This window comes from Bombina bombina, chromosome 5 (assembly GCF_027579735.1).
Source record: "Bombina bombina isolate aBomBom1 chromosome 5, aBomBom1.pri, whole genome shotgun sequence".
NCBI classification, from domain to species: domain Eukaryota; kingdom Metazoa; phylum Chordata; class Amphibia; order Anura; family Bombinatoridae; genus Bombina; species Bombina bombina.
The window spans coordinates 466,615,131-466,687,219 of NC_069503.1; the positions used below are offsets into that span (position 1 = coordinate 466,615,131).

Consider the following 72,089-nt stretch of genomic DNA (forward strand, 5'->3'; position numbering starts at 1 on the left):
CTGAACAATCACGCTTTCTCTGAAATGCTGGCAGTTTGGATAAAAGATTTGCTATAGAATTATCCACTACTGCTGTTAATTGTTGCATAGAAATAAGCACTGGCGCGCTAGGTGTCGCCTGCGCGGGCAAAGCTGGTGTAGACACAGAAGGAGAGGATGTAGAACTATCCCCACTACCTTCATTAGATAAATCATCTTGGGCAACATTATGAAATGTAACAGAGCTGTCCTCATTTTGTTTGGACGCTATGGCACAATTATCACAAACACTCGAAGGGGGAACCACATTTGTCTCTACACACACAGAACATAGGTTATCTGATGGCACAGACATGTTAAACAGATTTAGGCAGGCAAACAATGCAATAAAAACGATTTTAAACAAAAACGTTACTGTCTCTTTAAATAATAAAAACATAATTTATGCTTACCTGATAAATGTATTTCTCTTGTAGTGTGTTCAGTCCACGGGTCATCCATTACTTATGGGATATATTCTCCTTCCCAACAGGAAGTTGCAAGAGGATCACCCAAGCAGAGCTGCTATATAGCTCCTCCCCTCACATGTCATATCCAGTCATTCGACCGAAACAAGACGAGAAAGGAGAAACTATAGGGTGCAGTGGTGACTGGAGTTATAATTTAAAATTTAGAACCTGCCTCAAAAAGACAGGGCGGGCCGTGGACTGAACACACTACAAGAGAAATAAATTTATCAGGTAAGCATAAATTATGTTTTCTCTTGTTAAGTGTGTTCAGTCCACGGGTCATCCATTACTTATGGGATACCAATACCAAAGCTAAAGTACACGGATGAAGGGAGGGACAAGGCAGGAACATTAAACAGAAGGAACCACTGCCTGTAGAACCTTTCTCCCAAAAACAGCCTCCGAAGAAGCAAAAGTGTCAAATTTGGAAAATTTGGAAAAAGTATGAAGTGAAGACCAAGTTGCAGCCTTGCAAATCTGTTCAACAGAGGCCTCATTTTTAAAGGCCCAAGTGGAAGCCACAGCTCTAGTGGAATGAGCTGTAATTCTTTCAGGAGGCTGCTTTCCAGCAGTCTCATAGGCTAAACGTATTATGCTACGAAGCCAAAAAGAGAGAGGTAGCCGAAGCCTTTTGACCTCTCCTCTGTCCAGAGTAAACGACAAACAGGGAAGAAGTTTGTCGAAAATCTTTAGTTGCCTGTAAGTAGAACTTCAGGGCACGGACCACGTCTAGATTATGCAAAAGACGTTCCTTCTTTGAAGAAGGATTAGGACACAATGATGGAACAACAATCTCTTGATTGATATTCCTGTTAGAAACAACCTTAGGCAAAAACCCAGGTTTAGTACGCAGGAATACCTTGTATGAATGAAAGATCAGATAAGGAGAATCACAATGTAAGGCAGATAACTCCGAGACTCTTCGAGCCGAGGAAATAGCCATCAAAAACAGAACTTTCCAAGATAAAAGCTTAATATCAATGGAATGAAGGGGTTCAAACGGAACACCCTGAAGAACTTTAAGAACCAAGTTTAAGCTCCACGGAGGAGCAACAGCCTTAAACACAGGCTTAATCCTAGCCAAAGCCTGACAAAAAGCCTGGACGTCTGGATTCCCTGCCAGATGCTTGTGTAAAAGAATAGACAGAGCAGAAATCTGTCCCTTTAGTGAACTAGTGGATAAGCACTTTTCTAAACCCTCTTGTAGAAAAGCCAATATCCTAGGAATCCTAACCTTACTCCATGAGTAACTCTTGGATTCACACCAATATAAATATTTACGCCATATCTTATGGTAAATTTTTCTGGTAACAGGTTTCCGAGCCTGTATCAATGTATCAATAACCGAATCCGAAAACCCACGCTTTGATAGAATCAATCGTTCAATCTCCAAGCAGTCAGCCTCAGAGAAATTAGGTTTGGATGGTTGAAAGGACCCTGAATTAGAAGGTCCTGCCTCAGAGGTAGAGACCATGGTGGACAGGACGACATGTCCACTAGGTCTGCATACCAGGTCCTGCGTGGCCACGCAGGCGCTATCAGAATCACCGATGCTCTCTCCTGTTTGATCCTGGCAATCAGTCGAGGTAGCAACGGAAAAGGTGGAAACACATAAGCTATGTTGAAAACCCAAGGGGCTGCAAGTGCATCTACCAGCACCGCTCCTGGGTCCCTGGACCTGGATCCGTAACGAGGAAGCTTGGCATTCTGGCGAGATGCCATAAGATCCAGATCCGGTTTGCCCCAACGACGAATCAGTTGAGCAAATACCTCCGGGTGTAGTTCCCACTCCCCCGGATGAAAAGTCTGGCGACTTAGAAAATCCGCTTCCCAGTTCTCCACACCTGGGATGTAGATCGCCGACAGGTGGCAAGAGTGTGACTCTGCCCAGCGAATTATCTTCTGGTCCAGATTTAGCAAAGGGGACAGATCTGAGTAATCCCCGTTCCACTGACTTAGCATGCATAGTTGCAGCGGTCTGAGATGCAGGCGCGCAAATGGCACTATGTCCATTGCCGCGACCATCAAGCCGATTACTTCGATACACTGAGCTACTGATGGGCTTGGAATGGAGTGAAGGGCACGGCAAGCATTGAAAATCTTTGATAACCTGGACTCCGTCAGGTAAATCTTCATCTCTACAGAATCTATAAGAGTCCCTAGAAAAGGAACCCTTGTGAGCGGTAACAGAGAACTCTTTTCCACGTTTACTTTCCACCCATGCGACCTCAGAAATGCTAGAACTATCTCTGTATGAGACTTTGCATTTTGAAAACTTGACGCTTGAATCAGAATGTCGTCTAGGTACGGAGCCACCGCTATGCCTCGTGGTCTTAGTACCGCCAGAAGTGAGCCCAGAACCTTTGTAAAAATTCTTGGGGCCGTAGCTAACCCGAAGGGAAGAGCTACAAACTGGTAATGCCTGTCTAGAAAGGCAAATCTTAGGTACCGATAATGATCTTTGTGAATCGGTATGTGAAGGTAGGCATCCTTTAAGTCCACTGTGGTCATATATTGACCCTCTTGGATCATGGGCAGGATGGTCCGAATGGTTTCCATCTTGAACGATGGAACCCTTAGGAATTTGTTTAAGATTTTTAAGTCTAAGATTGGTCTGAAGGTTCCCTCTTTTTTGGGAACCACAAATAGATTTGAGTAAAACCCTCGTCCTCGTTCCGTTCGCGGAACTGGGTGGATCACTCCCATCACTAAGAGGTCTTGTACACATTGTAGAAATGCCTCTTTCTTTACTAGGTTTGTTGATAACCTTGACAGATGAAACCTCCCTTGTGGAGAAGTTTTGAAATCCAGAAGGTATCCCTGAGATATAATCTCCAACGTCCAGGGATCCTGTACATCTCTTGCCCAGGCCTGGGAGAAGAGAGAAAGTCTGCCCCCCACTAGATCAGTCTCCGGAGAGGGGGCCCTGTCTTCATGCTGTCTTAGGGGCGGAAGTAGGCTTTCTGGCCTGCTTGCCCTTGTTCCATGACTGGTTGCCTTTCCAACCCTGTCTGTAACAAGCAGTAGTTCCTTCCTGTTTTGGAGCGGAGGAAGTTGATGCTGCTCCTGCCTTGAAGTTACGAAAGGCACGAAAATTAGACTGTTTGGCCTTTGATTTGGCCCTGTCCTGAGGAAGGGTGTGGCCCTTACCTCCCGTAATGTCAGCAATAATTTCCTTCAAGCCGGGCCCGAATAAGGTCTGCCCTTTGAAAGGAATGTTAAGTAGTTTAGACTTAGAAGTTACATCTGCTGACCAGGATTTAAGCCATAGCGCCCTGCGCGCCTGTATGGCGAATCCGGAATTTTTAGCCGTAAGTTTGGTTAAATGCACTACGGCATCCGAAACAAACGCATTAGCCAGTTTAAGCGTTCTAACTTTGCTCAAAGTCTCATCCAATGGTGCTGTGCGAATCGCCTCTTCCAGAGACTCAAACCAGAATGCCGCTGCAGCCGTGACAGGCGCAATGCATGCAAGAGGCTGCAATATAAAACCTTGTTGAACAAACATTTTCTTAAGGTAACCCTCTAATTTTTTATCCATTGGAGCTGAGAAAGCACAGCTATCCTCCACCGGGATAGTGGTACGCTTGGCTAAAGTAGAAACTGCTCCCTCCACCTTAGGGACCGTCTGCCATAAGTCTCGTGTGGTGGCGTCTATAGGGAACATTTTTCTAAATATCGGAGGAGGGGAAAAGGGCACACCGGGTCTATCCCACTCCTTACTAATAATTTCTGTAAGCCTTTTTGGTATAGGAAAAACGTCAGTACACACCGGTACCGCATAGTATCTATCCAACCTACATAATTTCTCTGGGATTGCCACCGTGTCGCAATCATTCAGAGCCGCTAACACCTCCCCTAGTAACACGCGGAGGTTCTCAAGCTTAAATTTAAAATTAGAAATTTCTGAATCCGGTCTCCCCGGATCAGAACCGTCACCGACAGAATGAAGCTCACCGTCCTCATGTTCTGCAAATTGTGAAGCAGTATCGGACATGGCTCTCGTGTCATCAGCGCGCTCTGTCCTTAACCCAGAGCTATCGCGCTTGCCTCTTAATTCGGGCATATTGTATAATACTTCTTTCATAACATTAGCCATATCATGTAAAGTGTACTTGGCGCCTCAATCTTACGCACCTCCCGAGCGGGAGACGCAGGTACTGACACGTGAGGATAGTTAGACGGCATAACTTCCCCCTCGTTGTCTGGTGATAATTTCTTTATCGGTACAGATTGACTTTCATTCAAAGTAATATCAATACAATTGGTACACATATTTCTATTGGGCTCCACATCGGCTTTTGAACATAATGAACAAGCAGATTCCTCTGTATCAGACATGTTTAAACAGACTAGCAATGAAGCTAGCAAGCTTGGAAATCACTTTCAATAAGTTTACAAGCAATATAAAAAACGCTGCAGCGCTTTTAAAAAACACAGTTGAATAACAAAGAAAACTAATTCAGTTATAGTGAACAATTCTTAACGAGAAATGTATTAATTAGCAGAGGATTGCACCCATTAGCAAAAGGATGATTAACCCCTCAAATCCCAAAAACGGATAATTAAGATTTAACGCTTTTATCACAGTCAAACACACTGTCACAGATCTGCTGTGACTGATTACCTCCCTCAAAAACGAATTTTGAAGACCCCTGAGCTCTCTAGAGACGTCCTGGATCAAGGAGGAAGAAACAGGAAGACACTGCTAGAATTTTAACTGCGCAACAAGGCGCTAAAACAAGGTCCCTCCCACTCATATTACAACAGTGGGAGACCTGATATAACGGTTTCTATGTAGAAAATACGTTAGCCATGTGGAAAAAAATCATGCCCAAAAAGATTTATCACCAAAGTACCTCACAAAACGAATAACATGCCAGTAAACGTTTTAAAAACAATATTTTGAATGTCATGCAAAGTTATCACTAAGCCTGCTACCAGTCACTTCCACTGCAGATAAGGCTTAAACATTATTTCAGTATTAACAGTATTTTCTCAGTCAAATTCTAGTCCCTAGAAAATAACTCAACTGCGCATACATTTATCAGCCTGATACCAGTCGCTACTACTGCATTTAAGGCTGTACTTACATCATATGGGTAACAGCAGTATTTTCTTAGTCAATTCCATTCCCAAAAAATAATGTACTGCACATACCTCATTTGCGGGGGACCCCGCATGCTATTCCCCTCTTTCTGAAGTTACCCTACTCCTCAGAATGTCGAGAACAGCCAGCGGATCTTAGTTACGTCTGCTAAGATCATAGAAAAACGCAGGCAGATTCTTCTCCAAATACTGCCTGAGATACAAAAAACGGCACACTCCGGTGTCATTTTAAAATAACAAACTTTTGATTGAAGAATAATTAAGTAAAAACTCCAACTCCTCTCGCGACCTTCTTTGTTGAGGGTTGCAAGAGAATGACTGGGTATGACATGTGAGGGGAGGAGCTATATAGCAGCTCTGCTTGGGTGATCCTCTTGCAACTTCCTGTTGGGAAGGAGAATATATACCATAAGTAATGGATGACCCGTGGACTGAACACACTTAACAAGAGAAATGACACACTTTATTTCTGAATGTTCAAAAAACTATGAAGGCAATATCCGATTTTTCTGAAATTTGGACCCCAGTGTCTTTTTTTTTTTATAATAATATTTTATTTAGTTTCCAGCAGGATGTACAATTCTACAAATGTATTACCTTTTGCGCCACGCAGGGCCCCACGACCTTTAATAAACTTAAATATAAACAGTTCAGTCTTTGTATGTATTAAATAGAACAAAAATGCTGGAATTTTTCCATATAATAAACACAAAATCAAACAGAAAAGGGGAAAATAAAAAAAAACACTTAAAAAAAAGCGTAAACGTGAACTCAAAGTCAGAAAAATGTCTCTCTCTCTCCCCTGCATCCAGGCAACAATAGATTGCCTACCCCATCTCTGATTCAAGATTGCCTAATCCCCATTATCCTCTATCCAAGTACTTGGTAGGTGACCTGCTAAAACTTGCGATTGAACATAGAATTTTTCAGTGGCCTGACCAGAGTCTTTTGAGTCTCCACCGGGAAGGAGGTGATAAACAGTTTCCAATGTTTGAAGAAAATAGCTAGTTGGGCATCTGCTGGATTTTGCAAGCTATATTGTTCAAATATATAATGAGAGGTCAACTCGCTCTTCAATGATTTTATATTTGGGGCTGATTTGGCCTTCCATGCTTTTAAAATTAAGTTACGTCCAATCAATATAATCAAGTTAATCATTTTATAGTTTCTGGGCGGGTAGTGGGATTTTACTAGAAAAAATATTTCTGACGGTGATATGTCATATTGTATTTTGAGCGTACCTTTCATCCAATATATTACCTTGGCCCAAAATTGGGCTATTTTGGGGCATGTCCAGAAACAATGCAACATGTCCGCCTCAGTTGAACTACATCTAGAACAGCTGATCGTTGAGTTATACCACTTGGATAGTTTTGCCGGAGTTAAATATACCATTAAGGCCACTTTGATCTGTGTTTCCCTCCAGGTCGTCAGCACCCAACTTTACTGAACCACAGTAAACGCGTTCTTTACCGCCTCAATGTCAATTTGTGGGAGTAATTTATCCCATAAAGATACTATATACTCTATTTGAACTGCAGAGGGCTTTAGCATGAGAAGGGAATAAAACGGTGCAATAGAGTAAACCCCCCTTTGAAAATTATTGATGCTAAATTGAAATTCGCCAAATGACCATTCTACCCCGTAATATTTTTTTTTTATTTCCTGTATGAGATGTCTTATCTGTAAATAAGCATAGAACTCTTTATTTGATAATCTAAATTGATTACTAATTTCCCTAAAGGTTAATAGCTCTAGGTCCATATTTAAAAATTGTATAACATAACTTAGCCCTTTATCTGACCAAGATCTAAAAACCTGGTCTGAGATACCTGGAGTGAAGATGGGGTTCCCAGTAATGGGTAAATATTTTGACACATGGGGTGAAAAACCCAAACAAACGCAAAACTTTTGCCAAGCTATAATTATATTTTTAAAAGTTTCCATAATAAAAATTTGCGTTGGCAGGGCGGTATTTGGACAGTGCAGAATAGCATCTAGACGATAGGGAGCTATTAATGCTGTTTCCCAGCCTACTGGGGATACTTGTTCTAGACCTGTCAACCAGTCCACTGCCACTTTAACCCGAGCCGCTTGGCTATAAAGAAGTATATTGGGCAGTGCTAAACCGGCAGCTTCTACATTATTCATCAGGCGCGATACCGAAATCCGAACTTTGGAGCCTTGCCATAAAAATTTACAGCATGCCTTATTATAATTCATTATATCCTTTTTATGAATAGGTAATGGGATATTCTGAATGAGATAGAATATTTTTTGGAAATAGAATAGATTTTAAGAGCGTGACCCTAGCAGATAAAGAGATAGGAAGTTTTATCCAATCTTCCATTTTTTTCTTGCAATCTGAAAAGCATTTGTTATAGTTCAGATTATACCATTCTAGAGGGTTCGGATTCAAAATAATCCCTAAGTAGGTTATCTGTGCTGTTTCTTTAAAAGGGTGATTTATATTATGTTCTTTTTTATTTATCCATAAAAGTTCGGATTTGGACAGATTAATTTTAAAACCCGAAATCCTACCAAAGCTGTTAACCGTATCCAAGAAAATCGGAAGATTCTTACTGATATTACTTAAACATAACAGTATGTCGTCTGCATACATCAACAGTACTAGTTTTTGTACCCCGATCCAAATCCCATCTAATTGTTGACGCAGTAGAATTGCGAGTGGTTCCAATGAGATGCTAAACAGCAAAGGAGATAGGAGACATCCTTGACGGGTGCCCCTATGTAATACTACTGGCTGAGAGAGTTCACCATTAATGAGCAAAGATGAATTCGGAGCCGAATATATAATACGAATTACTTCCTGCACATGGTCCTTCAGTCCAAACTGCTCTAAGGAATAAAATAAATGCTTCCAGGAGACGCGATCGAACGCCTTCTCCGCGTCAGTCAGAAGGGCTAAGTCTGACTTCGCTCTATGTCTGGTGGTTCTAAACTTATTCCAAAAATAATCAATTAAAGTCATGATCTTGCGAGTATTTTTGGCGGGATTCCTCCCAGCCATAAACCCAGCTTGATTCTCGTGAATTATTAAACCGAGGTGGGGTTGTAATCTTTTTGCCAGGATCAATGTAAGCAATTTATAGTCCATATTAAGAACTGATATAGGTCTATATGAACCGGGAAACTCAGGATCTTTATTTTTTGGGGGGATTAAAGATATTACCGCCGCAGCAAAGTAAGGAGAGCATTTATTGTGATCAATAAAATAATTTTACCAATGTTGGAGCGATTTGTAGCTGTCTTATTAGTCTTGGCTGCTGTAATTGCCTCTATGATCTCCTCTACTGTAATTGGAGCATTGATCTCTGCCAAACTCTCAGTGGGTATTTTGGGAGCGTTAATTTTATCCCAAAAATCCTCTGTTGTTGTGTCTTGCTCTTCTGATGTATATAATTCTGTAAAAAAAAAAACTCAAAAAAACTCTGGAAATATCCGTACTACAGGTAAATCTCTCAGAATCCTTTCTGATAGAAGTTATCTTATTTCTGCCGTTGGTCTTAATCAATCTTGCCACCGATTTAGCAGACCTACCTGCACAGCCACAATAAAGGGCTTTTTGTCTTTGTATTTCTGCTCTGGTCTTCTGTTTAATAAAGACATCTCGCAAAGATTTAGCTACTATATATTTCCTCCAGTGCTCACTCGAGCGCAGACCTAAATATGTTTTATATGCATTCTTTACTTGATATGACAACTGGATTTCCTGTTGCCTGGATTTTCTTTTCATATTACACATATATGCCTTTACCTTACCTCGCAATACAGCTTTTGCTGCTTCCCAAAACACTTCGGGCCTATTTTCATACTCGCTATTAAAACCCACATATTCTCGCCACTGGTTAATCAGCCAATTGTTAAATCGGACATTATTCAACAAATGCTTTGGAAAGAAAATGGATTGCTTCCCAGACCTATCTAACCGGGGTGAATTGCATGTTAGCGCTATTGCAGCATGGTCTGAGATCACTATATCCCCTATCTCAGCTTCCCATTCTAGGCCAATCAGAGACTCCGCAATCAGAAAGAAATCTATCCTAGAAAATGCCTGCTGACCTTTCGACATACACGTATAAGCTCTCAAGTCGGGATTCTGTAGCCGCCAGATGTCAATTAGCCCCAATTGTGAGAATAATTTTGAAAAATACGGGTCTTTCTATCACGCGTGGGACTACCTACTTTTTTAACTCTATCTAAAGAGGGATCTGCTATTAGATTGAGGTCACCTGCAATAATAAGATTCTGTCCTATAAATTTATGCAGATATAAAACCATGTTATCCCAAAATTCTCTGTCTATATTAGGACCGTAAATATTACATAACACATATCGCACCTTATTACATGTTATTTCCAGAATTATAAAGTGACCTTCCGGGTCTATGATAGAGGAATCAATCTTATAGTCTAGATTTTTCTTAAATAAAATTGCCACCCCCCTCTTACGGGCATTATAGGGAGCCGCAATTACTTCTCCTACCCAATTAGTTTGCAGTTTCAAAATTTCAGAAGCCTTTAAATGTATCTCCTGTAGGAACGCGATATCTGATTTGATTTTAGCCAGATGTTTGATAAAAAAAAAAAAAAAGGACCCCAGTGTCTTAATGCTTAGAAAGTATTGCACAGCAAATATGGAGACTCTAGCTCTTAAAACAAGCAAACCGGAGCTAAATGTTGGATTTAACCGTTTTTATACACCACAATCCCAGCTACAGCATGCTGTAGCTTTTTACCTTCCTTAGGGGTCAACCATCCACAGAAATAAGCCTTCTGGAGTCACTTTCTGAGCCACAGGACCCTCTCACATAAGACTGCATGCACTGCCTTAAAATCTACTGCATAGCTGAAGTGCTAAAATGAGGCCTCCCTCAGTACACTAGAGTGAAGGGGCCTTCCTGACTAGATTTAGGTGTCTAAAGCAAGCCAGATCAATAAAAAACGTCCCCCAGTGTAAATGAGCTTATAAAACATTTCAATTGCCATCATATTGTAATAAAAACCAATCGATTTGGCCCCTAACAGTGTCTACCAGCATAAAAATCAAAAAGGGGAAGCCCGTTATCTTTTTTACTGAGGTGAAAGAAAAATAGCTTACCGTTTCCCCTGAGGGGAAAAATGACTGTCATCTAGCATTAGCCTGTGTTTGAAGACTCATCTGCTTCAGGTATGACTAGTCTCCTAACTGTTACCCCCAACTGAAGTTCTCTGGTTTCAACAGTCCTGCGAGGTAACAGTAATGGATTTTAGTTACTTGTGCTAAAATCATAGCCCTCTTAAACAGAAATCTTCATCACTTTGTTATTTTAAAATAGTGCTGGCTTGTACTATTTACTCTACAACAGAAAACTCTTGATAGAAGAATAAAAAAAACTACAACACCACAAACGCCTCACCATCCCCGTGGAGATGCTACTTGTTCAGAGCGGCAAGGAGAATGACTGGGGGCGGAGCCAGAGGGGGAGCTATATGGACAGCTCTTGCTGTGTGCTCTCCTTGCCTTTCCCTGTGGGGGAGAATATTTCCCACAAGTAATGGATGACGCCGTGGACCGGACACACCAATGTTGGAGAAAGATCCCTTTCCTTTAGTAACTTTGGAAATGATCTTGGCCAGTCCAGTACCGAATAAAGTCTTGCCCCTTTAAAAAAAGGTAGACACAAAAGTTTGGACTTCGTTATATCCACAGACAAAGTTTTTAGCCATAGAGCTCTGCTAGCTTGAACTGCAAAGCTAGAGATCTTGGCTCCCAGCCTAAGGACTTGTGTGCTAGCATGACAGATTAAAGTTTTAGACAGCTTTAGAGCCTTGATCCTATCCTGGACCTCCTCTAGTAGTACCCTCAGAAATTAGGTTAGACGAGGAGTCGCACTAATAAGAGGCTGCTCCCACGACCGTAGCAATACTTGCAACCGGTTGCCATTGTTAACACTTGATGAATATACATCTTAAATAAGCTTCCAGCTTTCTATCCATAGGATCCTTGAAAGAGGAGCTATCAATATGAATAGTTCTTAGCTGGAGTAGATATAGTACCCTCTACCTACTTTGGGCACAGTGTGCCACGAGTCCCGTACAGAGTCAGCAACAAGAAACACCTGCTTAAAAACAGGGGACGGAGACAAAGGAATCCTGGTTTCTTTCATTCCTGAGATGATTTCCAGCATAGTCTGGAACTGGAAATACCTCTACAGATGAGGGTATGACATGAAAAACTTATGTTTGTTTGAATTCTTGGGATTCGCAGTGACAGTCTGAATCCAAGGTAGCTAAGACCTCCTTCAAAAGCAAACCGGTGCTCCAGCTTAAATGGGGAATGATCCTCAGATAACTGAGAAAGGCTGACTAACTCAGTCTTTGTGGAGTCTGAACTTTTATTATGAAATATGTTCTTAGCTTTCCCTGCTGCTGGTAAGAGGAAATCTAATAGGGCTGCAGAAACTGCAGAAGTTATTTGTGCAGCAAAAACTCCTGGTAAATAAGACACCCCCAGGAATTTGAGGAACCACAGGGCACTGCATGTGAAACTAAAGCTTGGAACTTTTGAGGATAAAGTTGAGGCATGGTACGGACATTATCCTTAGTCATTCCCACAGAAATCAGAATAAAATTCACTTTTGATCTATGAGGGATTAAGCTGAGTGAGTCTAACTAAAAATCAGATAAAAATAGTAAAGACCGGAGCTTGTGCAAAGGCAGGAAAGATCAGACTTAGGGCTTAAAGACAAAATTATATAGATAGATTAGATAGATAGTCAGACACCCTAACCGATATACAATTAGGCCACAGCATAGACACCCCACTCCAAGCCATTATATAAAAATGCTGCAGCGGAGAGATCACGTGAGCGCTAAAGAAAAACTAACTGTGCCTTAAAATTAAACGCGCATATCCGATGCACTGCAGTTTATAAAAAAAGTGAATTTTTATCACTATGAAAAATATTAAGGCTCAAATAAAGAATTAGTCCTGTACTGTCCCTCACCCTTTATCCATTCTTATGAACCAGCCTCATCCTAAGGGGAAAAGTGAAAAACCCCTTATGTTCCAAACCGTATTTAGTTCCGGCATTGTTGCCCTTAATGTAATCCCTACATAAAAAAGGGATATATGTCTCAAAATCAAGCCACTAAGGAATTAAGTGCTGCCCTAACCTAGAAAGCAAGAGCACTTACCTGCGGTCCAAATGCAGAAAAGGAACAGTTTTAGTTGACAGATTCACCAAAATCTGACAGGGACCTGTAGAAAAACCAACCCTGGTTTTCTATAGAGGGGGTGGCATTGGTGTAACCAACCCTGGTTTTCTATAGAGGGGGTGGCATTGGTGTTAGACAGCGAGATGGTCTTTGCTTAACTGCTAAAAGCCACCATAACTCTTACTAAAGAGAATTACATGGACACAGCAAAGCTCCAATCCTTGCTTGCAAGGAAAAGCACCCATTAAAGGATTTCATTTCTTCAGGACACTGCCTTTATCATCGGGTGGATGTGAAAAGTTAAAGAATGACTGGAAATTATGTGTAATGGGAGTGACGCTTAACAGATGTGCTGGGGGGGTGTTCTTTGCCTCCTCCTGCTGCCCAGGAGTTGAAATCCCACTAGTAATTGGAATGGATTTGTGGACTCCATGCCATTGGAAAGATATTTTATTCACATCCCACTGTAAAAACTTTAATTAGGACATTTGAGGTCAACAGCCAGTCAGGATGCTTGTCTCAGGACTTGCTAGAGTGTGTGCATCGTTCAGGTGTTCTTTTCAAGTCCGCTTTATACAGTGAAACTGCATCACTTCCCAAGTGATTTAGAATGAGTATTATGTTCCTTTATGTCCCAAGCAGTGAATTGCTATTCCTTCAAAATGCATATCAAGGTAACGATGCAAGTTATGAAAGAAAGTTGGGTTTTAGGTTCCATTAATATCCTTGAAATATCATTCTAACCATATCCAAAATAATTCTTAGAGTTGTGAAGTGTTTCATGGAAAAGTCATTAGCAGTGAACCCCAATACAGTGAGCAAGTGCAACACTGAAATAAACCGCCGCGAGATAACACCTTGTTAAATAAATGATTCTTAACATGACATGAATTTAAAAATAAGTTTACTTTGTTTATTACATTTACAAACATTTAAGTTCTTTCCATAAGACCACAGAGACCCATTCCACATGGACTGGTTTAAAATAACTTGACACGGCAGAATGCATTAAAAGTCCACTTTAATCCTTCTGAGCCATTTTAGAATTGGATTCTCATTCATCTGTGGCATCAGATTACAATAACTTTGGGATAAAAAGGCAACTGGTAAAGTGTCCATTACAAGTTCCAAATTGATTCTTACTGGCCCCTACCCAGACATATCCCAGATAAAAGCTTTGATCAAAAATCGATCCACCTGCTTATTAAGCATATTAAAAAGAAAACTATTTGGACCATTTCTATTTGTTTTATACAAAAAAAGGCTACACAATGTTCCACTTTGTCAGGATACAATTAGTGAGTATGAATTAGTGTTCTACACTGTTACTTTATCCTTAAAAATTAGAAACTGCTTTAGCAATAAGCACTATTAACTGAACACTAGAGACTTAACTGCAGAAAATAAATCTAAAATACTAGAAGAAAGCAAGCTAGGTCAGTACCATTACAAATTAAAAAAAATAAAATAAAAAACTTAAACAAGGCTAGTGTTTTGATAGGTTCCAGCTTGCAAACTATTCCTGTGCATTCTTGATGTACGAGTCACTTCCAAAATCCATTGGTATTGTTCCTCCGATCAAAAAAAAGGACCAGAACATAAGTTAGTTTCCATTGTTCCCACAGGAAACTAAGCTTTGTAAGTGTGTCAGGCACTTTCTGAGATTACCAGCCCACCCCTTCGAGCCCTCAGCAACTCTACAGGCCAATCACAATGCAGATTCATTCAGACGATCACTAGGAGAAAAAAAAAAAATTGCATGTAAGTTAATACTGTAGATTTCTAATGCACAACAAATCTACTTTTGTGGTATGCTCTATTGTTTGAAGTGGATCTTACTACTGACCGACCAGCAATCATTTCCCCCCCCCCCCCTTCAAGGGTACAATATTTCAAATTATTCAGAAAAGCATTAAAAAAAAAATCCACTCTCATTACTTAAGTGTGCATATTTATATGTACACTAAAGTGACGGTACAAAATGTTTTTAATGTTATTCTTTACACAAACCAACTTTACTACTAATTGCCAAACTTTGCACATCCAACATAATTATACCTCTAAATTTATACCCGTTTAAGACACTAAAAAACCTAAAACCTATTTTATTAGCGTTTTCCAACAAGAGCCAATTCATGTGTGCAACAGATGACATTGTGCAGGGGACAGCACTAATTGGCTAAAATGCAAGCCAATAAATAGGTGTGATAAGTGTCTGATACGATACAAGGTAAACATGTTAAAAAAAAAAAAAAAAAAAAAAATAGTATAATGTAAGTGTTTATGTAAAACTGGGAAATGGGTAAGAGAATTTAGCCATCTTTTCCGATTTAAAGGACAGTCTGTTTAAGGACAAGTAAATGCATTACATTTGCATAGTCAAATGCACACAAAAAAAAATACAACTGCACTTAGAAAAAAAAAAAAAAAGAAAACTACTAATTTGAAGTTCAGGCTGACAAATTCAGTTCTCTATTACCACTTCCCCTGTACCATGTGACCATGTGACAGCCAACCAATCACAAATGCATATATATGTATATTCTGTGAATTCTTGCACAAGCTCAGGAGCTAGTGACTCAAACTGTAAATATGAAAAGACTGCAATTTGTTAGAATGAAATTGAAAAAGTTGTTTAAAAATCACATGAGCTAAATCATGAAAGTTTAATTTTGACTGTCCCTTTAAGACAGCTACTATTGAATGTGTAAGTTCATTGTACATGTGACAGTCACATGAGACATTTGTGATACAGACCAAGCGCTTTGCATAAGAGAATGCAATTTCTGTATTTAATGGTTATTTAAGGTTGACAAGGCAAAATAAGTTGTGCTGAATTAACTTAAAGGGACAGTGTGCTGTAAAATTCTTCTTCAATGTATTACAATTTTTTTAACCCCTTGACACGTTGTGTACAGGGAACGTCAAACACAAACTGGTCTTTAAAGACCAACGGCATACCCTATAAGTCGTTAGGGGTTTAAAGCGGCTGGAATCGATCCTGGTCGCTTCCAGCCATTTAAGGTATTGCCGTAATGCTGAGATGTTGAGGCATCACAGCAATACCTTTTTCAAATACTGATGCAGAGAGCCACACACAGATATTCAGGGATTCCTGACAGATAGTGTTCCAATGTAACTCGTTAATTGAGAAAAAAAATGGTTTGGAAATAGCAAAGTGCTACTTTTATTTATTGCCCTATAACTTACAAAAAAAAAAAAAAAGCAATGAACATGTAAACATTGGGTATTTCTAAGCTCAGGACAAAATTTAGAAACTATTTAGCATGGTTTTTTGGTGGTTGTAGATGTGTAACAGATTTTTTTTTTGGGGGGGGGGTCAGGGTTAGATAGTGTTTTTTCATTTTTTCCATCATATTCTATATTTTTTATAGTAAATTATAAGATATGATGAAAATGGTATCTTAAAGGGACAGTACACTCTAAAATAGTTCTTATATGAATGTATTTTCGATGACTTGTTATACCAGCTGCAGAGTATAAAATGTATGAGAAATTGCATTTTTTGGTTATTTGTGTATTAAATAGCTGGTTTTGTGTTTTTAAACAGCCTATTACAATGGGTTGAGCTTCAGGTAATATCAGATCTCATTAAGTTATCACTTATGTACACAGACTTGCTTCCTTATCTTATATTTGTCTGGAACACCAAAGCTCAATACTTAGAGAGAAGAATGGAAAATTATCATTGTATTACTTAACTATCATGCCCCCCAATGAGAGTGTAATCTCTTCTGCTGGCTGCGTTTACTTAGGCTATTCAATAGAATATACTCCAGTATAGAAACTTTCAGTATAGGTTGGGATACCACAGGCTAAATCAGCTATTTCAAATGCCAAAATAGAGGTACAGGAGCTACTTGTAAACAATTTAAGACACTCCAGCAGATAAAATGAATCATTGGGAACAATTTAAAGGGGAGACATTTTTTGGATGAACTGTCCCTTTAAGAAAGTCCATTTAATGGTGAGAGAAAATCTATCTAATGTGTGGGTACAGTAAATGAGTAAGAAATTACAGCTAAACACAAACACCACAGAAACGTAAAAATAGCCCTGGTCCTTAAGGGTAAGAAATTGAATGGCCTTGTTCTTAAAGGGCCATAATACCCAAATGTTTAAACACTTGAAAGAGATGCAGCATAGCTGTAAAAAGCAGACTAGAAAATATCACCTGAACATCTCTATGTAAAAAAGAAAGATTGTACCTCAAAAGTTCCTCAGTAGCCACCTCCCATTGTAAAGGATTTCTAAGCAGCATTTTAGTGTGTCTGTCCTGGGACAGCTGAAAGGATGAGCCTTGTGAACTCTCATATTTCACCAATCAGGTAAAGGAAGCTTACTATGAAATCTCATGAGATCACAGTAAGAGTTCATGACCTCAGCACTGCTGATGCCGATTGGCTGATCATTTAATTTTTTTTTTTATCTGCAGCTGGCAGCAGCCAAGTATAACTTTTTACACAGAACTTACTCTGCTGAGCTGAGGAGATTGTGAGGTAAAATCTTCCTTTACATAGAGATGCTCAGGTGATATTTTCCTGTCAGCTTTTTACAGTTATACTGCATTAGTTTCAAGTGATTTAGCATATGAGTATTGTCCCTTTAAGGGGTTAAACTGGTATATTAAATAGTTATTAACTAGCTTCTTTAACCCCCCCCACCCCATCTGAAATTGCTGCATCCACCCATACTAAACACTTAAATTTACCATTACAGTATACTTTCATAATCAAGGGCATAATAAAAATTAGATCAACAATTTCAAATTAGTTCAATTCCTCTTCCACTGTATGGTTAAAGTAAATCCTAGCATTTTACAAACGCAAGGATTTACTACTGAAAAATTAAGGGCACTTCATGTAGAAAGCTCCTTATTTGATTCAATCGATCGCCGCTCTTAGCTCCTACAGCAGCGCATGGCTAAAAACCTCTTAGCCAATAACCATGCGTTAAATCCAGTTCCTATGGGCGCCAAACCGGATTTACCGCAGCGCTATTGGCCAAGAGGTGAAAAAGTCACCTCTTAGCCAAAAAAAAATATGTTTTGCCGTGGGCTGCTGTAGCAGCTAAGAACGGCTATCAATTGAATCAAATAAAGGAGCTTTCTTCATGAAGTATCATACTTCATGAATGAAAGTGCCCTTAATTTGTTTCAATAGTAAATCCTAGGGTTTGTAAAACGCTAGGATTTTCTCTCACTAAGTTACATTCACAAAACTAATTTACTGTGAATTCAAATTCTTACACACTTAGGAGTTGGTGCCTCAGGCATTTTTTTGCATATTTTAAAAAAAGGGACTCAATACCAGAATTTTTGTTTAAAAAGAGACCTTTATTACCCATTCCCCAGTTTTGCATAACCAACAGTTCTAATAATGCATGTTTTACCTTGTATCTACACCTCTGCCCCTTATTTTAGTTCTTTTGACAGACTTGTATTTTAGCTAATCAGTGCTGACTGCTAGGTAACTGTGCGTAAGCTCAATGTTATCTATATGATACACATTAACTAACGCCCTCTAGTGGTGAAAAACTGTCAAAATGCATTCAGATGAGGCCACTTCAAAGTCTAAGAAATTAGCTCATTATGAGCCTACCTAGGTTTAGCTTCCAACTAAGAATACCAAGAGAACAAAGCAAATTGGAAAGTTGTTTAAAATAAACTCTCATAATTCCAATAGGGCATGTAATTTTTAGACTTTAGTCACTTAAATGGTTCAATTTTGAATTGAGTCCATTTTAAAAAAAGAAAAAAAAAAAAAAAAAGGGACAGTAAACATTCTATATAAATCTGTTTATAGTTATGCATAATTAGAAAAACATGGCAATATACTTTCATTGTTTTGCCACCTTTACAGGTAGTTTAGCTAAGAAAATTAAGTAATTTCTCAGAATTGAAATACAGCCTGCTGACCTCTCATGGCTAACAAAGTCCCTAATTGTGAACAGGTAGCCATGATCATTGGGCCTGAAATAACTCCTCCAAATACGGTAAGGTGTGGCTTTTTGACAACTGCAGCTAAAAAAAAAAAAAAAAAAAGGATTTCCGCTGACAAAGTGAGGACCTTCAAAATGCATAATTAGTTTACATTTGTGCACAAACTTCACATCTAATCGGATTATATAAAGTGTATATCATTCGGCCCCAAATAGCATACCAAACACGCTTACACTGCTCTTTATAGCGTACTCTACTACCTCAACTATAGAGCTGGACTTTTATACAAGATAAGCAACTGTACTTACGTTTAGTGTATATTAAATTTCATGAAAAAAAAAAACATTAACTCAGATCAGGCTACTAAATGTAGTACAACTGCTTCCTGTATGACTACCTTGTTTTGAAATTTAAAAAAAAACCTCAAACCATGATCAAGACTTATATTCAAATTGCAAGCAGCTCAAATTAGTGATTTTTCTCCCGTATTCCAATGATCCATTTTGCATGCTGTAGTGCATTACAATTTACAAATACATTTCTCAACTTTATTTTGAAACTGCTGTTTTTGCATGTTATAGGGCCAATTTGAGTATTGAATTTTTTTAGTATAGGTGGGGACAAAAAACTCTGCAGCTGGAACAAGTCAATGTAAACACATTAAGGGATACGAAATCCATTATTTCTCTTCATGATTCAGACAGAGCATGCCATTTTAAAACTTTCTAGTTTACTTCTAGTATCAGTTTGACTGTTCTCTTGTTGAAATGCAGGAGTCAGCCAATTTCTGGAGCACTATAGGGCAGCAGTTTTTAAACAAGTTATTCATTCGTAAGAGCACTAGAGGGCAGCATTATTTTCTGCCAAAGTGCTTCAGATGGCTACCTAGATATCTTCAATATAGAATATCATGGGAACAAAGTAAGCTTAATAGAAGTAAATAGGAAACTTCTGTAAAATTGTATGTTCTGTCTGAAGCACAAAATAAATGTTTCATATCCCTTTAAAGGGACACTCAAGTAAAAATTACTTTTCAGATAGAGCATGTAATTTTAAATAACTTTCCAATTTACTTCTATTAAAGTTTAGACTGCACTTTATTTGAGTCACCAGCTCCTACTGAGCATGTGCAAGAATTCAGAATAAGCATATACGCATTTGTGATAGGCTGATGGCTGTCACATGGTACGTGTATGTATTTGATTGGCTGATGGGTGTCACGTGGTACAGGGGGAGTGGAAATAAACTTAATTGTCTGAAAAATTTTACTAGGCATTTGAAGTTTAGACTAAGTGCTATTGCTTTGTCTTGTTACCTTGCATTTGTTGATTATGCAGATCAGTGTTGACTGGTCCTTTAAGTGAAAAATTTAAATTACTGTCCCTTTAAGCCATGCTTCGTTGACATTTTTGGTTCATAAACTGGTGATAACTGAAATATGTAGTATCACCTTCTGAAGCTGCCATTTTTTTTTATTCTGGATATCAGTCAAGTAACTGACTTCAGATGCACTACAATCTTTTGAACATTAAAGACCTTCAGTTTTGATTTATTGAATAGTAATATACAAGAATGAGTGTCCCACAGTTATCCAGCAGATATTACTTACCAAGTATAAAGTATTTACAGGTCAGTGTCAAACCAGGCCAACTGATTGCTGTCACCTGGAGGCAGTCCATCCATAAGATCCTGAGCATGGCCTAGATCAGGTAGTCCATCAACAGGGTAGTCTGAACCTGGGTGGTGACCTCCCATATCATGATCCATCATTGGGTCCATTCCCATTGCATCCTGACCATAACCTCCAGGATGGAAAGAACGGTAGCTGGGATCTAGATTCAGATTAACAGTTGAATATCAGTTATTTCAATTTTAAAATTACACGCATATGTACACACCCCCTCAACACTTACCATCTGTTCTATAGCCAAGTGGTTCACCTTGGGCTCCAATGTCAAGACCAAGATCTCCAGTCTAAAACAAAAACACCATCTCTTTTAGAGGCAACTAGTAAAATGCACTGCAGATTTTAAATACTGAAGATATTTCAAGTATCATAACCAAGGTAAAAAATATAAAAGTTGTGCTTTCAAAAGTGGATAAGCTTGCCTGCACTAGCAAGTCATCAATGCAAAGTACTAAACATGTAGGCCAACAAAGTAGTGACCAAGACATCCAAAAAGTGTTCCCAAAATGCTAAAACCTTAATGTGAATCACAAAAGTTTCACAAATACCTAGATGTGGACATGAACAAATTTACTAGTTATCAGTTGCATCAGCATGGGAAACTGCTATAAGATGATCCCTTAGCCAAGATATCTTTTTTTTTTTTAAAAAAATTCTGCTCTAGAGTACCATGACATTACAGAGTTAATACACCAGCTGACCCAAACCATAAGTCAGTCAAAATGCCAACTAAAATACTGACAGACAGGAAGAAGGCTCCCAAATAAAGTTATGCATAGTTGACTCAATTAGAAAGTACTTGTTAATACAACTTCAGATTTGTCAAAACACATCAAGTACAAACCTAAGAAGCTGAAAAGTAAGGCTTTAGCAGTCTAATGAAATCAGTGTATACTTACTTCATTCCATGGCATTGGTTCGGTTCTGAAAAGTGAGCTAGTAAGCTCAACTGACAGGCGCTTCTTATAGTCCTGTGGTTTGTCCTCTGACATACGGAATAGAACAGCTGCTGCATAAGTTGCTGTTGAAAGTTTAAATAAAAAAAAAAGTTAGAAGCAGTTACTTTTATGGCACCCATGTATAAAGAGTATAGCTTGCAGTTAGGTGACAAGGTTTTTTTTTTCTCTTAGTCTTACTTACCAACTCCCTCGTTTCTAGAGTGAAAGCAGTTCAGTGAGGGGGTGCAGTTGCTCCTTCAGCCTCAATGGCTTCAGCAGCCTCTTTGTCTTGGGCAAGCTCACAAAGCACCCCAGCTGCTACTCTTTGGATGTTTTCAATTGGTGAGTACAATAACTGGTAGAAAGAAAGGCATGTCAATGAACAAAAGCACTATTTCATACAAATGCAGTCTTAACATTATCAAGGGTGATATAGCTGACTGTTTTAAACATACCTGTACAAATAATGGAATGGTATTCAGACCTCTAATAACAATTCTGTTGTGGACATCACGAGCCAGTATGTGAAGAGCACCTGTGCAGCCTTCAACAATCTCTTCCATTCGGACTCCCTCCTTAATTAAGAAAAAATCATTGGAAACCCATTTTTGCAACTACATCTCCAAAGGCAGGTGCTGGTGATACTTACCACAAACTGCTGCTGTGTTCCACCCATTGATGTGCGTCGCTGGGTATCCTGATGTGCTCTTACAAGCAACTGAACAAGCCTTGGAATGGCACCTTGTTCACGCAGGGGAGCATGATTGGCAGGACAAAGAGCAAGGTTGCGGATCAAGCCAACTGTAGCCTAGAACGAAAAGGCTTTGTTATACTAAATTTCAGTAAAGTGTTTGCAAAAAGTATTAACATTCTTATTAGAAACATTGAGATTTATCAAAAGTGAAAACAGTGACAGAAGGTAAATTTTAATTTTCAAATCAATTTCTTGTGGTATCCACTTTGGTTCTAAGAATATCTGGGATGTTGCTGAACCTTGCAAGATCAGATAAGTTAAAGGGCCATTAAATACAATAGATCATAACCAATAAAATGCAAAAAACACTTAAGGGACAATACTCGCATGCTGAATCACTTGAAGTGATGCAGCATAACTAAAAAGCTGACAATCACCTGAGCATCTGTAAAAAAAACAAAAAAAAACAGACAAAAAACCTCAAAAGTTCTTCAGCTCACAAAAGTGCTGTGTAAATAGATACTAAAGGGGAGATTATACATTAGATTTTTCTTTGCATAAAGGTTTTGTAGATCCATTTATATAGCCTAAAGAGCTTTTTTTTTTAAATTTAGTTTTGCTCATTTTTAAACATTGCTCTGATTTTCAGACTCCTAACCAAGTCCCAAAGTTTTAGAATACCAATGTATACCTTCTCCAGCTTGCTCCTGTTTGTGCAAAGAGTCTTCAAATTCAGAAGGGGGAGGGGCGAGTGCTTTTTGCTATAAAACCACTTAGTTTGCATATTCTTTATATTAGTCTATTACATACAGTTAAATGAAAATTGGTGTATACCGTCCCTTTAAATCAATCAGCATTGCTGAGGATTACATAGAATTTAAAATAGGAAAACAAGACTGTGCCTACACATGACATAGTGGGGTGTGGATACTCATGAAATTTGAGTTAAAATATCGAGGGTGTTCAGGTGATTTTCTAACCAGCTTCGCTGCATCACTTTCATGTGCTTAAAAATTTGGGTATGAAGTCACTTTAACTGTCAGAACAAAATCCAGTAGTAATTTGAAATTCAATCTACAAATTAAAGTTATGTTCATTATGAGAAGTTGAGCATAAAAAAAAAAAAAAAAAAAAGAGAAAAAAAAAAAAAGAGAAAAAAAAAAAAAGTACACCCTCCGAACTTTTTATGGTTTTACATATCAGGACATCTGGTCCTTAGCAAGTCTTAATTTGATAAATACAACCCCAGACCACCACATTTCTCCATTTTGGCCTTTTTTTTTTAAAATCACGACACGGTGTAGCCATTGTAGAATCACCTTTAGCATTAACATGAACAGTTTTCTGTGTTACAATCAGTTTCATACATTTTTGTGAAGGAATTTTGGGCCACTTTAAAACATTGCTTCATTTCATTGAAGTTTTCAGGCAGTTTATGAACAGCTTTAAGATCCCACCACAGCATGTCAAATCGGGTTAAGATCTGGACTTTGACATTGCAACACCTTGATTATTTTCTCTCAGCCATTCTGTTGTAGATTTGCTGGTGTGCTTGAGATCATTGTCCTGTTGCATGACCCAATTTCAGTCAAGCTTTTGCCAGATAGATGGCCTCACATAAATCTAGACTACTTTGGTATACAGAGGAGTTCATGGTCGACTGACTGCAAAATAAGCCCAAATCCCCCCTCTACTGTGCTTGTCAGTTATGAGGTGTTTGCTTTTTGCCAAACACATCAGCACAAACATGGGGCTGTTAATTATGGCCAAACATCTCCACTTTAGATCTCGTCTGTCCAAAGGATATTGTTCCACAAGTAGTTCAGATGAAACTTTGCAAACCATGTACTTTTTAGAGAAGAGGCTCTCTTGGCAACCCTTCCATTAAAAACACCACTTGTTCAGTCTTTCTAATTTTACTGTCATGAACTCTAACATGCTAACTGAGGCCTTTAGAGTGAGATGTGACTTTTTTGCAATTTCTAAGCATTGTGGGCTTTGACCTTGGGGTGAATTAGTTGCCAATCTTCCCAGTAGTGAATGAGCCAGTAGTATTGAATGTTTTCAACTTGTGAATAATCTTTCACTCTGGAATGATGGACTTTGTTTAGAAATGCCTTATAATCCTTCCCTGAATGATGGACCATAACAATTGCTTCTTTAAAATCATTGCTGGTGTCTTTTCTCCTTGGCATAGTGTCACACCTGAATGCTCCAGACAAGCAAATTGCTAAAACTTTGGCTTTTATAGAGGTGGTCACACTTGCTGATAATTAATCAAGCGCATTTGATAAGCATGCTCGCAATTTCTTCTGAAGCAATAAGGGTGTCCTTTGTTTTTCACACATGGCTTCTCCATTTTGTTAAATGAATCATGACACTAAAATGTTGTGATGTTTATCCGAGGTTGTATTTACCCAAGACTTGCTAAGGACCAGATTGGTATGTCCCGATATATAAAAACCATAGAATTCTAAGAGGGTGTAATTTTATACATGACAGATTAGATACATATATTTAAGCAAATTGGAAAGTAGTTTACAGTTGTGTGCTCGTTGAAAAATTTTGGACTTGGGGTTCTTTTAAATTGTATTTCATTCTGCTTGATCACAGTTTGTACCAATGCAACGCTTACCAAGGAATGAGGCCAAATTGTTAAGACTGCATGTGCAGTTTTACTTAAAGTAATCAGAGAATTTAAATAATGGTTTCATTGGGTAGAAGTAGACTACAAAAATTATGCATTTCTATATTGCAAACCTGATTAAATAAAAGTCTAACCAGGAAAGTAAAGGTTGAGCATAATTGTGGTGGCATCAGCGAGTCTTAATTTTTTTTTTTATTTTTTTTTTTTAAATAGACAAGTGGAGTGTCCCGTTTTACCTTAATCAGGGGCCAGTGAGAAGGAGGGGTGCAAAAAGTTTCACTACTACTGGAAGTCCATAGTGGAGACGCACAGCATTTTGAGCCATCTCTGCTTCCTGATGCCTACTGGTGAGGTGTCTAAGAGCACAAATTGCAGGTTCAGTGATGTCCTCTCTATCTCCTGCACGCAGTACAGTCCGCACTAGAGCTTCTATGCCACCCACTTGACAAACCATCATTTTATTTTTGTAGTTGTTGCATGTCAGGTTGGACAGAATACCAGCTGCACAAGTTACAACATTAATGTCATCTGAGCCAAGAAGTTGCACAAGAGTTCCTAGAAGGCCTTCCATGCCCTCCTGGAGAAGGAAAAAAAAAAAAAAAAAAAAAAAAAGAGTTTTAAATCATTAATAAAAAATAACCAAACCCGCTTCTTGAATGTTAGATATTTTTACACAATACCTGCTTAGTTGCTGCATCTGAAAGATTTCTTAAAGTCCAAAGACAGTTCTGAACGAGACGCTGGCTTGGGTCAGTAAGGTGCAAACCGAGAGCTTGCATGCCACCTAGAACACAAATCACTACACATTATTATACATATAAATAAAAAAAAATTTTTACAGCTAGAGACTACATGCTTACTGCTGCCATTAACCAACTTCCAAATCACTCACCAGCTTCCACAATTGCAGGCTTGTTACTAGAGCATACTGATAAAACCTTTAGCACACGACTTGTGGTCCACAAGAGCTTTTCATAACTATAAGTTCTCATTATGTTCACCAGTGCTTGAGGCCCTCCACTTGCAAGAATAATGAGCTATATAAGAAAAAAAAAAATCAAATTAAATTTTTGGTGTACGACAATTACAAGCATTTTTATATTCATGTATTTTAGCATGCTCAATTAAAGTATCAGGCACGAAGTTTAAAAAAAAAAAAAAAAAGCAAAGTAGCACGGAGCCCAAACCTTGCTTTCTTGATTCCCATAGGCCAATATCTGGAGACAGTCTGTAGTGATTGCAAGAAATTTGACATTTGTCTTGTTCAGCAAAGCAACCATTTTTTGCAGTCCACCAGCCAAACGGACTGCCATTTTGGCACCTTCTTGATGCAGAAGAAGATTATGCAATGTTGTGATAGCATAGAAAAGCACAGAGTCCACTGGTGACCTGAAAGTATAAACATGAAACTTTAGCAAATAGCCAAAAAAAAAAAAAAAAAGTGTACATAGAAATAAAACAAAATTACCATTTAAAATAGTATGTTGCCTCAGTAACAATAAAATGTACTAACCCATATTTAAAAAACCCCAGCATGCTTTTACTGTAAGTTACATCTGAAAACTGCTCATTAAACAGATGCTGGAGAGCCAAATGCTATGCTAACCTTTACCTAACTGAAACATTCTACACAGTACACTAGATTTTTTCTTTGCATAAATGTTATGTAGATCCATTGATATAGCCCATCTGGGAGCTTTTTTTAAGTGTATAGATTTTTTTTTCACATTGTTATTAGTGACTCCTAATCAAGCCACGAGTGTCAGATGTATACGTGAGTTTACAGACGCCTGCTAGGTCCTGTTTAGGGTATCAGTCTTTTCACATGGAGGAAGGAGTAGGGGTAAGTGTCTGCTCTTGTTTTCCCAGCCTAATCTCAACAGTGCTAAACTGGGAGCTTTTAAGTTTTGACAGGATTTTTAGATCAGTATCTCTGCATATTCTTCTTTATAGAAGTATCTATTTACATGCAGCGATATACAAATTAGTGTAAACTGTCCCTTTAAAGGGACAATTAAATTTGATTCAATTTTAAACTTTCCAATTTACTTCTATCTTCAAATTTGCATTGATCTCTAGCTATTTTGTTGAAACCTAAACAGGCACATATGCCAATGTCCAAGCCCATGAAGGCTGCCTTTTATCTCAGTGCATTTTGACAGTGTCACATTGCTAGTTCGTGTGCCATATAAATAACATTGTGCTCATCCCAATGGAGTCATTTATGAGTCAGCACTGAAAAAGCAAGTCTGTCAAAGTACTGAAATAAGGGGGCAGTCTGCAGAGCCTTAGATACAAAAAGGTAAAAATTATAACTGTTGTGCAAAACTGGAGAATGGGTAGTAAAGGATAAAGAATTAAAATTCTGGTGTAGACTGTCCCTTTAAGTCAGTATACTTTTTCCACATTACACACCCAAGCATTTTAACCAGAGCAGGAATGCCTCCAGATTTGAAGATAGCCAACAAGCCCTCACGATGGTGAGATAAGTTGTGAAGAGTTCCAGCAGCGCAACGTGCAGTTTCAACATCATTTGTATTCTGCATTGTCCTAACAATTGCAGATACCATCTGTGGAGATCGCATAATGGCATGGCGAGAAGCTTCTTTCTTAGATAACTGATGAACCATAACAGCAGCCTTGTTAACCACCACCTGGAGAGAGAGATTAAGATCTATAAAAGTTGAAATTGCTAAAGAGTGTTTGAACATTAACATTCTGAACCTCCTATTGTAATTAGTAAAACAGGCTTAACCCTTTAAGGTTTCAGAGAGTGTACAAATCAAATAGTATTGATACGGATATAAGTGTCAGTAATGCCACCATAATGCCTTGAAAAAAGGAATTAAACCATGGACCACCACATCACTATTTTGACCATTTTAAAACTTGATCAGGCAATAAAACTGTCACATTGTTGCAGGTAAAAAAAAAAAAAAAAACACACCCCACCCAGTAAATACATTTCAAGCACCTGTCTCCTAGACACTGCCATTTTGGAACCTAGACTTCACTGCAGGCAAATAATTGCACCACATTTGCAAACATTAGAAACGAATGGCAGCACTCATGAGTAGAAGGATACTGGGTATAACTAACTATGCTTATAAAATGTGTTTACTTTAACAGATTTTTAGGCTGTAAATGCAACAAGTCATTTGGTTATATACCTGGTCTTCATCATTCAGTAGCTTTGTTAGTTCAGGTATGGCACGAGTCGCCAATTCAGCATCATCTTGATAGTTTATTAAATTGACCACTGCATGTTTAAGCATCTGAGAAGGCTCGGCCAGGCGCTGAACATTTGTAGGATGAGCAGAGTCAAACTGTGTTGATGGAATCTGCATACCTTCATCCAACGTCTCAGGGAACATGGCAGCCCGAACTCTTTGGGCTCTGGTCATTGCAAACTGGCCGTCAATATCTATTTTAGAAAAAAAAAGAAAAAAAAAAAAAAAAAAAAGTGTTAAGTACTATATTTTCACACTACACTTCATAACAGAGGGGGACATTTTAGCTATAAACTTACCTGCTACTTGATCTGGGGTAAAGGACTGAGAGAAACCCTGTTCCCATTCATAAAGAACTTGATTGGTATCCACATCATCATCCTCTGGGTTCCCTTTGCCACTTAAAGACGGTGCTGTGGTTGTAGCTCCAGAATGAATGCCAGAATCCAGATAGGACTGCTGTTGCCAATGGCTCACTGCTGCCTTTCGGTCAGGTTCCATAGCCATGTCCAACTCCATCAAGTCAGCTACAAAAAACAAGACCGATTATAAAGTTTGCCCAGACAAACAAGGAGTTTGCTATCAAATAAAGTGGGTCAGAATTTCAAGGGGCAAATCTTTAAACTACTGTTCTTTTAGAATACCGTCATAGGACTTTGAATGCCAGACTACATTTTGTTCATATCAGTGAAATGACAGCCTAGGTAGCATGGGCTTAAAACACTCAGGCACTTTCAGACTTACTAGAAAATAAATTTTGAAAACTATTACATTTTAAAATTAAATTCAAATTAAGCAAAGGCCTATATTAAAAAAATAAAACACAACAAACACACACACGGGGGGGGGGGGGGGGAGGGGAGTTACCTTGTGTTGCCATGATTCACTACCTTCCAAAACCAAGGTTGCGATGACGTACCTACAACACAAAAAAATTAAAGTAATTTAAACACCATTTTTAACATGCATTCTTTAACAGCTTTCAGCTAAAGCAGTGCATGCATCATTCCTATCTAGACACCTGCACCAAGCAAATATGCATCCCTGCCAAGATAAACTGAAATTGTGACATTATGCTTCAAGTTTGTATTTCATAAAACCTTGCAATGTATTCTCTTTTAGAGGATAAACACAGGAATACATTTCCCATGCCTAAATTAAAGCAGGTTGTTCCTAGGAAACATTTACAAACCTGGATACTCAAGGGGGCAATTCTAGCAGTTTATACTGGTTTAGGTTTGTCTCAGTTGAACAAGTGTTTGTGTGAATATTTCAGTTACTTCGTAGTAAGACTTGTGGGAAAGGTTGGGCTTTCAATTGAAATAGGTGACTCATTTAGATTATTTTTTTTTTTCCTTCTAGATAAGTAAAGCCTAAAGCTGTACTTATCTAGAAGGAAAAAAACACTAAAATTTTTTAGTTAGGGATACAATTTCTGGCTACTCAAATTTGAACAAAATTGTCAATTTATGCTTTTAATGTGGGTGATCTAAAATCCCCAAATTAAAAGCATATAAAGACAATTTTGTTCAAAATTGAGTAGCCAGAAATGGTATCCCTATCAGTGATATGATCCATTTGGTTTCCCAGAACAGGTTAGAGCATACTCTCTGGTATTTAAAAACAAAAAAACCTCTGCTGACAGATACCATTCATATGCCTAATAAAAACAGCTTAATGCTAATTTTGTAGGCGAAGCTGGGAGTTGCAGTTCGAGAAATGCAATGATGGATATTATACATTAACTGGCTTGCAAACTAAAGGCCACAGCATGCAGAGCAGTACATAGACCATTTGAAGTTTGATCTGTGTTTAACTACAACTTAAAGTGACACTCAGGTTTTATTAAATTTTCATGATTCAGATACAGCATGTAATTTTAAACAACTTTCCAATTAACTTCCATAAAAAAAAAAAAAAAAATGTGCACAGTCTTCTATATTTACACTTTGAGTCACCAGCTCCTACTGAGCATGTGCAAGAACTCACAGACTATACGTATATGCATTTGTGATTGGCCGATTGCCATCACATGGTACAGGGGGAGTGGAAATAGACATAACTTTGAAATGTATTAGAACAAAATCTACTACTCATTTGAAATTCAGAGTAAATGCTATTGTATTGTCTCATTATCTTGCATTTGTTGCTTATGCATATCTACTGTGTTTACTGGTCCTTTAAAGGGACATTAAAACCCAAAAATTCTCATGAACGATTCCGATAGAGAATACAGTTTTAAACAGCATACAGATTTACTTTTATTATCTAATTTGCTTCATTCTATAGCTATCCTTTGTTGAAGAAAACCAATGCACATGGGTGAGCCAATCACAAGTCAATGTGCAGCCACCAAGCAACATCTACTGAGCCTATCTAGATATGCTTTTCAGCAAAGTATATCAAGTGAAATAAGCAAATTAGATAAGTAAATAAGAAAGTTGTTTAAAATTTCACTTTCTAAAACATGAAAGAAAAAAAAAAATGTTTGTTTCATGTCCCTTTAATGGCTAGCTAGTTACCATACTGTTATTAGACATGCGCTGCTGAATGCAGAAGCAGGCAGTCCCTCGTTTACTTTGGCTCTTTTTGGAGACTGATATGCTTGTGAAAAATTGCCACACAGATTTGTGCAAATCCAAATCTTAGTGTGGTGATCTTTCACAAGCATAAATCTGGCTCTTAAAAGAGCAATAGGGGGCATTTCTGCATTCAACAGCTTAGCCTTTTTTGTTTAACACAAACATTTTATCTTATCTGTTTAACCGTAAGTGCTAAGCTGATTTGAGGGTTTAATTTTTTAAAAACTTTTTTCAGATTTCCAAGACTTATATCGTTGGAAAGGATAGGCGATTACCTTTCATGTAGCTGCTTAGATGCCTGAGATGAGCAGCATGTCCCCTTTCCCTATACTTTTTTTTTCTTAAATAAAAGTTGCGTGGCGACTTCATCACGCAAAATGTGATGCCTGTCACTATACAGACCTGATCGGCGGGGTGGGAGCCCCCAGATCTCCCTCAAGGTGGGAGAGTGCAAGCGACAGCTCTGAGCCGTCAGCTCAGCAGTTAGCACTCAAGGGGTTAAAGTACCGGTAAATACAATAGATTTGCATCATAAGAAGTCGATGCAATAGCACTTAGTCTGAACTTCAAATAAATATAGTTTTCAAAAAAACTTCAAAGTTATGTCTGTTTCTACTACTGTATCATGTGACAACCATCAGCCAATCACAAGCGCATATACGTATATTCTGTGAACTCTTACAATGCTCAGAAGGAGCTGGTGACACAAGTGTAAATTATATATACATATACACACACACTGAATATTGTTAATGGAAGTAAATTGGAAAATTGTTTAAAGCCTTAATAGGCCTTCACACTATCGAAATACAAAATAATCTGCACATTAGTAAATACCCTAGAACCGCACTTTCAACTTAAAGGGACAGTTACCTCAAAAATTTTCTCCTTTAATTTGTTCCCAATAATCCACTTTACCTGCTGGAGTGTTTTAAATTGTTTACAAGTAGCTCCTTTACCCTTATATTGGCATTTGAAATTGTTAATTTAGCATGTGGTATCCCCACCTATTCTGAAAGTTTGTGGCCGCGCGTACCAGCTATAGATAAGCTTTGTAAACACAGCCAGCAGAAGAAATTACACTCCCGGTGGGATAAAGCAGAGATAAGGTAATAAAATGTTGATTTTCCAATGTTCTCTTAAAGTATTGGTGATTGTTTTATGGACAGATATAAGATAAAGAAGCAGGTATATGTACACAATGTGATACAGTAATGAGATCTGATTATACCTACAAGCTCAACCTATTTTATTAGGCTGTGGCTTCAAAACACAAAATCAGAGCTTTAATATACAGAAATAAACCTTAAAAAGCTCATTTTCATACATTTTTTACTCTGCAGTTGGTAAAAAAAGCAATAGTAAACACATTAAGGGAAAAACTATTTTACAGTATACTGTCCCTTTAAGGTATTACATTCAATGGCTTGTATATTTAGATGAGAAACTCATGTATTCCAATTTGGCCCACATTTCTAAATCAAATTCAGAAGGCTGTGCGGTCATCTTAACTGCCATGGTAAAAGCTTGACACAGGCTTACTCCTTCACCTGGTAATGTGTCTAACTTTCAAATTTATAGAAAGGTCCAGTTCTTGATTTGTTTGCTAAATCAAATCTCATACTCAACGCATTTCCCTTCTTACAATAAACTGCATTACAGCAATACTACAGTCTGTTACACAAAGCCTATTAAAACTGGAGTTTCTGGTGGCTAAGACTTAAAGTGAAAGTCAATCCAAGCGTTTTACAAACCGCTAGTTTCAACTATTGAAACAAATTAAAAAGGAGAGACTTTCATACATTAAGTATAAGATACTTCCTGTATAAAAGCTCCTTTGTTTCAATCACGGTTCTTAGCTGCTACGGCAGCACAGGGCTAAAATAATTTTTTGCTAAGAGGTGACGTTTTCACCTCTTAGCCAATAGCTGTGCGGTAAATCCGGCGTGGCGCCCATGTGATTTTTTTTAGCCGTGGGCTGCTGTAGCAGCTAACAGCGATCGGTTGAAACAAATAAAGCAGCTTTCTACATGAAGTATCTTTTACATCATGAATGAAAGTCCCTTTGTTTCAATAGTCAATCCTAGCTTTTGTAAAAGGATAGACTCACTTTAAAGGGACACAAGTCAAAAATAAACTTCAGAGAGCATGCAGTTTTAAAACACTTTGCTAATCTACTTCCATTGGAAAAATTTGCAGCGTCTTTATATACACACTTTTTGGGGGAACAAGATCCTAAAGAGCATATGCCAGGCCCTGACAAACTTTAGGGGGGGAGGGGGGGAATTCAAGAAACCAAATTGGCAAAGTTGAATAATGTCATTTAAGATTATGAAGCTTCTCTATAAACACTTAGGGAAACTAATAAAAACATGATTCAGATGGAGGTTGTCATTTTAAAAAGGGACAGTCTAGTCAAACTAAAATTACATGCCCTATTTGAATAATGAATGTTTAACAGCTTTCCAATTTACTTTATCATCAAATTTGCTTCGTTCTCACGTCTGGATTTAGGAATGAGGGCACTAAAATTCAAGTCACTCAAAAGAATTTAAATAAGGGTATTCTGCAGAGGCTTAGCTACAAGCTAGAGAGAAAAAGTATAATATGACTGTTGGTTATGAGAAACTGGAGAATAGGCAATACAGGGATTTTATATATTTTTAATAAGGAATTCTGGAGTAGAATGACACTTTAAACAACTTTCCCCAATTTACTACATCAGGTTATATTTTGTTAGAGTAAATCTCCACAGCCTCATAGTAGCATGAACGTGTTTGTTGCAAAACACTGTTGCCATAGCATACTAAAGAATGCTAGACAAGTGAGCACTCCTGAGCTCCTGTGAGCCTACCTAGATTGACTCATAAGATTTCAAAGAAAAATTTAATAGAAGTAAATTGGAAACTTATTTAAAATGTCATGGTCTCTCTAAACCATGAGAAATTATGACTTAGAATTGTGTGGTCAAAGCAAAAGAGCTTATGGAGATTATATCAGTGTTCTCCAGGACCTTTTTAGTGGGTGGACCACCCAGTTCATTTTAAGCCAATATGAAACTAAAATTAGCAAATTAAATATTTTTTAATTGCACAAGACAAACACATGCAACTTATAAAATAGGCGTGTGCTTTGAATAGCAAAAGGATATTAGAAATTACTGCCCCTGCCTGGCTACTTCATAATATGCCACCTGGCTTGCAAAATTGTGGAGAACACTTTATATATTTGTTTAAATTGAAAATCTAAGATTTAACATCCATGAGAAAATGGACACAAACATTCTGCAACCTAGTTTCCTACTCTTAGACAAGTTCGATACAGGAACAAATTGATCGTGCTGAATGTATCACTCTTAAGTCTGGAATTCCCTTGCATTTAAGAATTGTAGAGACCACAATTTTCAGAATTTTAGGAAAAAAGGGGAAAAAAAATGTTGCAACGTTTTCTACATATTAAAGTTGATACTACAATTTTAATGTGTGGTATTAACAATGCTCATTTAAGGGATATGCCTTGGTAGATTATGCACTTTATTTTTCCTGCTATTAGTGTCTCTTCCCATAGGGAGGAAAGAGGTGCACATTTTACAAGAGTATGCATATACAAGGCAATAGCACAAAAAGAAGACTCCCCTTAGAGTAGCGCCTCTGTTCTCCTTTACTGTGCAGAAATTACTGCTTTTCAGGAGTTGAATTTCTAGACTGCTGTTCATGTCCAGTATCAAAGCCACTGAACTACAGCTAAGTTCAAAATGCTAAAAAAGGACAAAAAAAAACAAACGTATGTACGTACGTCTGAACACCAAGCATGTCAGTCTCAAATACACCCAAGCACCTGTGTAGTTAGGTGGGTGCAAAGCAATCTCATTCAATAAATGTATTGCATCCGAAGTATTAAGACAACAACATGTAGGTCTCAAGACCATGTCAAATGATTAAGGTCTATTTACAGAAACTCTTAATTTATGTTAGATGTTTATACTGAAAAAGGCAGTGCTCAAACCCAGGGAGCCACATGGCAAAGTTCCGATGTAAACAAATTTAAATCACATTCATTTATGTGATAGTCAGGGGGGAGTGCCTATGATTCTAGGCACGTGCTCCAATCCGCAATCCCATTTACCAAGCCACTATGGCTTCAGGACAGCCAGACAGCTAGGATGTTCTATGCCGTCCTAACGACGCTAAAGCCCATCGCAGTTAGGACTGAATAGAACACCCTAACAGTGGGAAGGGGTTAAGTAGCCTAGGTAGTTTCCAAAGTCAAATCTAAATTCATTGTTTGCTATCCCCCCCCCCCCCCCCATTACACTGCATGCACAATGTAATTTTAAGCTTATTCATTTCTTGAATGTCCCTTTAATGAAAGAAAAAAAAATGTGGGGCTTGACGTTTTAAGTGCTCAATACCAAGTTCCTGTACTGTCACTTGTAAAAACAGCTTCTTTTTAGGAGTACTACTGAACTTGACCAAGTCAAAAACATAAGTTTGTCAAACAATATAGCGTTAAAAAAGCCCTCTGCTGGGCCGCACACAAAACTGGCCTTAGAGGGAACACTGGAAAGGGTACTGTAAAAAGTGTACCCGCCCCCCATTGGCTATACTAGATGTAAAGTATAAAATGGTTTTGTTATTTGAATTGAAACCACAACCCATTAATTGGTTGAGCTTGTAGGAAAATCAGATCACTTTCCTAGACATTCTTTATGTTTGTATACAAGAACCCAATAAATAAAAAATGTATTGCTTTACTCCAAGCTCCTGTCCTAGATTTAGTCTTCAAAGAATAGCAATAGAATATAAATTTGATATTAGAAAACTAGAAAGTTTTTTTTTTTTATCGCAAACTCTGAATCTTGAAAGTTTAAACTTTACTGTACCTTTAATTTCTAAGCTACAGAACAGTTAGTCTCTGACCCAGTTATTCCCTTACAACCAGTTAAGGCAGGGTTCTACAAACTCAGTAACCAGGAAGCCACTGGCTCCTAACCTTTTGGGTTATTCTCCATATATTTATATACAAATACCACTGTCTGGCTCCTAAAAGTATATTTGGCTCCTAAATATTCTTACTGGCTCCAAAAGTTTAAACAGATTTGTCGACCACTGAGTTAAGTTACAGCCTACAATAGAGAAGATACATAATCCCTTTATTACCCATTCCCCAGTTTTGCATAATCAGTTATTTTAATTATAGCTGATTACCTTGTATCCAAGCATCTTCTCACAGTCCCCTGATCACATGACTTCTCTATTGACTTGCATTCAGTACTGTGCTAACTCTTAAACTCCTCTGGCATCAACACAATGTTATCTTTATGGTCCACATTAATAAGCAGTCGTGTGTTGTGAAAAGCAAATAAAAAAAGCATGTGTTAAGAGGCTGTCTTTAGTGGCTTTGAAACAGGCAGAAATGTAGAGGTTTTAAGGTCATAAAGTATATTTATATAACAATGTTGATTGTGCAAACCTGGGTAATGGGTAGTAAAGGCATTATCTAAGCTTTTTAAACAAACATTTTAGTGTAGACTGTCCCTTTAAAGCAGGGATGGGAAACCTTGGCCTTCCAGATGTTTGAGAACTACATTTCCCTTGATGCTCAACTGGACTTCAGAGTGCCTACGCATCATGGGTAATGAAGTTGTGAAACTTTTGGATGGGTTCCCCCCATCCCTGAGATAAAGGGACAGTGTTCTTGTGTGCTCCCAATGATCCATTTTATGGCTGGTGTGTATTAAAAATAGCTCCTTTACCAATGTAATTTGAAAAAGCTGTTTTTACTACTTTTATCCACCAGTTAGACGGTCCCTTTCAACTATAAGTATTTTTGGTATAAGTTATTGCAGAGCTTGACAAATCTCTTTAAAAGTTAGGAGCCAGACAGTATTTGTTATATAGATATATGGAGAATAACCATAAAAGTTAGGAGCCAAGGATAGAATTCTAGGAGCAAGTGGCTCCTGGGTTTGTCGAGCCATGAGTTATTGTATTATTGCTTTAGATAGATAACTACTACCCATTCACCAGCTTTTCTTAAAGGGACACTGAACCCAAATTTTCTCTTTTGCAATTCAGAAAGCATGCAATTTTAAGCAACTTTCTAATTTGCTCCTATGATCAATTTATCTTCATTCTCTTGCTATCTTTGTTTGAAAAAGACAACATCTAAGCTTTTTTGGTTTCAGTACTCTGGACAGCACTTTATTGGTGGAAATCAGCAAGGACAACCCAGGTTATTCACCAAAAATGGGCCAGCATCTAAACTTACATTTGTGCTTTTCAAATAAAGGTACCAAGAGAATGAAGAAAATTTAATAGGAGTAAATTAGAAAGATGCTTAAAATTCCATGCTCAATCTGAATCACGAAAGAAAAAAAATTGGGTTCAGTGTCCCTTTAACTAACATTGTTAATATTTATATACTTTAACAGTGCTTGACAAATCTGTTTAAAAATTAGGAGCGGGTAAGAATATTTAGGAGCCAGGCAGTTGGATTTATAGATATATGGAGAATAACACAAAAAGTTAGGAGCCAGGGGTAAAAGTCTAGGAGTCAGTAGCTCCCAGGTTTGTGAGCCCTGCTTTATAACCTCTAAGCTTGCCTGTTTCTAAGCCCTGCAAGATACCTCAGTGCTTTTTAAAGGGACAGTTTACTCAATTTTTCTCCCCTTTAATTTGTTCCCAATGATCCACTTTACCTGCTGGAGTGTATTAAATTGTTTACAAGTAGCTCCTTTACCCTTATATTGGCATTTGAAATTGTTGATTTAGCATGTGGTATCCCCACCTATTCTGAAAGTTTGTGGCCGCGCGTACCAGCTATAGATAAGCTTTGTAAACACAGCCAGCAGAAGAAATTACACTCCAGTGGGATATAGCAGAGATAAGGTAATACAATGTTGATTTTCCATTGTTCTCTCAAAGTACTGGTGGTTGTTTTAAGGACAGATATAAGATAAAGAAGCAGGTATATGACACAATGTGATACAGCAATGAGATCTGATTATACCTACAAGCTCAACCCATTTTATTAGGTTGTGGCTTCAAAACACAAAATCAGAGCTTTAATATACACAAATAAGCCTTAAAAAGCTATTTTTCATACATTTTTTAATCTGCAGTTGGCAAAAAAAGCAATTGTAAACACATTAAGGGAAAACTATTTTACAGTATACTGTCCCTTTAAAGAGACATGAAAACCAAATTTTCTCTTTTGTGATTCAGATAGAGCATGCAATTTTGAGCAACTTTCTAATTTACTCACTTTTCTTCATTCTTAGTATCTTTGATAAAGCAGGAAAGTAAGCTTATTAGCCAGCACGTTTTTTGTTCAGCACACCAAGTAGAGCTTGCTGATTGGTGGCTACATTTAGGGGCATTCTGCAGAGGCTTAGCTACAGGTAATCATAGAAGCAAAAAATTATAATCTTTTGTTATGCAACACTGGGGAATTAGTAAAGAAATTCATCTTTTTTTTTAAAAAACAAAATTCAAGTAGACTTTCCATTCAAGTAATGGTTATAGAAATAAGGATCCCAGTGGGGGTTGGCCATTGATACTAAAATGTTAGTTTCCATTGCTTGTAGCATGTATAGAGATAAGATGAGGGTCTTATGTACATACAGATAAGCAGGTCTGCCATCATTGCAGGTTCCGTCCATTTCATTGGGTTGTGGTTTCAATTAGCAAATCTTCATATACAAATATCGAAAATGCGCAATGTCACATACATTTTAAAAACTGCTGCTGTTACAAGCCATTTGAAACGTGTCAAGGTAAACCGATTTTAAAATACTGACTAAAGAATTTAAGGGTTAAAGTTAGGTCTTGAAAAACTGAAGTCTAATACAGGAGCGGTCTATTTTAACTGCATAGTAAGTGAAACTGAGAATCTGTTGTTGAGATCCTTCTTTAATAATGGAGCTGTGCAGCCCCAGAACACTTTAATAAGCAAACACAAACAAGTGTAGCTTGTTTCACAACCAATGTCACATGAAATCTGGGGAAACAAATTATCCAGCCTCAAAATTGATTATATAAACAGCATCCATGGCTCAGATAAATTTGCATGACCCTGCTAGCCACACTGGTATATCTTATAGATTTTACTGGAAAAGCTGCATACATAGGATTTATGGCTATATGAAGCATCAAGAGCTCAATTCGTCTTAGCAATGATTTAGAAACTAGTCTTTAGTTAGCTGCCCTCCAAACCTAAAATTTTAAATTGTTAGCCTATAGCAGGAGGGACAGAAATGTGCTGGCAAAAAGCTAGTCTTATTGGGAGCTAATTAATGATTTACTGACTGGCTGTATGTATGTAGAAGAAACCAATAAATTACATAATGTTTTGCAGAGATTCTTTCATTGCTACAAAAACAAGTTAACACAAATTTCCATAATCTCCTTTTTAGACACTAAACCGTATTTGAAGACCCTAAACTAACTCTGCAAGTGCAAACCACACACCCTTAGGAACATAGTTTTCTCTATATGAAAAATGTATTTAGTCATTCATTGCCAACATACGTTCATGAGTCAAAATACAATTTTAAACATTCTAATTTAGAATGATCATTTTTCCTCATTGAAAAGCAGGGACATAAGCTCAGGAGCATGCACATGTCTAGGACACTATATGGCAGCAGTTTTGCAATAGTTATCCATTTGCAAGATCACTAGATAGCAGCACTATATCCTGCCATCTAGTGATCCAGACATCTAGCTGGGTTTCTTCAACAAACAAAACCATGAGATCCAAGCAAATTTAATAGAAGTAAATAAAAAACTTAAGTGTTATACTCTGATACATTTTTAGTTTTCATATCCCTTAAACATTAACTTCTTATAATCCCAAATACTGCTTGGAGACTGTGGCAAGACACTGATCTTTATTTGCACTACGTTCCAATGTTGTGAAACAGTTACAAGATATTTACACATTAGGGAAAAAGGTGGATAACTAGATCCGTGTACAGACAGCTCACATAAAAAGTTTAACATCCAAAGAAAGTAAGCATTCTGTAGTTCCTCAAAATTAGGATTGTCAAGCAACCCAAAATATATGAACTACACAATTTTAGGAGGGGGTTAACCCAACGCTTAGAGTTTGAAGATGTCCAGTTAAAATATAGCAATTTATCTACGTTCTGAAAAATAAAGGATTATAGAGCTACAACAGTATGGATTGAAACAGGGCAAACACTTCTGTAAGTAGCTAAATTCCTCATTCTATAATGAAACAAAGACACTATACAGCCATAAGATTCTAAACCTGGAGCTATAAAAAGGAAACAAAAGCTAAAAATCCAGGGATCTGGACTTTTTACTCTGAACACTACCTTGAAAAAAAATAAAATGGTATTGATTTCTTGCTTGTAAATGTAGTTTGTCAAGTTTAACAGATGCTAGGTAGGGGGGAGAATTAAGGACCCTAATGAATCTTTCGTACACGACAAAGAACCTACTATTTGGGAAGCAAGATGAAGAGGGTGGGGTGAGAAGACAAAAAAAAAAAATTGCAACCTGCAATTAGTTGTATTGCATAATAGTAGCACCTCCACAGCTGGTGCACAAACAAATCCTTAACCTAATAATGCAGCAATATACAAACAAAATGCCATGAAAATAACGCTTTTAGACGCCGTTCAAGCCTATATCAAAATCATAAAGCATCATCAAATCTATGCAACGCTGTTTACTAGATATTCTGAGACACCTAAAATTCAGCGACCATACAGACTTTGCACAATTAAGCCTGGTGCCCATCACTTCATTCAAAAAAAAATCCAGTCTCCAATGAAGAGCACATACTACATATAACTTCACTCGTCGTTCTTATGTTTTTAGCATCCCACTATAAAACTAGTGACGTGTGCTTCTGTGGTACTGGAGACCACAGGAAGCAAAATGGTTCTTACTAAATTAAATTTTCTGCTAAAAAAATATATACACCATCTCAAAATGAGTTACATAACAGTTTATGCCCACGCACCAAAACCTTAAGCGCTATTAGAGGGCATCTTGAACCCAAAACACACAGGGAGTCTAAACAGCTGCAGAACTCGCACAACTTGAACTGATTAACAAAATGCAGACAAACACCATAGATACACGCACACGCCACCATTGTGTTTGTATTGCTATGCTATTAACTAGAAGCATGGAAAAAATAAAATTACCAGATGCGTGGTTACTCCCAGCTCCTCGGGAGCGATCACACAATCCTACAAGGTGCTGGCCTCCTCCTCCTCCACCAACCCCGATGTCCGGTGGTTTCCGTCACTCTGTCTGTACGGCAAATAGGTTTATTAAATAACGAAGGTCATACGGTGGTTAATATCCCCCTTAAATGATCCAACAACACGCTGCAAACTCCAAAACGAAAATAAATATAAATACCAAAAAAAAAAGAAATCTTCAACTCACTCCTCTCGCTCAGCAAGACATACAGGCTTAAAATGGCGCCGGACGTTTGGCTTATATACTAGGTTATATTGTTCACGCCTTTATGTATCCTTCCGCAGCTTCAACACACAGCAAGAGTGAAGAGTCAAGTAGCAGAAAGAGAAGAAGTGGATCCAAAAAATAGCCACACAGACCCGCCCAGCATGAAGACTCCTCCTTCAGGTTAGTGTATCTGGATCTGGACTGCGGATTGTGTATGGGGAAGTACAGAGTTGGTACTATTTAACGTGGATTATACTACAAAAAAAAGATATACATTAGAAGCGTTTAACAAAATATGTATGTTACATGTTGTAATTAAATGTATTAAATAATGCAAAGATAGTCATGCATTATACTATTAAACGGAGACACTTTTAAATGAATGCTTATATTTATCGTATTATATTTATAACAATCTATTGGATGCAAAAGTACTGCATAGCATATTTATTTCTGACAGGCATATATATACATAACCGATGCCACTTTTACAAGCTTATTTTGCAGTTTTTTAATGCATGTGACAGATTTATAAACCATGAACATTTTGGAGACCCCATGTCATAAAATGCTACATTTTGAAGGCAGAGGAGGCGCTTCACTTTTGCTCATTGTGTAGATAGGAATGGTTAAGAGCGGAATGATCCGCTAAGGGTGATGCGGCACACGCACCTTTTCCCCCGGGTTGGAATGTGGAGCGGGAGGAGGCTGTGCTTGAAACAAAGGAGGAGGGGGTGGGGAGCGGCTTAACCCTTTCCAAGTCCGTCAGAACTATTTTTTACTCAAAACTAGTTTTCACATGCCCCAGGCAAAGCAAGTGGGCGGCATGTAAATGTATCATACAGTATAATAAATGAAAACAGACTTCGTAGAATGAAGATATACAACATGTGGAATAAATGAATCGCATACAATAATCAATATGGGAGATATTACGCTACTTAAAATTAGAAGTGAGTTTTTTGTTTTGCAAGTGATTAAATGGCCGTTAGGTTTCCACTTTGGTTAAAATCATTTCACTCCATAGGTGAGGTGTAGACAGTGTCGTTTGTCTGCCAGATGGAACCAAGACAGACTTGTTAAGGAATTTACATATCTGCAGAAACTATTTCACTGCTACTCGCTGACTCTCTGTGCCACAATCAATGGGCTCTCCGATCTTTTAAAATGATAGCCACCCCATTCCCTATTTTACAACATTGCCACATACATTTGGCGAAAGAAAATATCAAAACCCAATGGATACATTGTTAAACTAAGCCTGAGTACAGAGATTTCGTTCACATACATTGTAAATAAAAGTTATCTTTAGGCAGTTCTAGTATTTTTTTAATGGATCGTGGATTCAAACCACTTTTATAAAATCGTTTTGTTTTTGTAAATGGTATTTTTCCTTTACACTAATCAGGTATATGGCACAAATATCACAACCTATTGTAATTCCAGCAGATAAGAGATTTACAAAACCTATGTATACAGCTTGCATGTCATATGATATCAACTAAAGTGTATTATTGTTTGGATGTCAGTTTCATGAATATATTCAGTCAGTACCACTTTAAACAATGTTCAGAAGCAAATTAATTAAAAACCCTTATGCAATAAACTTAACGAATTCATATAAGTATTTTTAATATTAACACGTCATAATGCAAAACAAACTAATTTATGTAGTATGTAATCATCTGATACAGCACAGCAATTTTTATTACTATACTAACCAGATGCTGTTTAATTTGCACACAGAAGCCAGCACTCACCAATAAAATATATTTATTGTGCTTTGGTCAACGTAATTGTACAGCTTTTAACTGATTATCCATTTCATTGCTGACCACTTTGTTTCATTAGCAACAATGCCTGAAGCCCAGTCAAACAGTTCTTTTACTATAATAAAATATTAATCTTTCTCTTGCTGCATAGTTCCCCTTATTTTGTAGTTATAATATAAAATAATTGCATCATTTTATTCCAGAATAGATCTTACAATGTAGTAAATGATACTTTCTAGGAATCCACAGCATCTATAATAATAGATCATGCATCACATCTATCACTATAGGCACATACCTACTGTTGTAATAATTATAGAGTGTGCTCAATATACCAAAAAAGGCAAAGGACTCAATGTCAAGAACTGAAAGAGAAATACACATTTTAAATGGCAGATATCAAGAAAGCCTATTTACATTTTCTGTATCCCTATGCCTTTAAAGATTGGATTATGCTGTTAGAAGAATATTGTGTAATGTCTCTGCCACTCAGAACTTATGTGGTCATCAAATGCTTGTTCACATAGCTAACATTGTACCATAGCACTTCAGCAAAGGGTCACATGCATAATAAAATTTATCACTTTCGCAAAGATAGCATTTAACATGCACATTTTTAAATGCTCACCTATATTACATAATGTTTCTAATTATGGTATTTTAAATTATATCAGTGGTATGTCCCTTTAACATTTGTGCTAAATTCCAAACCAAACATGATTTGAAAACCTACACATTCTCTGGGAAGTCTGCAATATCTGAATGAATCAAGAGGTGTACTTACATATAGAGAATATAAGTATAATTCATTTTAAGGGCCTAGGTGAAATGGATATAGCAACTCTTGAGAAATGAGTATAGCAACACTTGTGATGCTAAATGAAGATTCACTCAACAGAGTTGTTCTTTGATATCTAGGTACTGTATATCACTACACCTCTATAAGATAGGCTAGGGATATGAAACCCAAAATGTTTCTTTCATGATTCAGACAGAGCATGCAATTTTAAACAACTTTTTAATTGACTTCTATTATCAAATTTTCTTTGGTCTCTTGGTATTTTTGTTGATAAGCAGGGATGTATGCTTAGGAGAATTAGCAGAAGTTAAGGTATCCAAGGAAAGACCTAAAGGTGGCGCACGAACATCGAAAATTTGGTGTGTAAAGAGGTGATGTGTGAAAATATTGTAAGTGTCAATACATATTGGTGAATGTAACCAACAATAGAAATATTAATTCAATAAATTAAATTTATTAAAAATTAAAATTATATATGCAAAAATAATATATGCAACAATTAAAATTAAAAACCAAAACAAAATAAAAAGGGACCGATTGCAAATATATATATATATATATATATATATATATATATATATATATATATATATATATATATATATATATATATATATATAGTGGAAGTCCAAACAGAATAATCCGTATATACAAAATCAATGTTCTGGTTGTGATTCCACTGTACTGGCATTGAGGTATTATCAATGATTCAAGAGGTAGTCCAATAATTATGTTGGACACAATGGCGAGGCTTGCTCCACTTAGGTAAATCAGATGAGGTTGATCACCACTAAGGATTAGAAAGAAGACAAGGGGCACCTCATAGTAAATTCCATTACAAAGAAAATCATACACAAAGGGTTACAAAACTACTCACAATGGTAGTGGCACTTGTGTAAGACAAAGTGCTGTATTGGCAGGCTGACACTCGCAGTGGTCAGCTCACTGGTCACTCTTGTGATGGTGAATAGCTCCGTAGTAGATTCACGGGCAATTCCGGGTCTGTTTAAAAGGAGCAGTATCTGGAAGCTTGATAGACAGCCGCAAATAGCATAGAACGATATGCAGGGTGGTCTGAAACTCTCTGCAATTTGTCTCACTGAATATATCAGCAAATGATCAAGACTTGAGCCGTGTTAAAATTAAAACAAACAAATTTTAATGCAACGCGTTTCTCAACCTAATTACTGGTCGTTTCATCAGGCATCCTTTTAAACAGACCCAGGACTGCCCGTGAATCTACTACGGAGCTATTCACCATCATAAGGGTGTCAGCCTGCCTATACAGCACTTTGTCTTACACAAGTGCCACTACCATTGTGAGTAGTTTTTTTTAACCCTTTGCGTATGGTTTTCTTTGTAATGGAATTCACTATGAGGCGCCCCTTGTCTTCTTTCTAATGTAATGCTTAGGAGCCTGCCCTTTTCTGAAGCACTGTGGCAGCAGTTTTGCAAGAATGTTATCTATCTGCAAGAGCACTAGATGCCAGCACTATTTCCTGCTATATAGTGCTCCAGATCCCTACCTAGGTATCTCTTCAACAAAGAAAATCATGGGAACCGAGCAAATTTGATAATAGAAGTAAATTGGAAACTTTTTTTTTAAATGATATGCTCTGTCTGAATCACAAAATATTTTTTTTTTAGGTTTCATATCCTTTTAATATGGAAGGTTGTTTAAAATTGCTCCAGTGCATCCCACAGTGGTGACAAAGTCAAAATCCTTTACAAATCTAGTTGTGAAATAGCAGAAGCAATTTCTTTTTAGACAATAACCACAGAGATGTACTGAAAGGCTCAGGGAGCTAAAAGAGACCCTTACCCTGAGTGAGAACAGTCCTATTAAACAAGCCTGTCTTTTTAAGATGTGTTTATTCTTGTTTAAGTGCAACTTTCAGTTTTTGTTTTTGAGGTACTAAACTTTTTTTTTAAACATTACATTGTATATACTTGTTTTTTTATTTGTGTATTATTCTGTCATGATGGGGTAATTTCATTATTAAATTAGAGGTGTATCTTTACCCATAAACCTGTATAACTCTGGAAATTCCCTGACAGAGGTATAGTCTGATAATATCAAGGTATTTCAGGGTTTGCTTCCTGTGCCCTGCATGCAAAGAAGACAATGATATCAGGGACAATTTGTATATGGTAGAACAGAACATCCATATCTTCAATAAGTGTGCCAAGTACATCATTAACATATACCAGTTTTTATTTTTTATAGCAGTAGGAACTGTCCATATGATATATTCTACAAAAGTGCACACATATACTGTCTTCCATATGGTTAGACAATACGTGCATTACTGCATTTTTAATAGTTGCAGTTCCATTGACTATAATGCAGAGAGACTGACAAATGGCAGGTACAATTCTTAATAAATCTCTAAATTTTCAAACTGTAATTCTGTGTTGAAATCACATTTATTGATTTTATAGTACATGGTCCTATATGCCGTTTATTTACTCACACTTGTATGCATTATGAGTAGGATATGTTATTTCCTACAATCTGTATGTCACTTGTGCATTGATTTGCATTCTGTTATGTTCATTTCATTGTTAATCATAATTTTCTAAGAGTGGCATTTGAGTATGGGCAAAAGGAATGCCAAATGTCAAATAAAACAGACCAACTTGAGGCTGAAAATAAGAATCAGAACACATTAATCAGATACATAGGCAACATATTAAGTGTGCCATAATGAACTGTGTAGTAGTGTTTAGAACCAGGAATACACTGATGACTTCAACACTAGCATATAATGGTACTCCATGGAAGACCACTTTGACCAAAGAATACCTGCAACTAAGAAGAAAAACATTTTCAAATGTTGAATAAATGAAGAACACTTTACTGGGATACATCAAAGGGTGCCACAAGGTAAAAACTACACTGTCAAACGAAAAGGGTATGGTTGGGGTTAGTTTGTGAACACTTAGGGTACAACTGCTGTGGTTGTACCCTCAATGGGTCATAATGACACCTCAAGGAACTAATATGTAACATTTAGGGGAAAATAAGGTATAAAAATGTTTGTAACTGTCAAAATGTCCATTTCTGTACCATTTAATCCCCCCCAAAAATGTACAATCACTTGTGTGACCAAAAGGTTGAGGGGGATGGATGGTTCAAGGCTGCCAAACCCTGCAAATCCATATAATTTGTGCAACTGAGCGGTATCATAACATGGTCACATTTGAAATCTCTTTTCATATGCAGTGTTTTAAAGGCTTAACTAAGACTTTTAATTTCAAGAAAGCAAAATTCAACGATTTAAGGAAATCATTAAATAATATAAATTGGGACAATGTATTTTCTAATAAAAATACAGAGGATAAATGGATAATATTTAAAAATTTGTTAAATAAATATACATATCAATACATACCATATGGTTATAAAAATAAAAATAAAAAAAATAAGCCGTTATGGCTAAATAAAAATGTGTTAAAAGAAATTAGGAAAAAACGTAGGGCATTTAAATTATTAAAAGAAAATAGTACAGACTCAGCATACAATATTTATAAGGAATGTAACAAAGCATGCAAAAAAGCAATCAAATTAGCCAAAATTGAAAATGAAAAATTAATTGCCAAGGATTCTAAGTCTAACCCTAAAAGGTTCTTTAAGTACATAAATAGCAAAAAATCTAAGAAGGATAATATAGGTACATTAAAATGTGTGGAGGGTAGCATGATAAATAATGACAGGGAAAAGGCTGAGGTACTAAACCAGTTTTTTTCTTCAGTATACACAAGAGAGGAACCATTGAATGATACTTTGGAACAGAATAGAACATGCCAGTCTATACCACTAACTGGGTTTTGTTTAGAGGATATCAGGAAAAAACTAAAAAATATTAAGGTAAATAAAACTCCAGGCCCAGATGGAATACACCCAAGGGTGTTAAGTGAACTTAGCACTGTTATAGACAAACCTTTACTCTTAATTTTTCAAGACTCATTATCCTCAGGCATGGTACCCCAGGATTGGCGTAAAGCTGATGTGGTGCCACTCTTCAAAAAGGGAAGCAGGGATGATCCAGGAAGCTATAGACCAGTTAGTCTGACATCAATAGTGGGGAAGATATTTGAAGGGATTATAAGGGATTATATTGATGAGCATATTCGTGTAAACAAGATTATGAGTTCTAATCAGCATGGCTTTAGGAGAAATAGATCATGTCAAACTAATCTAATTAGATTCTACGAGGAAGTAAGTAAAAATATAGATAAAGGGGAATCAGTTGATGTGATATACTTAGATTTTGCAAAGGCATTCGATACAGTGCCACATGAGAGATTAATGCACAAAATTAAGGGACTGGGAATAGCTGAAAATGTTAGCTCATGGATAAATAACTGGATAAAAGATAGGGAGCAACGAGTAGCAGTAAATGGATCATACTCAGATTGGACAAAGGTAATCAGTGGCGTCCCCCAGGGATCAGTACTGGGCCCTGTTCTTTTTAATATTTTTATAAATGACTTGGAGCAAGGATTAAATAGCGACATCTCTATTTTTGCAGATGATACTAAGTTAAGTAAGGTCATTAGGTCAGAGCAGGATGAACTCTCTTTGCAAAGGGATTTGCGAAAATTAGAACTATGGGCAAGTGAATGGAAAATGAGATTTAATACGGAAAAATGTAAGGTTCTACATTTTGGAAGTAAAAATAAGCAGGCTATGTATTTTTTAAATGGGACAAGACTTAGCCAAACACAGGAGGAAAGGGATTTGGGAGTAGTAATAGATAACAAGCTAAAAATGAGTGCACAATGCAGGGCAGCGGCTTCAAAGGCTAATAAGATACTAGCATGTATTAAAAGAGGCATTGATTCAAGGGAGGAAAGCATAATTCTGTCATTATATAAAGCCCTGGTAAGACCTCACCTTGAGTTTGGAGTGCAGTTCTGGGGACCGATTGCTAAAAAAGATATTGCAGAACTAGAAAAAGTTCAGAGAAGGGCCACAAAGCTAATAAGGGGATTGGAGAAATTAACCTATGAGGAGAGGCTAGCCAAACTGGGTCTGTTCTCTTTAGAAAAAAGGCGCTTGAGAGGTGACATGATTACTTTATATAAATATATTCAAGGCCCATATACAGAGATGGCAGAAGCTCTTTTTATTCCAAGAAAATTGGTTCTGACAAGAGGTCATAATTTAAGGTTGGAGGAAAGGAGATTTAATCTCCTGCAACGGAAACGTTTTTTCACTGTAAGAGCAATAAAATTGTGGAACTCATTACCAAAGGAGGTAGTGAATGCCAATACCATAGATACATTTAAAAATAGTCTGGATAAATTTCTATATATTAACAAAATTCATGGATATGATTGCTAGTATTAAATGGGTCACATTTTAATGGGGGTATTTAAGCTTAACTGGAGCTTTTTGTAAGTATTTTAGATTTGTATAGGTTGAACTCGATGGACTTCAGTCTTTTTTCAACCTTATCTACTATGTTACTATGTTACTATGTATGTTATTATTTCCCAAGATGGTAAATTATGTTATACTTAGGCAAAAGCTATCCACAGTGATCTCAATTATTCAATGAACACATATGGCCATATTACAAGTGGAGCGCAAAGTATCACTTTCATGGGGGCAAATGTGCACTGGTATTACAAGTTAGGTGCAATGTGAACGCGACCTCACTAGTGCAATCTTCCATAGGCTCCAATGGGAGCCTCGTTCTGATGCCGTCAGACACCGCGTGAGAACCTAGTGCAACTAAAGGGGTAAGTCGTGCAGTGATGGGCAGCAAATTTAAATATGTACAGGTGGCCCTCGTTTTACAACGGTTCAATTTACACCGTTTCAGAATAACAACCTTTTTTTCCAGTCATTTGACTGCTATTAAAAAGCATTGAGAAGCAGTTCATTTATTAAAATGGCCAGTAGGTGGAGCTGTCCGCTTGTGTTGCAGCAAAGCCAAGTAAGCTGAAATTAATCAGTTTAACCAGACCTGAGCTATCAAGCAGATTTCAAAGGAACAGGATCTTCCTGTATATAAATCAGTCCAGATTGGAATGCATAGAAATAACTGTTTGCAGAAAAATGCAAGTGAAGTCTGTGTTGTGTGATTATTTTATTAGGTTTATAATGCTGTTTAGCAAATGTTTTTGTTCATTTAACTTAGTTTAATTATATATACTGTATTGTGTGATTATTTTATTAGGTTTATAATGCTGTTTAGCATTTAAAGTCTTCATTTCAAAGCTTTAAAAATAATGTATTAGGTGTTACTTATGACAATTTTGAGAGGGGCCTGGAACCTATGTGCCTCACTTCCCATTGACTTACATTATAAACTGGGTTTCAATTTACAACGGTTTCGATTTACAACCATTCCTTCTGGAACCTAACCCCGGCGTAAACTAAGGGCTACCTGTATTTGAATATATACATATATATTTATGTGTATATACACATATTATGTATATAAGCATTTTCTTGTGATATTTAAAATTTTTAACTTGGCAAGAGTGTGTTTACCACTATGCTCAGACACCTAGGTTTATCAACAATGATAGTTCTTTGGGGGGGGGGGGAGTCATTTATAAGGAACTATTTACCTCTGTGAGAATTTCACTTTAATACAGATAGCCATGTGGAACTAGAAGCTATGATGATTTTTTAGAACCCAAAATCTAATAAAAGTCACTAGTGGCATGCCACAATACAATAATAGAAGCTACAGTGGGACAGTAAAGTCAAAATTAAACATTCATCATTCCGATACAGCATACAATTTTAAACAACTTGTCAATTTACTTCTACTATCAACTTTGCTTCATTCTCTTGGAATCCTTAGTTAAAGAGTAAATCTGGGTAGGCTGATAAAAGCTTAGGAGAGTGCATGGCTCTTTAATATTCTCAGACAGCACTGTTTGCTACTATGTATTTCATTGCTATAAACAATATTGCAAACACTAACCAAAACAGTGAGATTCCTGTAATAAAACACAAGGTAATAAATACAAAAAAAGAAGAAATGTGTTATAAGTGCACAAAAATAGGATACAAGTCCTGAATTCTTCTGTGTGGATGCCCTTAACCCCTTAGTGACCGTATCATTTTTCAGTTTTCTTACCGTTAGGGACCAGGGCTGTTTTTAAATTTCTGAGGTGTTTGTGTTTAGCTGTAATTTTCCTTTTACTCATTTACTGTACCCACACATTATATACAGGTTTTTTTCGCCATTAAATGGAATTTCTAAAGATACCATTATTTTCATCATATCCTTTACTATAAAAAAAATATGATGGGAAAAAAACCACACACTTTTTCTAACTTTGACGCCCCCCAAATCTCTTACGCATCTACAACCACCAATAAAACTCCCAAGCTAAATAGTTTCTAAATTTTGTCCTGAGTTTAGAAATACCCAATGTTTACATGTTCTTTGCAAGTTAAAGGGCAATAAGTACAAGTAGCACTTTGCTATTTCCAAACCATTTTCTTTCAAAATTTGTGTAAGTTACATTTTAACACTAATATCTGTCAGAAATCCCTAAATAACTATTTAAATGTGTATATATTTTTTTTTTTAGTAGACAACCCAAAGTATTGATCTAGGTCCATTTTGGTATATTTCATGCCACCATTTCACAGCCAAATGCAATCAAATAAAAAATTGTTAACTTTTTCACAATTTTAAGTTTCTCACTGAAATTATTTACAAACGGCTTGTGCAATTATGGCAAAAATGGTTGTAAATGCTTCTCTGGGATTCCCTTTGTTCAGAAATAGCAGACATATATGGCTTTGTCATTGCTTTTTGGTAATTAGAAGGCCACTAAATGCCGCTGCGCACCACACTTGTATTATGACCAGCAGTGAAGGAGTTAAATAGGTAGCTTGTAGGGTTAATTTTAGCTTTAGTGTAGAGATCAGCCTCCCACCTGATCCCTCCCTGACCACTTTCAAACAGTCTGCCAGTATAAAAATAAAGTTTTTTTTAATATATATTTAGTTTTATTTGTTCTGAAGTGTAGGATCCCCCATTACCCCCCAACCTCCCTGATCCCCCCAAACAGCTCTCTAAGCCTCCCCTCTCTACCTATTGGTCACCATCTTAGGAATTGGCAGCTGTCTGCCAGTACCTAGTTTGCTTTAAATTATTGACATTTTTTAAAAACACAAACAAAAAAAAACCATTTTTTTTTCAGTAATGTAGCTGCCCCCCCCTCATTATCATACCCCCCTCCCAGATCCCTTTCCAGAAATGGATCCCACATAGGATCCCCCACCTCCCTCCTTCCCACTGACTGACATGATGTAGCGTGGCGTAGTGCTCCCACCCCCTTCACAAATCTCCTCCCGCCTCCTCCAGCAATGGGCCGCCCACCCAACTTCCTCCAAGCCCTCCCATGCCACCAACGATTGTGGCCCTCTGCATCGGCCAGTAATGGTGCCAGAGTGGCCCTCTCTGCATTGGTAGTTGCCTAAAGGGTATTGCACGATGCCTTAATATCGAGGCATCGCTGCAATACCCTGAGAGGTAGTCTCCAGGGATGTATTATTGCCTAGGCAAACAAGGCACGTGCCTAGGATGGTAGATGGAGCGGTAGGTGGCACTTTTTTTACATCAAACAATGTAGCAAATCTGGGCACCTTTAAATTAACCCCTGGCATCCAGTTTGTTTTTGATGTCCAAAGTGCCTCCACTTCTTGCTCCCTCTAACCACTACCTGACATTACCAGACACACCTACATTTATCCCAGCAACACTGGATCCTTTCCAGGAAACACGGCAAAGAACTACATGCCCCAGAATGCCGCATGGCCAGAGGGGGTGCGACCCGGGCTGCTTGTCACTGTCTGCCCAGTTAAACCTTCTAGCTCAGCGATAATAACAGGTGGCCTAAAGCGGCATGGGGAGATGCAATAACCCAGCAATGTGTGAGTATGTTGCATGGTGCTGCCGGGGATTTAAAGAACATACTACCCTTCTTCAGACCTGCATCTTTTTAATTTACATGAAGAGAGCTTCAGGAATATGTGAGCTGTTATTCTGCTTTCCACATGACAAATCTGCTCACAAATTACAATTTAGGTACAATTTTCAGCAGGCACATGGAAACTTGGGGGGAGGCAGCAGGACTTTGAGTGCCTAGGGCAGCACAAAACCTAAATATGTCACTGGTGGTCTCAGGAGCAGCAATGAACTATAGTACTGGGAGCTAGCTGCTGATTGGTGGCTGCACAATAATGACTCTTGTCATTGGCTTAGCTGATGTGTTTAACTAGATCCCAGTAGAGCATTGCTGCTCCTTTTTAAAGATTTTTTTTTAATTACTGCACATTCATCTACATCAGTGTTTTTCAACCTCGGTCCTCAAGTACCTTTTGGGGGACAGGTCAGATTTTCATTATAACTGAGCTAGAGCACAGGTGAAATAATCAGCTGATGGCTGAGAGCAGGTTAGTAACCATGGTCAGCGGATTAATTCACCTGTGCTCTAGTAGTTCAACTATAATAAAAACCTGGCCTGTTGGGGGTACTTGAGGACTGCGGTTGCGAAACACTGATCTACAAGATAGAGCAAAATTGAGTACTAAATCAGGGCTTCGGACATACAAAAATGTATTAACTGAAGACAAACACATAATTAACAATATGGATACACTGTACAAAATAATATTATGGCTACACATTAATACAGGCTTTCTAGATAAGTAACTACTTTTGCTGAAAAATAACTAAATGAAAGCCAATCAGAAACTACAACTGTATTTGGGGCACAATTACCAACAAGTGGAACTTGGCATGGTGAAAAATCAAACTTTTTTTTTTAAAAAAACATTATATTGTAGTGTAGGTATCTCCCTTGTATGCAGAACTCTGCATAGACAGATAACCAACTTTCACATTAAAATTTGCTTTTCTAAAATTCTTTGAGGAACCTTGCAGTACTGACAAGATAGCTTTAGAGAATCAGGTCCTGTTGTCTATTACATACATCTTTTATAAAGCAACTTAAAATGTGATTGTTCCCCACCCTATTAATCACATTTTTTAAATAGATATTAATAAGTTTCATAATTTAACGGGAAAAGGCCACAATGTTGATAAGTTTGAGAAGAACAGGACTGTTTTGTGTACAGGCTCCCAGCATGCAATGCATCCCTGTTCTTTGCCAGAACTGCTCCAGTATCTAGACATCTGGCTGCAGTAACTTCCTGCTTTTTTTGTGTGCAGGAAGGAGAAACAAATGTAGCTTCAAGTTGAAAATATAGATGTGTGGGACATTGTAACGTCAGTTTCCGCTATGTGTGCAGACATTTATTGCAAATATAGTTGGATTTACCTAAAACATATTCTGTGGAAATACATTCACAGTCAGTGGATTCTCTGACCCACGTGTTTAAATAGAGCTACATTTGTTTTTTCCAGCACCAGAATCTGAAGCCATAACTAAAGTTCACCAGACATAAATATTTACTTTGCACACTGAAATCCCCATTTTTCTTAAATCAGTGAAATTCTGACCACTTCTTGTAAAAAAAAAACCGAGTTGAAGACAAATAACTGTTTAAAGTAAATTGAAAATAATAATCAGAAAAAAGTAACTGTGCCAACTACTGGCAACCAAAGCCATTCAAATGATCACATAGACGAACCCAGAGTTCTCAAAAAGGTCTGCATGGACAACCCCCCCCCAAATAAAACAAAAAAATATATAGACTAAAATATAAAAGGCGAAGTGCAAATACCTGTATGTATTTTTTTTTTCTTCTAAAGTAAAAATAGGATAGTTCCCTGCATGTGTAGTTAGGAGCCAGAAGACATTACTGCTGTACCCACCTGAATCACCGGATAAAGTGCCACATTTCATTACTACACATTGCTCAGGGGTACTGATTGCAACAATTAGGCTTAGTGTATACAAAACTGAAATCGTATGTCACACAATACGTTTATACTTGTTGTTATCTGTTTGCACAACAGTATCACCTAAACAATTGTAAAAGAGCTCATTTAAGCTATGGGTGGCTTCTATTGTTTATAATTGCAGGCATTCGTGCCTAGTTTCCCATATGGGCGTTATAGAAATTAACAATGATAATGAGAAAAAACTGAGACTAGTACCAAAGATTCACAAGCACCTAGTTATTCTTATTGCCAGATTACACATTTTTTTTCTTAAGCAAATGTAAATAACACATACTTGAAACTACCTGAACAATTTTGTAGTATTCTTGAAAGTAAACTTGTGCTTGGGAGTTCCCAAATACACTGAGTCATTGATGATTTAGAAAAGAAAAAAAAAATCTTCCTGAGGTTAAATATTAACCCTAAAACGATGCAGCATAATTAGACAACTTTTTTTCTTACTGTTACATAACTTCAGTCTTACAACTGCTAAATATGGTTTATTGATTATAGCATTTCATGTGTCATCAAGGAGAGGAATTCAAAGTGTATAACCCTTTCAAGCAACTTCTGCACTTCTGGCAACGAATGGGTTAAGCAGACCTCCTGTAACCTGATCTGGCTCCCCTTCCCTTAGCCATTGTGACGTCACAACAGAGGATTGTCCTAACTGGAAGTGGACAGAAATAGAGGAGCTGAGCGGAAAGGCGCCGACTGAGTCATGTGACACACCCTGGCTGGCTGCTCACCTGGGGGGGGATGTGTATTGCACACAAATCCCCCTACAGTAAAGGGAGGTTTATATCCAAGTTACTAGTTTGAATTCTCTGTGTGAACTCTGTTTTAATGCTTTTGCTTTAGGAATGTCTCAGTGAAGAATGTCTCACTGCAAGATGTATGGGATTCCCAGTGTTTGTTACAAAACAAACCAGATGTGACTAATAATTATGTGGGAACATTTAGAATACAAAAAGTAGTATTTATAATAGTAGAATAAAACAATTTATAGGGCAAGATTTATCAAAGTGAGAATAAGAAAATTCTCACATTTGTTGTGAAAAAAAAACCCCTCACAAATATCACCATATTTATGAAAGGTTATGCGCCAATAAAGTCGCAACTTTTCATATGTGCGAACAAATTGATTCATGACCATTCGCAAGTCTTAAATATATGCAAATAAGTTGTCTGGAAATGCCTAATTCTTGTATTAATCTTTATTGGCATTTTAAAATGCCCGTATATATTTGCAGTTCTCATATATTTATGAAAAGTGGTGCATGCAATATTTACTGTTTTTAATCTCGCCAATTTGTAGGTTGCGAGGAGTGAAAAATAAAGAGCGATATTGTTGTTTGTCTGGAGGGAAAATGGAAATATGTATTTTTCTTGCTGTATCTAGGGTTAGAAATTGCCCACAACAAGGCGCAAAACCTGAATAATAATAATTAAAGGGACACTGATCCCAATTTTTTTTCTTTTGTGATTCAGATAGAGCATGCAATTTTAAACAACTTTCTAATTTATTCCTATTTTCAATTTTTCTTCGTTGCTTTCTTTATTTGAAAAAGAAGGTATCTAAGCTATTTTTTTGTTCAGAACCATGGAAAGCACTTGTTTATTGGTAGGTGAATTTACCCACCAATCAGCAAGAACAACACTGTGTGTTCACCAAAAATGGGCCGGCATCTAAACTTACATTCTTGCATTTCAAATAAAGATACCAAGAGAATGAAAATAATTTGATAATAGGAGTAAATTAGAAAGTTGCTTAAAATTGCACGCTCTATCTGAATCAGGAAAGAAAAAATTTGGGTTCAGTGTCCCTTTAAATAACAAAAAGGTATATACAAATTTATAAAAAAAAGTAAAATAATTTAAGTGCAATTGAAATAAGTGTATTAAAAAGAATGAAGATACGCTCCAAAAAACGGGCAACCTTCCTCAATGAAAGAGAACCAAAGAAGGGGCAAAATAAAAATAACTTCAATATATAAGAAATAACATTCTTACAAATGATCACTTGATTAAAACAATAAACCATTTACTGGTGTCTAAAATTAAGATCGATAAATAAAGTGAAAATGACATTTTCGCAAGAAAAATAGGATCAGCCATTCGCTTTACATTGCAAAAAAGTTTTGCCCCAAAAATGTCTTTAGAATTTTGATAAATACTGGCAACATTTTTGACTTTAGACATTGAGAACTATTGTGGAAATAATCACGACTTTTTAGGCGCATTTTTTCAGGGCTTGATAAATTTTGCCCATAGTGTGCTTTGGGAAAAATCTGTACAGTGTTTCTAACATTCATTTTCAAAGTTATAAATGTGTCATACTTTTTTTAATCATCTGTGAATATGTTTTCATATATGTAGAATACAGACTAGACACCTTCTCATACCCTCATACAGGGTTCTGTAGAGACACATACATTACAATATAATGCTAAAAAAAAAAATCTCCAAAGATTTTGTGTGTATTATTTCCATGCTAAGAATTTTTTGATCATCATGCCCTATGTAATGCCTTCTTTTAAAAAATAAAATGGTATGGGCTTCTGAGGTTAAAGAAATCAGACATGGTTAACATGCTTAAATTGAACTATACTTTGGGAACAAGATGTTATGTATCAAACCTTAAAGGGATATAAGTTACAAAGGGGAATTTAAAATAATGAACTTAAAGGAATAGTGTAGTCAAAATTAAACTTTCATGATTCAGATAGAGCAGGCAACTTTCTAATTTACTCCTATTATCAATTTTCTTTGTTCTCTTGGTATCTATATTTGAAAAAGCAGGAATGTAAGCATAAGAGCCAGCCCATATTTGGTTCAGGACTTGGGTAGTGCTTTTTGTTTGGTGTCTAAATGTAGCTAAAAAGGAACTGGCTCCTAAGCTTACATTCAAATAAAGATACCAAGAGAACGAAGAAAAAATCATAATAGGAGTTAATTAGAAAGTTGATTAAAACTGCATGCTATATCTTAATCATGAAAGTTTAATTTTGACTAGACTATTCCTTTAATCACAAGAAAGTCTAGTATTTCTTGTTGTAGAATAATAAATTACATTTTAAGCATTATTTGTAATGTGCAAATAGATTCCACAGCTCTGTATAGGGGCACCAATAAATCAACAGATAGAAATAGGTTGCAACAATATGGCACCCTGAAGCTTTCCCTGACAAACTGTGGAAGGGAGTGAAACGCGTGTAGACTATTGGATGACTGGGTCATATGACTGACACAGAAGGATTTTGAGCTGTACTACACTGTAAAGGACTGAATGGGCATTAATCTGGTGTCTGCAGAACAGTTTTTCAATAGGTTAGAGCCCTTTTCATAATGTCTATATCCACATTTGTAAAAATTCAAAGTGCCCCACTGTCATTCATACACTCCCTCCCATATCGGTACAAATTGGTACCTGCTTACCCGATGCCAAACTTCAGCCGTCTGTACTCCTGGCACAAACGCTAAGGTGCAGAGGGGCTCCGTTATCCTTACGGTATGAAATTAGCAATTCCGCTTAGCCCTTTCTCAGTGTCTTGGCATGCGGCTATCCGGACCAGCTCATGGACACTTCGAGTGATGTCACCACAATGGGAGGAGTTGGATGACAGGAAAACAGTCCGTTGTATGAAGGTGCTGGATACAGGTCAATGCAAAAAAGTAACAATCCACTCCTTCTAAAGTCTTTTATAAAACAAAACTTTTATTGATGCAGTTTAGAACAACATGGGAAAGCTTCCCAGTACAAGAACAAATCGGGCGCAGCACTTCGGCTTACGCGTTTCGGCTAGGTAGCCATAATCATAGCCTGTATAACAGTTTCATGATATGGATGTGCCTATGTGGTAAACACAGTGAACACTGCAAAATCAAGTGGATTGTGTAACGTGAGTACATACGGACATATATATTTCTATAAGTGGCAGCAAGGATTTGTGCCAAGTTTGATATTACTTTAATGGATGTTGAACTATTACATGAATATTAAATTTGACATTTGGCAAAAATCTATGAAACTGGCTTTTATAGTCACTTTGATTCTATGTGTCTATATGTACGGACTCTTCTGTTGATATATCTTTCAGTGAATGTGTTTTACAGACTACATAGATCCCCTTGGTTAACCTGCTATATTTCAGTTCTTTTGGCAGACTTGCATTTTAGACAATCAGTGCTGACTCCTAGGTAGAAGGGAGACAAAAGGAGGCGCCACAATAGTGTGAAATCGTAGGTTAAAGGGACCCCCACAAAACGATTCAGGATCACTTACTAGATTTAAAGCACTTGAGAAGTGCCACAGGTGCAGGCTGAACTATTCAAAGCTGTCCAGCGAGCTTATCCTCACGGTCCAAAGGCCTAAGGGTTAACTTCAGATTCCCCCACACGTACTCGAATCAAAGATGAAGCCAAAAAATTAGTGGTAGTGGATTTCCACTCAGGGAAGAAAATCCAGTTCAAATGGGGCTGAGAGTTAGTAAAAAAGTCAGAACGACTTCATAAAAGCAATAATAAAACAAGCGTGATGACAGATAGGTAAAAATATAACCAAAAAAGTTTATTTAAACCTCATACACTACGCGTTTCCCGGTCACAACAACCGTTTCATCAGGTGTAAAAAGCTAACAGTCATCACACTATTTAAAACAAATCTCGGCGTTCCTAAAATTCCCTTGCGCATGCCCATCGTAGCCATGAACCAATGAGATAAGATTCTGAGCCGGCACAATTTGGATAGGTCAAAAACAGGGGCGTGTGATACCAGCCCCCACCAGGAATGTTACCTGTCACTCAAAGGACGCCACTAAAGAACACGGCTCGTATCTAATAACTAAAATCCGCCGGCATTTATAACACTATAGTAACTATGTTATATGGTCACAACGGGAGAGACTACAAAATTAAGATTCCCTCTTGTGATCCCGACTAAGGCAAAAATGTTTCTCTTAAAAAAGATTCCTTCTACTTCATAAATATATGATTGTTAAATGTATGTACAGACAATAGGAAATGAGTATATATAAAAAAACAACAAAAAGTGAATGGATATTATTCCTAACGAAAAATTAAAAATATAAAATTATAACTCTTCTTGCATATAGCCCTGAGAAGTATTCCTAGCCTTATATATATTCGATATGGATACATCCAATAAAAATACAAAATAAGGTAACACCCCATAGTGGAGGTGGGTAACTTATATAATATAAAAATGTAACATAAGTGTATTACCACTCGTATGGGAACAAAAATATATAACAGGATGTTGTCATAGCCAGCTCAGGGATCATCTGATTGGTCATAACTTAATGCTCAAATGTATTAATAGTCTAGCAACTAGACATATGTATACATATTACATATATTGCACAAAAAAAAAAAAAAAAAATCACATAAAAAATATATATTCATACTATGACGTCTAGACCCATAAATAATACGCATAAAAATCTCAGATAAAATCACATAGAAACAAATACCAAATAAGACAGATGAGAATATACAGTTACAAAGAGACATAAACATAAATGCCAAATAAGACAAAGAGGAATTAATAATGGTCACTCAATTGAAAGCTGCCATGTCAATGTTTTCATTTAGACCATGGGGTTTCAAAGTTTTTAATTTCCATATCCAATAAGTCTCTCTTTGTCGCAAGTATATAAACCTATTTCTACCCCATTTTGGAGCAACATGTTCTATAGGAAGAATACTATATGTATCGCTTTCTCCCAGATGGCATTGTCCCTTATGGCGAGGAACACTATGATTCATCAATTCTTTCTTTACATTTCTCATGTGTTCCCCCCATCTTTTTTTGATGGGTCTTGAGGTTCTCCCAACATACTGAACCCCACATTTGCACTGTAGCAAATATACCACAAACGTTGAATCACACGTGAAATGTGAAGAAACACTAAAAATTTCATTGGTAACAAATGACTTAAATTCGGTAACGTTCCCCATCGTATAGCTACATAGCCCACAGTTATTTTTCACTTCATGTGTGTGAGCTCAATGTTATCTATATGACACACATGAACTAACGCCCTCTAGTGGTGAAAAACTGTCAAATGCCTTCAGGGGCTAAGAAATTAGCATATGACCTACCTAGGTTTAACGTTCAACTAAAAATACCCAGAGAACAAAGCAAAATTGGTAATAAAAGTAAATTGAAAAGTTGTTTAAAATTGCATGCTCTATTTAAATTATGAAAGTTTATTTTGGACTTGACAGTCCCTTTAAAAGAGTGCTGCATTCCCTGTATGCTGTCAGCATTTATCGATGTTTGGCGGACATGATCCGCTACAGCAGATCATGTCCGCCCCCACATTTGATAAATTTACCCAATTAACTCACAGTTTATTCATCAGTCGGTCATGCGTATTATACATCCTATTCGGAGTCACATTTGTACCAAAACAATGATTTTAAAATAATTATGTCTGGCTTTAATTTTCTGACCTGGGTTTGATGTTCAGCAATTATAACATATGCAGTGGTCTAGTTATTTGTTTTAAATAGCATAATACATAGTACCACTGTTGAGGAAATTGTTTAGCAATTACATTATAAGCTTTTCTTAACAGTGAGTTTCATTTCAATGACTATTTCTAATAAATACTAATATGTGCTATTTTCTCATGCTTGGTGACATGATACAAATAATATTTAATGATAAATTAATTGCAAGTGTTGAACACAGGATTGCCAGATGTCCAGTATTAAATGAGCAATCAGATATTTGGGTGTGGGTGTTCCTGCTAACCTTTTTAACAGCTAAACTGGGAGCTTCTAAGTAAATATTTAAACCGTTTTATACTGGATTTTTATATCAGTATCTGTGCATATTATTCTTTATAGTAGTGTCTATTACATTCAGTTGTATGACAATTGGTGTATACCTTAGACCAGACATCCTCAAACTTGGCCCTCCAGAGGTTTTGGAACTACATATGGCTGAGCATCATGGGAAATGTAGTTCCAAAACCTCTGAAGGGCCAAGTTTGAGGATGTCTGCCTTAGACATCACCACTAGAGGTCGTTAGTTCATGTGTTTCATATAGATAACATTAAGCTCATGCACATGAATTTACCGAGGAGTGAGCACTGATTGGATAAAATGCAAGTCTGTCAAAAGAAGTGAAATAAGGGGCAGTCTGCAGAGGCTTAGATACAAGGTAATTATAGAGGTAAAACGTGTATTATTATAACTGTATTGGTTATGTAAAACTAAGGAATGGGTAATTATGGGATTATCTATCTTTTTAAAAAAAAAAAATTCTGGTGTTGACTGTCCCTTTAAACAAAAAATCAATTAATTTATCCTTTTACAGGTTCTACTTATTTGAAACAAGTTTGCTCCAGAGGGGAAGACCCTCATCGATTGAACATATCCTAGATTTGACTATATTGTGTCCTGTTTCGCCTTTTTGGTTGTTGTACAAATGAAACTAGAATGTGTACCTGGAAAGGTTTTCTTTTGTAACAATGTCTTACTAATTTACTGGAATATAATGTATGTTATTATTTCAAGAAAAAACAAAACAAGAAAACAAAGAAAATTTTATAGCAGAAGTAAATTGTTCTATCTGAATCATGAAAGAACAATTTTGGGTTTTATGATTTTATGTCCTTTTTTTTTAAATGCAATTTTCTAGTTTACGTCTATTATCTATTTTTGCTTTCATGGTATCCTCTGTGGAAGGGTAAATCTAGTAAGTAAATTCATAGAAGTGTGCATGCGTCGTTAGTACTCTATGGCAGCAATATTTTCAACCATGTATAATGCTAAAAACTGCTTCTTTAGAGTTCTGAAAACACAAACATACTCCTGAGTTCTTATAAACCTGCATACCTTTACTCTTCAACAAAGGATAACAAGAGAACAAATCAACTTTAATAATGGAAGTAGAGTAATTTTTTTTTCTCTTTTTTAAAAAAAACCCCAACTAAACAAGTAATGATGAACTTCTAAGACATGGGGTCCGCAGATTCATGTTTTTGAAACCTTAAAAGGTTATAAAACTGTTTGAAATGGACCACATAAAAAAACCTAATTTAATAGTTAATCATATTAGTATTCAAATGAACTTACTTTAATGCAGAAAGGAAGCCTCCAACATCTATAATTATTATATTTTATATTTACAGATGATGTCACACAATCCAGCCCATAAAAATGGTCTGGGCTTCGGTTAACAAGCATAGCCTATATGATGTATTAAAATTTTCATATTAGTAAGGTCCTTCTTGATAGACATGTGCGATTCGTTTTGGCCAAATTTATTTTTCAGCCGATTCAGAGATTCGAATGAATCCGAATTTCTGAATCGGCACCATAACTAAAATCCTGAAAAATTCTGAAAATGAATAAATCAGTTTCCGAATTTTCGGATCCATTCTTTATTCATATTCGGAATTTTTCATTGTTCTAATTTAAACCGCAGTTCCTCGACATCGCCAACACTAACTAAAACACAAAATAAACCTATTAACCCCTAAACCACCGTTCCCAAACATCGCCAACACAAACTAAACCTATTAACCCCTAAACCGACGTACACCCACAAGGCCAACACTAACTAAAACACTAAATAAACCTATTAACCCCTAAACAGCCGCTACCCACATCGCAACAACCTAAATTAAACTATATTAACCCCTAAACCTAACACCCCCTAACTTTAACATAATTAAAATAGACCTAAATTAAAGTTACAATTATTAACTAACTACCTATTTAAAAATAAATACAAACTTACCTGTGAAATAAAAATAAAACCTAAGCTAGCTACAATATAACTATGTACTAACTACCTAGTTAAAATAAATACAAACTTACCTGTGAAATAAAAATATAACCTGTGATTACTAAAAATAAAAAACCATAAGATTACTAAAAAAATTAAAACTACAATTGCAAAAAATAATAAACCCTTAAATTACAAAAAATAAAAAAAGGGCATTTGCATGGGCATTGCCCTTAAAAGGGCTCTTCAGCTCTTTTTTGGCCCATTAAAATAAAAAAGCCCTAATCTTAAAAAAAACACACACCCCAGATTAGGCATTTTTTTATTTTTAATGGGCCAAAAAAGAGCTGAATGTCCTTTTAAGGGCAATACCCATACAGATGCCCTTTTCGGGGCAATGGGTAGATTGGGTTTATTTTGTGGGTTGGGGGATGGGGGCTTGTAATATTAGGGGGTGTTTGTTTTTATTTTTTTGCAAAAGAGCTGTTAATTTTAGGGCAATGCCCTACAAAAGGCCCTTTTAAGGGCCCTTGGTAGTTTTTATTATAGATTAGTTTTTTTTTATTTTGGGGTGTTTTTTTTTAACAGGGTATTAAAATTAGGAATACTTTTTATTGTTTTGGATAATTTAGTTTTATTTTTTGTAATTGTAGTTTTAATTTTTTACTAATCTTAGGTTTTTTTATTTTTAGTAATGTTAGGTTTTATTAGTGTAAGCTTAGGTTTTATTTTTATTTCACAGGTAAGTTTGTATTTATTTTTAAATAGGTAGTTAGATAATAATTGTAACTTTTAATTTAGGTCTATTTTAATGATGTTAAAGTTAGGGAGTGTTAGGTTTAAGGGTTAATAGTTATTTTAGATTGTTGGGATGTGGGGGGGCGGGGTTTAGGGGTTAATAGGTTTAGTTAGTGTTGGTCTTGTGGGTGTACGGGGGTTTAAGGGTCAATAGGTTTATTTTGTGTTTTAGTTAGTGTCAGGGAACTGCGGTTTAGGGGTTAATAGATTTAGTTAGTGTCAGCGATGTTGGGGAACGGTGGTTTAGGGGTTAATAGGTTTAGTTAGTGTTGGCGATGTGGGTATACGCCGGTTTAGGGGTTCATAGGTTTAGTTAGTGTTGGAAAACTGCAGTTTAGGGGTTAACATGTTTAGTTAGTTTGGATCTTATCCTATATCATGATACAGATACTAACACTATATCAGTTAAAAAAATTCCGGAAACCAACGGATAAAAATATCCTTCTTAATGCCAAAAGTGGCCATTTGAAGCAATGGAAAAAAATAATATTCCACTAGGGCAATATCAGAGGATAAACGCAATTGAACCAATATAGAAGATTTAAAAATAAAATCAGATTTTCTTACTAATACATTTTTAGAAAACGGATATAGTCAAAAACTCTTAAAGGGACATTAAACACTTTGAAATGGTAACATAAAATGATAAATTGTATATAATAAAACAACTCTGCAATATACTTTCATTATTTATTTTGTCCTCTTTGCCTGTAATTCCATTCTGATATTGTGAGCTTTTCAGTTCCTGTTAGAAATGGAAGTGCAGAACACTGTTAAATCCAGCACAACCATTGGCTGCACACTCTAGTGACCTATTTATAACTGTCCCTAATTGGCCACAGCAGAGAAGGTAACACAAGTTACAACATGGCAGCTCCCAGTGTTTTATAGACACTAAAACTTTACACTTATTTTGTCACTTTTTAAACAACTAATGAAACTTTAAAAAATACATCTACATGTTAGTCATGGACTAATCTTTTCTTTGAATGCATCATTCTATCTAGCATGTATTTAGTGTTTAATGTCCCTTTAAGAGATAGTATCAATAAGGTAGTTGGCATGGATAGGTCTCTACTCATAAATAACCAGTCTAAAAAACAGAAACAAAGGAAGTTTTTTGAAAGAAAGTAACCCCAAGTTTGTCACCAGATACAATAATCAGCATTATAAAATAACAAATATTCTGAATAAACATTGGAATGTTTTGAAACTTGATCCAGTATTGGAAAATGTATTAGGGGACAAACCAGATGTTATTTTTAGAAGGAATTAAGATATAAAAAAACTATATTGCACCTACCAAATTAAAACAACCTGTCAAAACTGGACACCTCTCCAACTGGTGTGGAGCCTCTTTGGGTCTTTATCCTTGCAAACAAAAAGATTGTATAATGTGACCACGCATAGGACAAAACAGTTCTATTTTTACTAATTTTAATGGTAGTAAAACCATACAAATGTAAACATAGATGTACGTGCCATACCACTTATGTTCTATATCAGTTAACCTTCAAATGTGGCCTAATTTATATTGGCCGTACGAAAAGAAAGATAAAATACAGATTGCGAGAAATCATAGTGTATCCTACCATTTTAAAATGTTTCACAATCAAAATCCCTCAGATCTTACTATTAAAATTATAGAATGGAATGCACCTAACATTTGGGATACTAATAGACTATTGAGACTTCGCTAAAGGGAGACTTTTTGGAACCGAAAAGGGTTAAATATTGAGTTAGACATCCAGGCATTTTTATAATTGGGCTTTTAAATAAGATTTTGAGTACTTTTGTAGTGATGGTCATAGGACGTTTTTAAAGATGTATGTTTATTATTTTTTGATATATGTAATAATTGTCATTCTTATATGTATATTAATTAATGGATTGTGGATTTGTTCATGAGTTTATAGGTTATCTGTGTGCAGTTGGGATTATTTATAGTATTAACTTTTTATAATATTGTAATTTTATATTGTGTGTCATATGAGCTATTTTATGTCTTTTATGTTAATTGTCACTGAAATGTTTATTTTATGGGGTTATTCACATTGATGATCTGTTTGTATGCATAATATGTCTTATTTTTAATACTCGGACATTGTGTTTCATATGTATTATTGTCATCTTATTAACCGCCAATGAAATGTATGTATTATGTGGGTGTGAGCATAGATTGCCCTTTATATACAGGGAGTGCAGAATTATTAGGCAAATGAGTATTTTGACCACATCATCCTCTTTATGCATGTTGTCTTACTCCAAGCTGCATAGGCTCGAAAGCCTACTACCAATTAAGCATATTAGGTGATGTGCATCTCTGTAATGAGAAGGGGTGTGGTCTAATGACATCAACACCCTATATCAGGTGTGCATAATTATTAGGCAACTTCCTTTCCTTTGGCAAAATGGGTCAAAAGAAGGACTTGACAGGCTCAGAAAAGTGAAAAATAGTGAGATATCTTGCAGAGGGATGCAGCACTCTTAAAATTGCAAAGCTTCTGAAGCGTGATCATCGAACAATCAAGCGTTTCATTCAAAATAGTCAACAGGGTCACAAGAAGCGTGTGGAAAAACCAAGGCGCAAAATAACTGCCCATGAAAAGTCAAGCGTGCAGCTGCCAAGATGCCACTTGCCACCAGTTTGGCCATATTTCAGAGCTGCAACATCACTGGAGTGCCCAAAAGCACAAGGTGTGCAATACTCAGAGACATGGCCAAGGTAAGAAAGGCTGAAAGACGACCACCACTGAACAAGACACACAAGCTGAAACGTCAAGACTGGGCCAAGAAATATCTCAAGACTGATTTTTCTAAGGTTTTATGGACTGATGAAATGAGAGTGAGTCTTGATGGGCCAGATGGATGGGCCCGTGGCTGGATTGGTAAAGGGCAGAGAGCTCCAGTCCGACTCAGACGTCAGCAAGGTGGAGGTGGAGTACTGGTTTGGGCTGGTATCATCAAAGATTAGCTTGTGGGGCCTTTTCGGGTTGAGGATGGAGTCAAGCTCAACTCCCAGTCCTACTGCCAGTTTCTGGAAGACACCTTCTTCAAGCAGTGGTACAGGAAGAAGTCTGCATCCTTCAAGAAAAACATGATTTTCATGCAGGTCAATGCTCCATCACACGCGTCCAAGTACTCCACAGCGTGGCTGGCAAGAAAGGGTATAAAAGAAGAAAATCTAATGACATGGCCTCCTTGTTCACCTGATCTGAACCCCATTGAGAACCTGTGGTCCATCATCAAATGTGAGATTTACAAGGAGGGAAAACAGTACACCTCTCTGAACAGTGTCTGGGAGGCTGTGGTTGCTGCTGCACGCAATGTTGATGGTGAACAGATCAAAACACTGACAGAATCCATGGATGGCAGGCTTTTGAGTGTCCTTGCAAAGAAAGGTGGCTATATTGGTCACTGATTTGTTTTTGTTTTGTTTTTGAATGTCAGAAATGTATATTTGTGAATGTTGAGATGTTATATTGGTTTCACTGGTAAAAATAAATAATTGAAATGGGTATATATTTGTTTTTTGTTAAGTTGCCTAATAATTATGCACAGTAATAGTCACCTGCACACACAGATATCCCCCTAAAATAGCTATAACTAAAAACAAACTAAAAACTACTTCCAAAACTATTCAGCTTTGATATTAATGAGTTTTTTGGGTTCATTGAGAACATGGTTGTTGTTCAATAATAAAATTAATCCTCAAAAATACAACTTGCCTAATAATTCTGCACTCCCTGTAGATCCAAACTTCTCTCTACAAATCATTCTTGAGAAAGTCCCGTTGATCAGGAGGAAACGTGTTGAAGTTTTGTAGAAGTTTGACCCTGTGAGGCTTCCGTAGTTCCTCGTTACTTTGAGGTGTCTATTGGATAGAGTCGAGGGTGTGTATTCACATATTGAAGTTTTTGGCAGACTTACCCTGTTATCCACTTGGAGGAAGTATCACGCTGTGGATATCCTAGTGGATTCTCATTGGTTCTCACATGGAACTTTCCAACAACCGTGAACTGGGTGCCAAGGTATTAAAAATCCTTACTCTACATTTGAATCGTTGTGCTCTTCTCCTTTTTGTTTGTTTTAGTTAGTGTTGGTGATGTTTGGGAATGGCAGTTTAGGGGTTAATAGGTTTATTTAGTGTTTTCGCTAGTGTCGGAACTGTGGTTTAGGGGTAAATAGGTTTAGTTAGTGTCGGCAATGTCGGGGAACGGCGGTTTAGGGGTTCATAGGTTTAGTTAGTGTTGGCAGTGTGGGGGGGACAACGTTTTAGGGGTTAATAGCTTTATTTAGTGTCGGCGATGTGGGTGGCGGTGGTTTTAGATCATTTTGTTTCGGCAATCGGTGGCATATTAGTTATGTTCAGTTAAATCGTTTTTTCGGATCCATTCTTTATTCATATACATTATTCTATTCTAAACTTTAGAATAGAATATGAATAAAGAATGGATCCAAAAAAATGATTTAACTTAAAGGGCCATAATATCCAAATGTTTAAACACTTGAAAGTGATGCAGTATAGCTGTAAAAAGCTGACTAGAAAATATCACCTGAACATCTCTATGTAAAAAAGAAAGATATTTTACCTCAAAAATTCCTCAGTAGCCACATCCCATTGTAAAGGGCTTCTAAGCAACAAATCAGTATGTCTCTCCGGGACAGCGATAGGAGCGAGCTTTCGTGCACACTCATCTTATTTCCCTATTCAGTTTAAGGAAGTTTGCAATGAAATCTCATGAGAGTTAAGTGAAATCTCATGAGATCACAGTAAAAAAGCTCATGACCTCAGCACTGTTGATGCTGTTTGGCTGCTGTTCATTTCTTCATTTTTTTTTATTTTACCTGCAGCTGAGCTACAGCTGAGTATAACTTTTTACACAGAACTTACTCTGGTGAGCTGAGGAAATTGTGAGGTAAAATATCTTCCTTTTTTACATAGAGATGCTCAGGTGATATTTTCCTGTCAGCTTTTTACAGTTATACTGCATCAGTTTCAAGTGATTTAGCATATGAGTATTATATCCCTTTAACATAACTAATTTGCTGAAACAATTTTTTTTAAAACTAATTTGTCAAAACAAAATTATTTATTTAACTAATGAAAACTAAACTAAACAGAATTTTTAGCGTTGCACATGTCTACTTCTCGAACGCATGTGTATCGTTAACAATCCAAAGCGCATGCGCAGAAGATGTAGAGACCTCCTAGCAACCATATTAGTTTCTGTCACTTGGGAGGATCATTTTGTTCATCAATCACTATGAGTAGTCGTCACTTGTGAGTCTAATGCCGTGTAAGCTAAACGGAAGTATAACAAACAGCGCAAAATAGCTGAGAAATTATTTTTGCTTGCTATACATAATTTGTAAGGTTAACTTTAGGTTTAGTGTAGCGATTACCCTCCCTAAGTAACCAATGTTATTATTACTACTTTATCTCATACTAAATACTTTTTAATGTATACGTGACTCGTCTTAGATTATTTAATCTGAATCAGCTTTTGTTATTATTACTTTTACCTTTAGCCTTTGAGCGCTCCTAAGTACATACTTTGTTAGCAATTACCTTCCCACCTGACACTTCCCAGCCTATGATCCCTACCTGATCCCTCTCAAACAGCTCTCTTACCTCCCTCACCCCCACTGGTCACTCCCATCTTAGGTACTGGCAGACAGTCTGCCATTATGAAAATTTAAGGCATTTTTTTTAAATTAAATATATATTTTTTTAATATATATTCTGCAGTGTAGGATCCCCCGTACCCTCCAACCTACCTGACCCCCCTCCCAAACAGCTCTCTAACCCTGACCCTCTAACTAGTGCCTGCCATCTAAGGTACCGCCATCTTATTTTTTTTTAATGTAATTTTGTATTTTTGTTTTGATCATTTTCTTTAGTGTAGTGGTCTCCCAACCTCCCGTGATCCTTAGTTAGGAATCCCCCACCTCCCTTTTTCTGTAGTGTAGCTGCCCCATCCCTTCCTGTCTCTTTATTTTTATTTTCTGTAATGTAGGCCCTCCCACCCCCTCTGCTGCTGAACCACCCACCTGTCTCCTGGCTTCCCTTCTGCACCTCCCGCCGGCACCAGCAGATGATTGTTACACACAGTGACACAGACAGTGTCACTGTGTGTAACAATCTGGCATCTGCCCTCATATAGAAGCGTAGCACTGATCCGGTTCCATATGCAGGCATATGCCTGGAGCTCAGGAACTCCAGCTCTTGGCTGTAACTTAACAACCAAGACTGCTGAAGCTTTGAAGCTTCCTGAAGCTCATATGTGTGTATATATGTGTGTGTATATGTGTGTGTGTATGTATGTATGTATGTATGTATGTGTGTGTGTGTGTGTATATATATATATATATATATATATATATATATATATATATATATATATATATATATATATATATATATACACAGAAGGGGACTGCACTCTGAGACCGGACTGGGTTCACATCCCATGACCCTGCAACATGCACAGCCCTGGGTGCACAATAGCACTCTCAGGAAGCTGCACTGTCCCCAGAGTCACAGGCAGTTAACAATGTTCAAAAAAAATTCCATACCAGGAGCAGAAAAAACACGACGTGAACATTGGCCCCGAAACTTTGTGTTTTTTCTGCTCCTGATATGGAATACATTTTGAAGATTGTTTGTACTAAATCAAGGAGAACTTTCGTTTTTCTTTTTTTCTTTATTCATATGTAATTTGCGAGCTTGACAATTGCTTGTGGTTTGTTCTCCTTTTTTGGGTTAGCGCGTGCTGGACATAATTTCACTTTTTCACAGGCAGTTAACCCCAGATAGGTCTGGGTGCAAGGGCCATTTGGAAAATTACAAAACAAATTAATACAGCACATAGGGAAAGTCCAGCACTCACTTACAAGCTCTCAGCTAAGATTAAAAGCAAAAATGGAAGAGTTAGTTACCGCATCTGGCCACATGGGATAAACCCAGGCACCACGTCAAGGTCTCTTCCACTCTTTCTCTGTCCCTAAACAGCCACACAATGCAAGCTCTCAATCCAACAAACTGGGAACAAGTGAAGGGTGCACAGGCTTATGTAATCACCCTAGACATATACAAAACACGGAAGGGGACTGCACTCTCAGACCGGACTGGGTACACAACCAATGACCCTGCAACATGCACAGCCCTGGGTGCACAATAGCACTCTCAGGAAGCTGCACTGTCCCCTCAGGTTTTGAAAGAGACCTTGACATGGTACCTGGACTTATCCCATTTGGCCAGATGCGGTAACTAACTCTTCCATTTTTTCTTTTAATCTTAGCTGAGAGCTTGTAAGTAAGTGCTGGACTTTCTCTGTGTGATATATATATATATATATATATATATATATATATATATATATATATATATATATGAGTTCCAAAAGAACAAAACAGGCTTGTCTAGTGAGTGATTTCTGGTTTGCTGTCATATTCCTGTTTAAAAGGATCGCTGTGTCAAAACAGTATTTTTGAAGCAAAAAAACTGAGAATTTGCATATCTAATTTGCATATCTTACCCACAATTCTTTTGTGCATTGGAAACATTGTATATTAAGAATTTCTGGGGGAAAGCAAGCGGGGATACTTGTCTAGATGTACTAATTTCCTATGCAAATATTTCCATACCGCAGATCCCCCTACGCCATTTGCGTATCCTATCTTTTCAATGGGATCTTTCTAACGCCAGTATTTAGAGTCGTGGCTGAAGTGAGCGTTAGAAATCTAACGACAAAACTCCAGCCGCAGAAAAAAGTCAGTAGTTAAGAGCTTTCTGGGCTAACGCTGGTTTATAAAGCTCTTAACTACTGTGCTCTAAAGTACACTAACACCCATAAACTACCTATGTACCCCTAAACCGAGGCCCCCCCACATCGCCGCCACGCTATTAAATTTTTTTAACCCCTAATCTGCCGACCGCACACCGCCGCCACCTACGTTATCCCTATGTACCCCTAATCTGCTGCCCCTAATACCGCCGACACCTACATAATATTTATTAACCCCTAATCTGCCGCCCCCAACGTCTCCGCC

The 72,089-nt window shown here is 37.1% G+C and overlaps 1 protein-coding gene across 1 annotated transcript; it reads right to left on the reverse strand.

The window, feature by feature from the left end:
- Positions 1-13,704: 13,704 nt before the first annotated feature.
- CTNNB1 (catenin beta 1) lies at positions 13,705-40,995 on the reverse strand. The gene is given in 19 exon segments (XM_053714344.1): positions 13,705-14,553; positions 20,389-20,611; positions 20,693-20,753; positions 21,366-21,487; positions 21,607-21,646; positions 21,649-21,759; positions 21,860-21,979; positions 22,054-22,212; positions 24,982-25,011; positions 25,014-25,322; positions 25,426-25,529; positions 25,638-25,782; positions 25,933-26,134; positions 27,161-27,399; positions 27,916-28,169; positions 28,275-28,502; positions 28,843-28,894; positions 40,741-40,849; positions 40,961-40,995. Coding segments are annotated over 16 exon segments (2,346 nt in total). The 5' UTR covers positions 28,856-28,894; positions 40,741-40,849; positions 40,961-40,995; the 3' UTR covers positions 13,705-14,553; positions 20,389-20,402.
- Between the last annotated feature and the right edge of the window lie 31,094 nt (positions 40,996-72,089).